General features: G+C 37.2%; 1 protein-coding gene across 2 annotated transcripts; it reads left to right on the top strand.

Moving 5' to 3' along the window:
- Positions 1-40,390: 40,390 nt before the first annotated feature.
- KCNV1 (potassium voltage-gated channel modifier subfamily V member 1) lies at positions 40,391-48,879 on the top strand. 2 transcript variants are annotated; one of them, XM_058698862.1, is made up of 4 exons: positions 40,391-40,774; positions 41,169-42,389; positions 43,499-44,028; positions 47,275-48,879. In XM_058698862.1, exons 2-4 carry the CDS (start codon positions 41,923-41,925, stop codon positions 47,784-47,786), a joined length of 1,509 nt encoding a protein of 502 aa, XP_058554845.1. In that variant the 5' UTR covers positions 40,391-40,774; positions 41,169-41,922; the 3' UTR covers positions 47,787-48,879. The 2 variants fall into 2 exon arrangements, with proteins under 2 accessions (XP_058554845.1, XP_058554844.1); XM_058698861.1 differs by having other exon boundaries at positions 41,166-42,389.
- Positions 48,880-72,089: the final 23,210 nt, after the last annotated feature.

The raw sequence follows: 72,089 nt of genomic DNA, 5'->3' as shown, positions 1-72,089 counted from the left end.
TGATGCAAATAGCAGCAGAATCCTCAGGCAGTCACTATAGCTACAAATCCAAGAAGGTCTACCTGTGTGCATTGTGTAGACAAAAAAACTGCTCTCTGTGGATAAGGCTATTTCAATGATGTCATCATTGAATACAAAGGATAATAGGATAAGAGTAGCTATCATTACAGAATGTCTGCTGTGTGTTGGAACTGGGCTAGGAGTTTTACATATGCCATTTCAGTTAACATTTACAAAACCCTCAAGCTGGTATTAATTGTTCTATTTTACAGGAGAAAAAACTAAGACTCTAAGAGGAATCCTGACTCCTTTGTCTGCCTCCCAAGCCATTCTCTTCCTATAGGAAATACATATATGCATAATATATCATTGTTAGAGAGCCAAGATGTTATTCTAATTCTGTTTACCTAACAATAAAGCAATCATCTTATTCAAGATCAAATTAAAATGCTTCATAGAAGGTAAACTAAAGGTGCTCATTCTTTTTTTAAGAATGAGAGCCCCAGAAGGATCCAAATTTCAATCTCATTACAATCAAAATGCAGTTTTGCAATTGTTATAGAGATAGCAAGTGAATTTTTTTCATATTTATAAAATAACTTTCTTCTCTCACTGTATTTTCTGAACATGTGCAATTAAAATATGAAATGCATGGAATTGGGATGGATTATATTCAAAGCCCAATGCACTGAACGCCAAAGATTAGAGACCATAAGGATCACATGCAAGGCTTGTGAAAATGCAGATTCCTCAGTCGCACCCCCACAGATCTTGACTCAGTGGTTCTGAAGTGTGACCAACATCTACATCTTGACTCATACTCTTCCTCCAACAACACCAGGAGAATCCAATGCAGGTGGTCCACAGACAATATAAGAAATACTTTAATATTTTACTCCTTTGAATTTTGGCTCATTTTCATAGAATTTCACGTCACATCCTCAAAGTAATCTTTTATTTCATTCTTAGCTGTATTTATCTCTTTTTCCATGGTAGGTCATATCAGAATTTTGACTTGATCATAATTTCAAGGAGAAAGAGTCATCTTTGTGGGCCTGATTCTTAAAAGACTCTTAAAATATTATATTATATTATTAATATTAATAAAATTAATAAAATATGAGGTAATATAATATTAAATTATATTATATTAACTCATATTTTTAGAAATTCAAGAGTAAAATACCTATCTTAGCAAAATACTTACATCATCTATTGTGATTGTTGTAAGAATCTGCACTTTACTGTAATATATTTTAAATTTTACACACGAAAAATCACTTGTGCTGTATCTGCCCTGTGGCTCTACAAATGAGCAAAGTCCCAAAGACAGTGAGTTCATCATGATCCAAGACTGAAACAGCACATCACAGTGGGACCAGCCCTTGCAATACCCAAGCCAGTGTTCCTACCTGGATATTAGTTTCTGTCAGCCACCACGTGAGCACTGACATGCAAATCTCCATCTTAGCCTTGTACTGCACAGCGTTCTTTCCCATGTCATTCAAAACACAATAGAAAAAATTAAAACACTGGCCTCTCGCTCCACTTCAGGTCCCAAGTGCTCAAGACAGAAAATAGATTAATGTAAGCAACCAGCTGCTTAACCAATGTCCAGAAAAAGAAGGCATTTAAGTCTCTGTTGTGGAAGTCAAAGCTATTTTTTCCAGTTTTATTGAGATATAATTGACTTGCAACACAAGTTTAAGGTGTACAACATAATTATCTGATATGTATATATATTGTGAAATGATTAACACAAGTTTAATTAACATCCAAGTAAACTACTTATTAATGTATATCTTAGGCTATAAAACATGATAAAATATAGCTGGACAAAAACCTAAATTCAGTCCAATATTCCTGTTTTGCCCATATGCTACTATAAAAAGTGTTTTAAATATCTGGATATTTATATGTAATACCGATAAAATATTCAAATGATAAACTAAATTCTTTACTTTTATTTAAGAATAAATAAAAGAATAAATAAAAGGTCTCAGAACTTCACTGTCATTCCACAGATACTTTTATGCAAAAAGTAAAATTATATGTATCTAACAAAGACAAATTAGAATGTCCAGATATGCAAATATAGATGCTTTAGTAATATACTGGGACACCAAAGAGACCTGAGTTCAACTTTCACCTTACTTTTTATTTTTGAAGTTGAGAAACTCACTAAAACTCTCTGAGCAACCAGTTCTTCTCTGTAGAATACTGCTGTAAATATAAATATTAAATTATGTTAAAATTAAAGGCTCTGTCTATAACATACCTAATACCATAGCTATCATATACTAGGTATTCAATAAATGGCAGCTAGTGTTTTCTCCCCAGAAGTTATTTTCTCTTTCTAATATTCATACATTTTCTTACAACTAAGCACAGGATTGTCACAGATCAGGCTCATCTTAAACTAAGCCACATCTAGCAAGCACAGAGACAACCCACATGAGTCAAACCTCTCTTTTAACAATGTAACAGCCTATGCAGTCTCCTTCAACTCTTGAACTTTTATGTATTAAAGTTCCATTAGGATGGTGTGAGGCATAGGAGTGCCTATAAACACAGAAACATCTCTTTAATAGATACCAAATTGCTGATAGAAAAAGGGATTTAATGTCCCCTTGAAGCCAACAGCTCCACTCACATTTACTTCCAAACAAAATGGATTGGATTTCTTAATAGTATTTTCTGACGATAATACTTAGCAATTTTTAAAATGCCTAAAATGTACCTTTTCCTGCCCTAAATATATAAGCTAAAGTTCTTATACATTTTTATTGCAGAATTTAAGAATTTAGCTCATTATATAAGCTGCATACATGGTACTCCAGTACAATTTTGTCTTTTTGTCACTTGAATTAACTGAGACAGGACTTGTACATAGAAATAGTCATGTTTCATCCTGTGCCCGTAATTCCTTCAAAGGCTGTAAGGCAGCAAGCATTCAAATGCAATTAATTTTATTTTTCAATGAAATATTCCACTATTTATTCTAATTTATTGAAAGTACAGGCTGACCTTTAGAATGTTTTAGTATTTAAGCAAGCTAGAATGGAAAAGGGATGAACGTCCAAATCTGGCACAGATCTAAGATTTGAGATTCCAAAAGCTTTAATAGTGATGAAAGAGTTGCAAATCATACTACTCCCTGGTTCATTCCACCAAAAAAAGATACCTGGTTTGAGGGAGAACAATTCGATTCCAAGAGGTTAAACAAAATACTAATTGCAAAGCTCATAAGTGCTTGCTTGGGTGTAATATTTTCAAGTAAAATATTATATGTCACAGACATACACTCAAAAACATATACAACCTTATGGGCTGATTTTTTTTCTTTTGAATCTCAGGTTCAAAAAAGTTGAGTTAATATATTTCTTCAGTCATGTAACATTTTCCTGGTGGGTCCACGTAAGACCCCATTTCTTTATCACTCTCTCCTTCATTCCCACTTTTCACTCACATCCCTTCCAACTATAATGTGTTAGGTATATTGTTCCTTGTAAAACATGTAATGCTATTTTCTATGTGGCTGTGTTTATTATTTACATAAAATATATATGGGCAGGACTCATGATATATTGCAAATATGTTACTTCTGAGCAGAGGAGTGACATTATCTCTCTGGCTGCTGTGAGGATGAAGGATAGACATAAGGGGCACCATGAGAGAGAAAATAGGAGACCCAAGTACAGAGCCCTGGAGCATTCTAAGTTTAGAGGCCAGGAAGAGGAATATCAGCAAAGCACACGGAGAAAGAGCAGCCTGTGTGTTAGAAGTGCCAAGTCATCGGGGCGCCTGGGTGGCGCAGTCGGTTAAGCGTCCGACTTCAGCCAGGTCACGATCTCGCGGTCCGTGAGTTCGAGCCCCGCGTCGGGCTCTGGGCTGATGGCTCGGAGCCTGGAGCCTGTTTCCGATTCTGTGTCTCCCTCTCTCTCTGCCCCTCCCCCGTTCATGCTCTGTCTCTCTCTGTCCCAAAAATAAATAAAAAAAAAAACGTTGAAAAAAATTAAAAAAAAAAAAAAAAGAAGTGCCAAGTCATGAACATCAAAAGATTGATTTTGTTTAGGATTCTTCAAATGCTAACTAATTATCCTTCCAACAGATGATTTTAATTAACATACACATCTACAACACATGGTTTATAATGAATCCCCTAAATGATCATACAGACAATAAAAACACAATTGTGAACCCTCAAGCATCCAGATCTAATGCTGGATCCCCCTGATAATCTACCCTTGTCCAGTCTTTCTATACTCCATGTCTGCAGTGAGCTCCTAGCATACTAAAGCAGGCGTTTGGCAGAGATGGGCTCAAGAAGTGCCCTGGGTCTGTGGTGCTCAGCAAATATAAGGTGTTCACAGAGATCTGCTCCACCCCATGTTCCCACAAAGCCACACGCTTTACAGCACTTTGCCTGCCATTCATTCATTTGTAATCCTACTGAAGTCAATGCCAAAGGTGATTTAAAGTGATAAGAATGGAATGTTAGTGGAAAATAGGGGATGCCACAAAAAAGAAAATTGCAGAAATCTCTTATCTTATAAATGACATTGTTTCAACTCATCCATTTTAATTTATAAGCATTTGCTTTCATTTGAAAGTAAAAAACTGATTGCCCTTTAATTGACTTTTATTCAGTTTCAGAATATTCTAACGGTATTTTATTCTAAATTATATTTTATTTATTTTTTGATATGTAGACAAAAGATTCAGTGCAGAATTCAGGAGCTTGTTACCACAATTATTTGTATAGTTGACTTTTCTCCAAATTATACCATATATAAATTTATCCTAGCACAAGTAATTTCTAATACCCAATTTCAATAATTTCTAATTTTTTTTAATTTTTTTAAAAAAATTAACATTGACATTCATATATATTGCTTAATATGATGGTTTTAGGCTTTTCCACAAATTTTTGTTCTAGCCCAGTGACTATATAGATGTCAAATTTTCCACTTCTTTCTTTTCTTTCTCTCTTCCGGCTGAAACTATGCCCCTGTCCTATAATCCTCTGGCATGGTTTCCAATGGGTAAGAATCATAAATATTTATGTTAGTCATTCATGATATTTACCAAAATCTTTGCAGTCTTTCTAGTCACATGGAAGGATTGTGCCTCCTGGTCCCTTTGAGGAAGGATGAGGTCATTTAACTATTTCTGGCCATTGAGTTGTGAGCAAAAGTGACATGCGTCCCTCTCAGGTTGGAGCATATAATTAAGCTTGTGCAACAATTTAGAGCTATCTTAATTTCTGCCATGGTGACTGGAGAACTTTCAGGTGGCAGCTACCCGGCCAGCCTGGGTCTCTGAGCGAACACTGGGAGCAGAGCCCACCTGCTGACTATGACATGTAGTTTGAGAAAGAAAGAAATCTTCCTAGTTTCAGCCAATCATAATTGGGCGTTTTGTATTGCAGCATAATCTATCCTGATGGAGACAATGCTCCAGCTGGGTGCATTTCAATTCCTTCCTAGGGCCTCTTTCACAAATCTTAAACAAGTAAGGTACGCTTCACATGGTTAAAATCTTACAATCACTTCTTTGCCTAACTCTCTTGAAATTAAGACCAGAACCAGGTTCTAGCAGTCTTTCATTATATTATTTTTTGGAAGGTAATCCTTTCCTAGCATAGCCCCTTAGACTGAAGTCACTTCCTAAGGAGGTAATACACTTAGTCCTATTTTAATTACCTGCTAGAAGACAAATTTTTAAAAGCATACATAAGATAAAAATAAACTTTATCCCCTCAATAATTCTCTTTCAAAGTTTCCATATTTAAATGTGATTATCTGTGGGATTTTTTTAAAGCCTTCTCTCTTAAGTTGGAGAACTTTTAAGAATCAATCCACTACCAACTCTAACCGATTTTAGCTGCCAATCATATGATCCCCCACCCCACATTTTTCTGGGGTGTACATGTGGGAATACATGTGTGACCCAGACTGGCAAATCAGAGTACATTACAATGTAAAGAACATGACTGGTCCAAGAATAGGCACAGCACCCAAGCAAGACCAACCAAAATCTTTCTGGGGTATTGACATAAATTCAGTTCCAAGAAGGGTTATCTTCTCTTCTCTAGGATCACTACAACTAATGAGGACAGTCTACACATTGACCTTCCAGTGACCATCCTATTGCCATGTGGAGGTGGCCTGCCCAAAAAGGAAAACAGCATAGAGAGAACAGAGCAAGCTCTAGGGCATGGCAGAGAGGTCTGAAGACATCAGTCAACTTTATCTATGTCACACCTAATCTTTGGAGCTCTAGTTTTGAATAGGATTGAGGTTTTTTGTTGGTTGGTTGCTTGGGTGGTTGTTTTGTTTTTCTGGAGCTAGTTTCAGTTGGCTGACAAACACAAGTGTCTTTTTTCCCAGAATCCCCCTACACACATCTGTAGGGTTCTCTCTCAGGTCTCTTAGATTTCTGAGTAAAAATAGTCACCAACTCAGAGAGGTCTTGCCTGGCCACCCCTGATGCACCTTCTTCACTTCTGTACTTCCTATTCAAGTCTGTGCTTATTGTTTGTCATGACCTTCTAGAAAGTAAGTTCTTTGAGAGTGTAGTTCACTGCTACATCTCTCATGTCTAGTGTGTCTGCATATATTTGCTAAGTACACATACAGATAAAAATATGTAATATTTTCCCCCACTATGGCCACATTGCTTGTCTTACCTAATTCTACTTTTTTCCTAAATCCACGAGACTTGTATTCATGTTTAAAATGAAAATACTTTTATGACCAGACTTAAATGCATAATTACCATTTCCCCACTTTATCTGCCTAAATACAATTTTTTTTGTAGTAGACTCATATTGCTCTCTAGCTACATTTCTAAGAAGCTACATTAAATTTCAAAATCACTTGAGTATGATTTGGTAAAGTATTGCAGTAAAATTTTTATAGGTCCAGTACTTAATACTTTAAGGGACTAATTTACCAAAGTGCACCATTGTGACCATCAAAACACACACACACACACACACACACACACACACACACACCCCAAACCTTCTTCCAAGAGACTAAGCCCCTAAAAGACAGTAGCTAAAATAGGGAACAGATACATTTCTTCTTGTTCCCTAATCTTCCCTTCATTATCACTACTAAGCATCACAAACGCTTCTCTCCAAACTACCACCTTTTTCTGTGTTTACTGGCATCAAAATCACAATTGATCATCTAAATATACACATATATATAATATATATATATATATGCAATCTCACACACATACGTATACATATATTCATTAGCATTCATCTATGAAATGATGTATTATCTCAAGAATCACATCAATATAAATTAAATCAAATTAATCACACAGTATCGAGGACATACATCTATTTTTTCTCTTTCCCAAATTCCTACAAAGAGGAAGTTGTTTCAAAAAACAAATCCATGGGTAGAAGAGAACAAGAGAAGGGTCAAAATAGCAACAAACTTTTGGAAGTCGAAAAGTAGATGCATTTGAGAAACTAAAATCTTAAAAGTCAATGAGGAGATCCAAGAAGCATGCCAATTTACCATGCAGAATCACCAAAGTGCTCTGGAATTGGCAGCCTCTAGCCCTTTTGGAAGTTGGAGTGAAAAGAAGAGATTAATAAGGAGGATTCATTCAAAGTCTGCTTAAGAAATAGTCAAATCCCCAGGTCCCCTCCCTTTCAGTGGCAAAAATCAGTTTTACTGTTTGCAACAGTGAAAGAGAGTCCCTGTCCATTAGAGAAGGCGTGTAGTCTCTCAGGGCAGAGACACTCTTCTTGACCCCGTCTACTGCAGAATGCATACAAGATACTGGGACAGAGCCACTTGGGTCTCCGGTATCCCAAGAGGGAAATAGGTAGCTTGTGCCAGAGCATCCTGTAGTAAAGCTCACAGCTGACACACCTAACCACACTCTTGGAGTTTCCAACCAGCCTTTACTCACTGCTATTTATGAGCAGCAAATAAAGATTATCAGGCACTTCAGGAAAGTCTCTATTAAAAGATCAAGGTCAAATCAAAAGGCGGTGGGGGGGGGGGTTGGCAGGGGAAGCAATTAAAAAAAACAGACTATAAAGAGATAGTATGCATATAGTTAAAAGCAATAACAAAAATATAATAATAAAGTTAGAAAAAGATACTATCAAAATGGAACATTAGATAACTCAAAAGGAGTGTGCCTTCTTTTTGTTTGCTTCAAATTTTCACTTAAATTCCAGTTAGTTAACATATAGTGTAATATTGGGTTCAGGAGTAGAATTTAGTGATTCATCACTTACATACAACACCCAGTGCTCATCACAAGTGCCCTCTTAATACTCATCACCCATTTAACACACCTCCCCTCTAGTAACCTCTGTAATGCCTGAAGTTCCAAAACCTCCCACAAAAGACCACCAGAGTCGTAAGTCAAAGCCAAGCGGCAAGGGTCGTTTATTGCAGGTTCGAACCTGGTCCTCTGCGCACTTGTCGCCGGTGACACAAGAGGCCACGATTAGGGTTGGTATAGCGTTTTTATAGACAGAGACAAATAGCACAGGGGAGGTTTTTACTTGTGGCGGTAGGAAGAAAGGGGGAAGGGGGTAGGTGAGGAATGTGCTAAGCAAGCAGGTTTACAGAAGCGAGAAATGCCGGTTAGTTTGTATACAATCACTCATTTCATTACATATCAGACTACATTTAGGAAGTTTTACAGCCCATTCTACAGTGGGTTACAATCAGGAAAGGTCTCACAATGCTCATAGCAAACAGCAAGCAAAACAGACTTCTCAGCAATTGTATTTCTTATCAAAGATCCATAATAAGCAGAAAAGAGAACCTAGCTTTAAACTAAGGCAGGGCTGTCATTTGGATTCAAAGCTGTTCCTTTCAACCTCAGTTTGTTCTCTATAGTTAATAGTCTGTTTTATGGCTCACCTCTCTTTTTTTCCCCCCATGTTCATCTGTTTTCTTTCTTAAATTCCACACGTGATTGAAATCATATGGTATTTGTTTTTCTCTGACTGACTTATATCACTTAACATAGTACACTCTAGCTCCACCTACATCATTGCAAATGGCAAGATTTCATTCTTTTTATGGCTGAATAATATTCCAATAATATATACTACCACTTCTTTATCCATTCATCAACCAATGGACATTTGGGCTCTTTCCATAATTTGGCTATTGTAATAATGCTGCTATGAACATTGGGGTGCATGTGTCCCTTTGAATCAGTATTTTTGTATCCTCTGTGTAAATATCTAGTAGTGCAATTGCTGGATAGTAAGGTAGTTCTATTTTTAACTTTTAGAAGTGCTCTTGAAATAGAAATCAATAACAGTAAAATTCTTTTAAATTTTACTACATAAGTTAAAAAGTAAAATTCAGGGCAGCTCCTATTTTAAAAAGTTTAAAGGATGGAAAATAAGAGAGAAGATAAAACTACAGGGCCAGTCCAAAGAGTCCAAAAACCAAAAGTATCAGTTCCAAAATAAAGGAACAAAGGAAACTTGGGAAAGGAAATAATCATCAAAGCCATTAAGAGATTTTCCAGCAAATAAAGACATGAGTTTCCACACTGAAAAGATCCACCAAGAGCACAGCATGATGGATGGACATAGACAAACTATGGCACATGTTGAATTTTCAGAACACTAGAGACATAGAATACTTTCCGCTAGCTTCCAAAGGAGAAGAAAAAAATCACATACACTGGATCAGAGTCTAAAGATGGCTTCAAAATTCATGACACAAACACTAGAAATTTAAACGAAGACTTTTTCAAATTTAGAATTCTGTATCTAACCAAACTACCACATATAATATGTATCATGCAAAGTCCAGTGCAAGAAAAAAAATCCATCATAGTGAGTTTTAAACAATTACAGTGTACGAACTGACTGAGGAAACAGACTTTGGGTTGAGCTTTCAGGGTTGACTGAGAGTTTTGCTGCCAAAGCCGACCACCAAAGGGATACTGAGACTTCTAGTATTCCACGCCCACCACACCCAGGAGCCTCCATGATCAAAAGATACAGTAGTCTCCCCTTATCTGCTGGTGATATGTTCCAAGACCACAGAGAGTATCGAACTCTCTGAATATTACTTTCTCCCCTATACCTACATACTTACAATAAAATTAAAGGTATAAATTGGGCACAGTCAGAGATTAACAATAACTAATAATAAAATAGAACAACTGCAATATACCGTCATAAAAGTTATGTAAATGTGGTCTCTCAAAATATTGTACTAGGGGCGCCTGGGTGGCTCAGTTGGTTAAGCATCCTACTTCGACTCAGGTCATGATCTCACAGTTCGTGGGTTGTTGGGCTCTGTGCTGACATCTCGGAACCTGGAGCCTGCTTCGGATTCTGTGTCTCCCTCTCTCTCTCTCTGGCTCTCCCCTGCTTGTGCTCTCTCTCTCAAAAATAAATAAACATTAAAAAAATTTTAAATATCATTGTACTGTACTCACCCTTTTTCTTGTAATGATGTGAGATGATAAAATGCCTACGTGATGAGACCAAGTGCCTGGGAAATGACGCAGGCACTGTGACCTAGTTAGGTTACAACTGACCTTCCGAGGATTCGTGAGGAGGACCACCGAGGTTGATGGCGGGTAACTCAAACGAGGAAAATGAAACCTCGGGGGACTACTGTTCCGGTCCACGGTGATGCTTGCCAGCAAAGGTTGGCATCTTCCTCACTTATACCTTCAGAACTTGTGTGTGTTTATCTCCTTGGCACAAACTACCGCACTTCTAGGACCCCACTGCGAGGAAGGCTGGGAAATGTAGTTTTAAGCTTTACGGTCTGCTGAAACACTAAAAGAAGTTTGGAATTAATGCTGAATTCCAAATTCACTATATGCATCACACAAAATCTCAAAGCTACTTTTCCCATGCACTCTTTCTCTGGAGATTTTGGTGGATGAATCTCATCAAAATATAAGTAAGCCACAGATGAAACATGGCAAAGGAAACAGGAGACCCAACAATCGGGGCAAGAGAGGACTTCGCAGGATAATAATGAAGGCAGGTCCAGGATAGGAGCCTTTTTCCAGGCAAGAAGGAAAAATCTAACCAGGTTGGAGTGGGTCAGAAGGCCCTGGGAAGGACTTTTGCAGGAAGACGGAATAAACAGAATACTTGATGTGTTCATAGCCTTGATTTTTAATGGGCAACAAATTTGAGGCTAAATTAGTGACAACTATGTAGAAAACCAAGCAAATGATAAAGCAGGACAACTCCTGGGGGAAAAAAAATGACCAGGAAAGTTTATATTTCTCAGAATATATTATCTGCCTCAGCATATATGCTATGTTCTCAAAAAACAGACAGTTAACTCCTTTTCTAATGCTTGAAATGCTTGAAGCAAAAAAAAAAAAAAAATTCAAACAATAACAATAAATGTGTCATTTAAGAAATGAAGGTAAATATGAAAATAATCAGCTAAAATTAGGTAAGTGTAATTATTGTTAGGGAAAGAAAATGGGGAAAGTATGACTAAGCTATGTTTATTTATATATTTGGTAAAAATAAAAAGAGGGTGGGATTTGATAAATAGATTACAACTCTTCATTTTGCTCTACTCTTAAAATGAATGTATTCTACAAAGGCATTTAAACATTTCCAAAACTAATCTCACAGTAAATTCCTCTTTCAATCTTGGCTCGATCTGAAATAGCAAAGGCTCAAAGACTACAAACAAGATGACATATGATTCAGCAGCAACTTTAAAGATGTTCATATGCTACTAGCTTTTGAGAATTCATTAATCATTCACTAGATGGGGCTAACACACTGCAGAGAGGTGACAACTAACTAAAACATTCCATTTTGTAAGTAATGCCACATCTGAATTAAATTCTGTAGATTTGTTAGATGGAAATTTATAATTAGACAACATATTATTTACATTGTTATTTTATAATACATACAGAAAATTTTCACCTGTAATTTAAAAAGCAACATATTATCATAGACTCTTAGTTAAAAAAAAAAAGTTTAGTGATTATCTAGTTGAACTCTCTGATTTTGTGCATAGGAAAACTATGGTCCAGAGAAAAACACTTCATGCCAAAGACCTAGCCATAGTGGCCAGGCTAAAGACTCAGGTCTCCTGGAGGGCCATCAGCCTGAGAACTATAGGCAATCAGTTTACAAACAAATATTTATTGATACTGTGCTAGACGCTGGGTTTATTAAAGTTATAAAGATGAAATACAAAGCCTGTAAAGGAACAATTTAATGAGAAAAACGGATATCCAACAAATACAAGACAGTAAGCAAAGCTGGGGGCAGGGAGAGTGGAAAAAGAAGAAGGACTTGATTGTGTATTATTGTGTAAGCTTTTAAACTAGGAATTACTTGATGGTTTCCTTGGAAATTGAGTCTTAGGAAGGGTAGGCAGATTTCACTGGGATCTGAAAGCAGGACAGCTGAATATGGAGGGATTGCCCTTAAATACTTTGTGGAGAAACCCCAGTTCAGCACTGCAATACACAAACTTGATGATAAGGTGTAATAGCTAATAAAATTTTATTAAAGCAAGATATATTTACCTTACCAAGATATTTATACCAGTTGTATAGGCAAAAACTTAAAAAAATAATAATATTCCATGTTGATAAATTTGTAGAGAAACACCTCCATTCATACTCACTCACTACAGAAGGGAATCTAAATTGGTCTCAACTTTGTCACTATAAAATTGTAAACTAAAATACATTTATACATTCCATACATTCCATTTCTGAAATTTATGTAAATCAATATTTAGAGTAAATTTCAGAAATGGAGTACTCTAAATATTGATTTACATAAATGTGCCAAGTTATGTTTTAAAAGATATTTATAATAGCATTATTTGTATAGTTGTATCTCCTTATCCAAAGTTTCAGTTATCTGGTCAACCATGGCCCAAAAGCAGATGATCATCTTCTGAGGTAGCATCAGAAGGTCAATAGTAGCCTAATACTGCATCATTCACATCACATCAGCTCATCCAGGAGGCATTTTATCCTCTTACATCATCGCAAAAAGAAGAAAGTTGAGAACATTGCAATATTTTGAAAGAGAGAGACCACACTCACATAACTTATCACAGTATATCATTAAAATTGTCCTACTTTATTATTAGTTAATGTTGTTAATCTCTTACTATGCTTAATTTCTACATTAAACTTTATCATAGGCATGTATATGTATAGGAAAAAAACATGGTGTATATAGGGTTCAGTACTATCCATGATTTCAGGCATCTACTGGGGTCTTGGAACGCATACCTTGTAGATAAGGGGGAGCTACTGTAATAAGAAAATATTTGAACCTAAGTTCCAAACAATTGTTAATTGAACAGAAATGTTTCCATTAATCCCTCGCAGGGTTTTTTGTCCATCCTTTTATTTCCTAGGAACTCTTCTTTGCTCTTACCTGCCTGTAAATAGCCAAAGAATTCTAGCAGTCATTTTGCACAATGATGTTACCTTTCTTCACCTAACTTGATTGGACCAGAGATGGACCTATATGGATCAAACTGGAGATTTCCTGGGAATTTAGAATCAGAACTGAGCATAAAAAGGCAATGTCTGTGCAGCTGAATTATAATGTAATTAATTATAATATATGTTATAATTGTATACATATAATTATATGTATATAATTGAGATCTATCATTGTATATGCTTTCTGTCCTCTGTACTACATAGTCAAAGTGACCCATTCTGCAGGAGTTAAAAGTCTAAATATACATAAATAGAAGCCATGAGTGTGGTATTACTCAAGTCCTCAAATCCAGCTTTCTCTTAAGATCACAGCTCTGTTCCCCTGTTCTTGATTATGTGGGACACCAATGCTTTCTTATAATATATTGATGTTTTAAAATAAGCTAGCTCAAAATATGTTTTTCTAACTTGCAGTAAAAGGACGCTTAATTTTGTAAGTGTGTGTAATGATCTAGTGCAGTACAATGCACCATCTCTGCAGTGAGATACTGTGCACCTGTCAGAGAATATTATTTATGCACACACATTGAAATGGAAGCATGTCCAAAATATGTTAGTGAGAAAAGAAAATAACAGAGCAATGTGTAAAGCATGAGCTCATTTATGTCAAAAGAAAAAGTGCATGTGCACATATGCATGTGTGATTATTGATCTACAGAGCAAGGTTTAGAAAGAATCACATCAATCTGCTAATGATGGCTAACTCTAAGAAGTTAAAAAATGGCAAAAATTCTGAGCCAAACAGAAATACCTACAAAAAACAATCTGAGAATGCCTAGGAAAACACCTAACGTGATAGAAATCTGAATAGTCAGGGTTTGCCAAAGATCTCAATTTTTTTAAACATGTGCACCTGCACTGTAAAGTGACTATCGCTGACTCATTACATCCATAGTGTGGACCCTCCTTAGTTACCACTTTAACAGTGGGCCTATTGTTTCCATCAGTTTTAGTACCTCCTACCCATGGGCCAGTGTCTTGTAATTCAGAGAGTGGATTATTACCAATGACTAGAGAAATAGGACCATCGCAAGCCAAATTACAGCATATGATTATTCAGTGTTGCTCCAAAGAAACCCTCCATCATGTTTGGCAAGTCAAATATTTGAATGAGCATTAAATTTGATGGTGCAATTGTCCAGATATATATGAAGTATCAGCCTATCATAAACAAAGTCATTGAAAATGAAATTTCTAAGGTTTAATGGGCAAATAGCGATGCTGATTTGGTTTGAGAGCTCCTAAATATACAAGCAATCTAAATGCCACACCCAAACCGTATTCACCAGAAGAACTTCAGTGGACCCATGAGGGACAACTGTTAAATTGAAGCCACTTAACGTAAACAAAATCAAATCTCCACTAACACCTATAGTCTACCTTATGAAGGACTGAATTATACCCTCCATAACTCAGGATCACTTTGAGTCACTAAATACTGACGTATCCTGCAGAGAATGTTATTTGGGGTGTCATATTGGAGAAGACCTAGAGCCAAGATCTTGTTTGCAGAAAGGGTGGCAAATAATTGAGTATAAAGATAGAAATAGAAATAGATACGTATCTATGTATAGCTCTTGTTCATAGAAAAAGTGGCAACGAATTGAATATTTTTATCAGATCTAATGAAGCTGTGCTTACATTGCACATTAACCATGTTGCCTGGAAACAAATCTGAAAATAATCAGAGTGTACTTCTCCTGGGTGTCCAATCTCCATCCTTGGTAATTGAATTTGCTATGAGGTTTCCGAGTGTCTATTCCTCCCACCAAATCCCTATGCCTCTAAGACTATAATGTATGTTATTAAGATGATAATATCTTTGTTATTAATTATTTCCTTGCCATCCCTATAACCTCTTAACATTCAGGCAACAATGATAATTTTCTATTCACACTGTTTTCAAATACACTCAGGTTTTGGCCTGTGTAATGATCTCCTTCAGTCAAGCCTGTGACGTATGAAGAAAATAATTTCCTTGGATATGGGGCTTCTTGTAGAGGAGAAATATATTTCTTCAGGAAAAAGCATTAAGATGCCGAATCTGGATGAATCATCATCACCAGGGGTTCAGGAATCCCAGTAGTCAAATTGTCTAGGTTCCTCATATACTTTTAATACAGCACACATGTGCCCTGCACTTATAACACATCAATAAGCTGTCGTTGGATTCTATCTTTGCATTACATGATTTCAATATCATAAAAAGTCATTGTCATTTCACCTATTAGCATAGTAGACATTTCTCTTTATGAGCAGACTTTTCCAACTATTTCAATCAATGAAATATTTCTATACTCTTAACCATTTGGAACACCTTTTTTGGGGTCAGAAGAAGAGTAACGTTAAAGATTAACTCATTCATTTATACATTATCCCCCACTCTACTATATATAGTAAATATCACAAGATAACAATGATGAATTATCTTATAAGATTATACAAATAATGCAGATTTGGCATCAGTGAATTTGGGTTTAAAAAACATGTATTAACCAAGTACTACCAAGGGTAACAAGGCATTTCACCTTTCTTTGCCACAGTGTATTAACTAATTATAAATAGGTATTAGAAATTTATTAATAGTAAATGGGTACCTTGAGTGAGTACTTCATGCCAGGCACTACCTTAAGCGTTTCTCATGTATTAACTTATCTGATTCTCATTAAAACTGTGTAAGTTATAACTCAAATCTCACAAATGAAGAATCTGAGACACAGAAAGATCAGTAACTTGGACAAGGTCATGGCAGTTAAACATGGCAAATCCAGGATTTGAACTCAGGAAATATGATTCCAGAGTATACCTAGTGAACACTACTCTATATCAACTCACCCAGAGTTCAAAATAGAGTTAATATTTTTCTCAAAAAGTTTTTCTAAGGTGTAAATGAGAAAGCATATATAAAACACTCAAGCCAATAGGCTTTGGCAGAGTGAAAAATCAACATTATTAGTTGTCCTAATAATTTGCAGTTCCATGATATGCAAAATACTCCCATTGTCCTTACTGGTTAAATTATATATAGGTCCATCAGGGGCACCTGGGTGGCTCAGTTGGTTAAGCGGCAGAATTCAGCTCAGGTCATGATCTCACGATTTGTGTGGGTTTGAGCCCCGCATCCGGCTCTGTGCTGACAACTCAGAGCTTGGAACCTGCTTCAGATTCTGTCTCCCTCTCTCTGTCCCTTCCCCACTTGCACTCTGTGTGTCTCTCTCTCTCTCTCTCAAAAATAAACATTTAAAAACTAAAAATAAATAAATAAATTACAGTTCCATCAGTTTCATGCTCAGTTTAAAAAAAAAGAAAGAAAAGTGGCTCTAATACCTTAATTAGTGGCAAGTCTGTATACTTTTCATGTCTACAATGTCGTCTGCTCCTAATCTTGGCTCCAGTGAAAGAATAGAAAAGATAACATCCCTAGTCAATAGTCATGACACTAAACTAAGAGGCACTAAATAATTTGCCTGCTTCCAAAAGCAAGGAAATGGCAGTACTGGTCCTTTTTTCCCCCAATTCTTCTGGCCCTTAGTGTCCACTACATTAGCCTGCAAAACCTCAACAGAGGGCACTAAGACACTAAAGCCCAGGTGACATGCAGCTTCTGCATGCAACAAAGGGCACTATCACACTACACTGTACAAATGCTAAGTAGTTGGGTCTAAGTTGTATTTCACTGGAATCTTAGTGCATTATGTGCTTTTGACTCAAATAATTAGTAACAGTTCATAAAATCCTCATTGCCATAAAAGTTACATTTTTTTATCATCCTGTTGGATTAAGGAGAAAAACATGATTGAAATTGGGGTCAGTGTAAATGACATTTCTACAACCATGATTATTGTATTTCTGTAAGTTAATTTGTACGAAACACAATAAAGAAAGAAAAGGATGGGTAACTTGAGATCTAGAATTTGGTTTAAGAGTTTATTTCTACCCCTGAAAGAAAAATATCTATTGCCATGGAAATGAGATAAGCCCATCCTTTGGAAAATAATTTTTTATTGGAAAAAGATACATCCTACAACTGGGATATATTAAAGCAGTTTTGTATATCTGTAGTTGATTAATTTAGCTGAATTTAAATAAAACCATGATAACAACTATTTTAAAGATACTTAAAGATAGTAAAAGACTAGGATTGGAATTCCAAGAAGAGTGAAGGGAGGCAGTAGAATATATTGGGTAGTGACTAAGTGTAAACCCTAAGCTATAAAACTTCTAAAAGAAAACATTGGAGAGTTCTCCATTTTCTTGAGTTCTGCAGTTTTTCAGATGCAACACAATAACTAAATCCATAAAAGATAAATTAGCTACTTGGATTTCATCAAAATCTAAAACTCTGGTTTTTTTTGAAGGACTATCAAGAGAAAAGAAGATCAGTCACAAAATGGGAGAAATTATTTATCAGCCATATATCTAATAAAGGCCTTCTATCTCAAAACTCAATAACAAAATAACAACACACACACACACACACACACACACACACAGAGAGAGAGAGAGAGAGAGAGAGACAGAGAGAGACAGAGAGAGAGAGAGAGAGAGAGAGAGATTTGGACACTCCTCCAAAGATATACAGATGGCAAGCATATGGAAAGGTGCTCAACATGATTAGGGAAATACAAATTAAAACTGCAATGTGTTATGACTATGCACCCATTAGACTGTTAAAAATTCCAAAACTGATCATACCACCTGTTGGTGAGGATGTAGAGGAACTGTTACTTTCATAACACTGGTGATAGAGTATAAAATGGTACAATCACTTTAGAAAACAATGTGGCAATTTTTTAAAGCCTATCATATGCTTACCACATGACCTAATCATTTCACTCCTAAGTATTTACCCAAGAGAAATACAATATATATTCACACAAAGATTTGTACACTATTGTCCATTGATGCTTTACTTGTAATAGCCCAACACTGGAAAAATATAAATTTCCATCAAAAAATAAGTGGATAAAAAATGATATATCCATAAAATGTCATACAGTTCAGCAATAAAATGAAATGAACTATGGATATGTACTATACAATGGACCTTTTTCAAATCGTTATGTTTATAGAAAGAAGCCAAACAAATAAAAAATATGCACTGTAGGATTCCATCTATATAAAATTCTAGGAAACACAAGCAAATCTATAATAATAGACAGTAGATAAGTAGTTGCCTGGGGAAGGAGAAAGAATAGGGAAGACCAGAAGAGAGGGATTACGAAGGGACACTTTTTAGAATGATGAATATGTTCATTATCTTGATATTGGTCAACGTTTCACAGAAATATATATATATATACCTGTCAAAAATTATCAAACTGTATACTTTAAATATGTGCAGCTTATTGAATGTCAATTGTACTTCAACAAAATTGTTGATATGCACACACATGTGCACATATACCACATACCAAATTGTAGACTCACCCTAAGCGAAGAAAAAAATAATGTCCTCAATGAGCAGTGTGATCTGATACAAGGCACAAGAGTGTGGCCACTCAGTCAATTATGGACCAGGTGAGGAAAAAGCAAACAGCCATTTGTAAGAACAAGTTTCAATTCGTTTTTCTTATCATCTTTTTGAGAGATAATTTACATAATTTACCATTTACCCATTTAAGGTACACACTTCAGTGGTTTTTAAGATACTCACAGAGTTGTTCAGCCATCACCTCAGTCAATTTTAGAACCTTTTCATCATCCCAAAAGAAATCCCTTACTATTTAAAGTCACTCTTCATTTCTCCCAACCCCTTCCCACCCTAGGCAACTAACCCATTTTCTATCGCTAATCTCTATAGGCTTGCCTATTCTGGACATTTCATGCAAATAGAATCATACAATATGTGACCTCTTGTGACTAACTTACTTCACTCAATAGCTTTTCAAGGTTTATCCATGTGATAGCATATGTTGATATTCCATTTCTTAGTCTTACTGAATAATATTCCATTGTTTGGATATACTACATTTCATTTATCTGTTCATCAGCTGATGAACACTTGTGTTGTTTCCACTTTATGTGTATTATGAATAATTGAATAATGCTATGAAGATTCATGTAAAAATTTTGTGTGGACATATGTTTTCCTTGCTTTTCATAGACTAAGAGTAAAATTGCTGAGTCATAGGGCAACTTCTATGTTTAACCTTTTGCAGAACAGCCAGCCTGTTTCCAAAGCAACTTCATCATTTTACATTCTCCCCAGGAGGTATAAGAGCTCCAATTTCTCTTTCCCTGGTTCCCTCTGGGAAACTAGCTAGCAGAAGGTTTAGTTTGTTGCTCTAATGATGCTACCGCATCCTCTTAATTACTTAGTACCAAAATCTCCATTTTTTTTTTCAGGGAAGCCTCAGGCTTGAATTTACCCACTCTCTGTTTCAAATAAATCCTTTTTGGTGCTCTCTTATGCACTACCTCTCTGAGACACTACTCTGGACCTGGAGAGCAGAGACACTGGCCTGCTTCTGTCAGAGTGACACTTCTGCTTTAGGAGCAGGACGCTGGGCAGGGTGATTGCCTGTCCTTTTAGGCTTGTATCTCCCAGCATGGACCTTCCAACCATGATGAGCTATGGCAAGGGGGATTGAGGCCCCAGCATCCCCACCCTGCTGCACAGAAGCATGGGGAAGAGTGGGAATTGGCTGGATGAAGGGAGCTTCTAAACTCATGGCTACACTTGCCTGGAATTTGGCCTCTGCAACACGGAACTGAGGCTGATAAGAAAGAAGAGTGGTCTCCTCTTCCTGAGGGATAGCATAGTCCTTGATTAGAAATTGGAAGAAGAAGTAGCCCCTGTCCTTGACCATACTGCCCAGAGTGGAGTCTCCATCACATCCAGCTGCGGTGTGACAGGGAGGCTCAAGGACCCTAGAGTCTCACTAACCTTGCAGCGACTTAGTAGATTTTCTTAAATACATATTTCTCCTTTTTCTTTATGCATTTAGGACATTTTCCAGAGACTTTACATTGTTGGGTTTTTAAAATAATCTCACCAGTTATGATTATTTCCTTGGAAGCAATCCACATAGCGCCTTACACTATCATTCTGGAAGTGGAACTTCAATTTTATTATATATAAAGAATTATAACTACATGGGTGATTTTTTAAATTGTATATTCATATTAAATTATTGTTTTTTCCCCCTCTATAAACACAGAATTACATTTAAGAAGCATTTTGAGTTATGTTAACCTGACCAAGTTTCCCATTTTTAACTGACTACAATTTTAGAAAATACTTAGTAATCTTGCACGCCCACGTGTGGTGTATTCCAAACTGAACTTTGAAGGGAACTCACACTTACCGCTATACCATATTTAATTGTAATTTTTAAAGGAAGACTGGAAGTTCAGATAACAGTTAATTTATTCAAGTGAAACAAACCTTGTCTTTTATCACTGAAAGATGAGATACACAAGAGCTGTTTCAAATTTCCTTCTGTCCCAAAGTGCTGTCAGCACCATTCTGTAGTCTTCTAGGTCCTTTCAATTACCAACTCCAAATTAGCAGCAATTTAACACTAATAGCTTACTAATTAATGCACATCCTCCTGGGCATATTGTCTAGTCTATTCAAATAAACCTCAGCTCTAAAAAAAACATACAAGGCCTATTTACCAAATTATCTTATCATATGGATTTGATTCCTGTCGGAAAACAATACCATGCAAAGCTGGCCCACTTACAAAATTCCTTTCTTCTGTTTCCTTGGATTAGCACTGAAACTATCCCCGAAAGCTAATCATAACTAAAACTGAGAATTAGGTTAAATTTTTTTCTTGAAGCTCTCCCAATTAACCTTGCTGCATTTCCTTCTCAACTGCTGACATACCTTTCTCTAAAGATAGTGTCATCATATAGCCTTATCTTTACTGCAAAATGTCTCCACATCCAATGATTTACCCCAAAACTAACTTCTGTCCCTAGATACCCCAATTTCAACTGGCTGATGCACTAAGTCACACGAAGTTGTAAGTGGACAACAATAGTTCAGTCCTTTACTATTCTCAAGGTCATTATTATTTTACATGTAGACACATTAATATATGCAAGGAACTAATGCAAAACACTGATCCTAGGACTTCAAAGATGAACAAACAGAAATCTGTGACTTCAGTGAACTGATGAACTGGTGACAGGGATAAATTTGGTAATAACAATATCTAACACTTATTAAGCCTCTGCTGTGTACCAGATAATATCCTAAGGATTTTACTTATGTTATCTTTCCTAAACCTCACAGTAACCTGTTCAAGTGAATATTACTATTATTCACATTTTATGTGTAAGAAAAGAGACTCTCTGGGAACAAACTTACATATCCAATAAGAAACCACACCAGGATTTGAATCCACAGAACATATGCTTGTCCCCACAGCCAGTTACTAATCTTCACAATACAAACAAAACAAAACAAAACACCTGATATTAGAAGAAAAACTTACTACGTTCCAAGTACTAAGTGTTTTATGTCTTATCACAGGTACTACTCATTACAACTCTATTAGCTAAGCACCACTAGATTTTATTTTATTTTTTAAAATTTGTTTAAGTTTTATTTATTTATTTTGAGAGACAGAGAGAGAGTAGCCGGGTGGGGCAGAGAGAGGGAGAGAGAGAATCTCAAGCAGGCTCTGAACTGTCAGCACCGAGTCCGATATGGGGCTCAAGCTCACAAACTGAATGATCATGACCTAAGCCTAAATCAAGTGTTGGACACTTGACTGAGGGAGCCACACAGGCTCCCCTATTTTATTTTTTTTAAGTTTATTTATTTATTTTGAGAGAGAGAGAGAGAACATGTGCGTATAAAAGCAAGGAAGGGGCAGAGAGAGAGAGGGAGAGATAGAATCCCAAGCAGGCTCCACGCTGTCAGCATAGAGCCCAACGTGGGGCTCAATCCCACAAACTGCCAGATCATGACCTGAGTTGAGATCAAGAGTCTAACACTTAACTGACTGAACTACCCAGGCACTCCATGCCACTAGATTTTAAAATGAAGACACTGAAACTTTGTTTAATGTACCCAAAGCCACACAACTGGTAAGTAGGGAAATTGGAATTCAAACTCAGGTTGAGACAGAACAGTTGGGTGGGACCTATATCAATAATGTGATATATTTAAGGAGAATATAAATAAATACATATATAATACCTATAAAAGACATTCAATTTTTGAAAAGGAAAATACTGTGGGCTTATTAAATGCTGATCTCTACAGTAGAGGCAAAGAACAAGATAGTGAACTAGAAACACTCCTCTTTTTTTTTTTTTTTAACTTTTTTTAATGTTTATTTACTTTTGAAGGAGAGACAGAATGTGAGCGGGGGAGGGGCAGAGAGAGAGGGAGACACAGAATCTGAAGCAGGCTCCAGGCTCTGAGCTGTCAGCACAGAGCCCAAGGCAGGGCTCCAACTCAGGAACCACGAGATCGTGACCTGAGCTGAAGGTCGCTTAACCGACTGAGCCACCCAGGCGCCCACAAACACTCCTCTTTTAAAGAGGATTTTGCAGGCTCTATGCTGACAGCTCAGAGCTGGAGCCTGCTTAGGGTTCTGTTTCCCTCTCTCTCGGCCTCTCTCTCTGTCTCTGTCTCTGTCTCTCTCTCAAAATAGATAAACATTAAAAAAAAATTTTTTTTAATGGAATTTGGTTTCCCGTTGAAAAGGACAAATGGATAAATCAGCACAGCTCTGGTAGGATAAACCCGAGGGCCATGGAGCAGTAAAGGAGGAGCCTACATTGAACAGAGGAAATACCTAGGCTGAAAACTAACAGACACTTTACAGCCAGGCACATGGAAATAGAAGCAGGAAGCTGTTCTACATAGAGTGTGAAGGCCTAGATGGAGAGAGAGAAGGACTCCCTCTCAAAAGTAGAACTAAGTTAGGATGGCTACAGAAAATGTGGGAGGGACAAAACTAAAGTGAACCTTGGATCCTTAAACACTCTGTGAGCCATGATAAGGAACTGAGAAAGTGTCCTGAGAGGAATCAAGAGCCCTTGATGGGTTTTAAGCAGGAGAATGACATAAGCAAATGTACCAACATTTAGAAAGACCTCTCTGACTGCTAAGTGGAGAATGTGTGGGAAACTGTCAAAGGATGAAACTTTAGGCAGAGAATTCATCATAATTGACTGAACATAATACTATAGGCACAGCTAATCTTCAGTAACATAACAAGTTACTGTAGTTTGAGAAAATAACCCAAGAAAAAGAGAATTTAATCTCCCATGGGTGTAATTTGAGAAAATGACCCAAGAAAAAGAGAGGTTAATTTACAACACAGTCAAAGTTGAAATATGCACTTAGAAAACAATAATAGTTAATAAACAGCTTCCTGTAATAAAGATGCAGTTTTTAACATTGTCTACTTGATTTCCTACCTATTCATTTATTTGAGATTTGTGATAAGAGATAATGCTCATAAGGAAAAGCAGCTTGGTATATTTTTCACTTTATTATACTCCACATTTTCCCACAATAATTTAAGATCGTTTAAGCAGATAAAAAAATGAAACAAAAGAAAAATAAACTTCAGAAATATAAGCTAGATCTATGTGAGAGACAGCCTACATAAGTTAGGCTATGTTCACAATTTGGTTCTAACATTTCCCAGTTCTAATATGTCCCAGTTCTAATAACTTTGGACAATTATTTACCCTCTCTGCACCTCAGTTTCTTTATCTGTAAAATAAGAGTAATAACAATACCTATGTAGTAGGGTTATTATGAGAATGAAATGGGATAACCCACATAAAGTATTTTTATATGATACCTAGCTTATAGTAAACATGTGATAAACATTAATTGTAATGCTTTTAAAATATATATGTGAATAAATCCTCTAAATTTCAATGTCCATAAGCAACACAAATCTACTGAAAATAATTATTCTTCTATCTGAGAAAGAAAATAATTTCATAGTAGAGATCGTCCTAGAGAGTATACCATGTAATGGAATAGGTATCATCCTCAATAACATATTTACAGAAAAATCAGACATGAGCTGTTTTAAAGCTCTTTCTTATAAGGTCCATCAGTATAGATCAGAGAATATACACCATGATATAACTCAGTTAAAAAAAAATTCTACACTAGACCAATTTGGCATGATCCCAATGAATATCTTGATAATGGTCTGACAAAATCAATCTATAAAATGTAGACTATCTAGAATAATGGACTGGATATTTTTCAGGCAAATGTCCATAAATATTTTTCTCAGCATTGCTAAGCATTTAAATTCATTCAAGAGCACTGAGCTGGAGCATATACTGTTATAATTGATGAGCAATCCTATATTTAAAGGTTCCCAGGGGCTCCTGGATGGCTCAGTAGGTTAAGCACCTGACTTTTGAACTCAGGTCACATTATGATCTGGCAGTTCGTGAGTTCGAGCGCCAACTTGGACTCTACACTGACAATGTGGAGCATGCTTGGTATTCTGTCTCTGTCTCTCTGTCGCTCTCTCTCTCTCTCTCTCTGAATCTCTTTCTCTGCCCCTCCCCTGCTTGCACTCTATCTCTCTCTCAAAATAATAAACTTTAAAAAATAAAGGTTCCTGGAGATTACTTAAACCAGGAGAAAAGAAGCCCTGCTAAGAAGAGGTGACGTATCTTTGCAATGTTCTAGAAGAGACCAATAAACAAGTCCTCAAGCCAGTCTGTCTATAAAGAGGCAATGTCCTTAGCTCTGGCTCCAGAAATGGCATATTTGTGTATATGGACAAATGTTTCTAAACCTGAGTTTTGACAACTGCCACATTGCACAGTAGCATATTCCAGTTTCCAGTAAATCATTGTCTACAAAATCTGTATTTATTAGTGCCAGTTATGTGACAGGGCCTATATTGGGCCTGAGAATACAGTGGTGAGCAGTACAGACAAGACTACTACACTTCCGAAGCTTATATAGCTGTACTGGAGAGAGAAGAGAAGGTATCAGGTATTAAAAATATCCTTTTCTTCTGGTGCCTAGGTGGCTCAACTGGTTGGGCTCTTGACTCTTGTTTTCAGCTTAGGTGGTGGTCCCGCAGTTGTGGGATTGAGCCCCTTGTTGTGAATTGGGATTCTTTCTTTCCCTCTCTTGCTCTGCCCCTCCCCCATTCATGCACGTGTGTGTTCTCTCTCTCTCTCTCTCTCTGTCAAAATAAATAAATAAACTTTAAAAATACTCTGTTTCTTCCCCCATTTTGTAGCTAATGTCATATAAGAAATAGGAGACCAGCAGCAAAAGATCAAAATGTCCAGTCTATGTGGTTACAAATGAGTAGTTGGAGAGTCCAGAAGCCTTAAAGGCCATGGAAAGGAATTTAAACTTCATTCTATGTGTGATGAAAAGGACTGAAGGCTTTTAATCAGGGAACCAGCATTATATGATTTGAATTTTTTTAATGCCATGATGCAACCTATTGGAATTTGGTAAAAGTCAAGAGTGGAAGGAAGAAATTATTTAATGGATACCAAGAGTTGATAGCTCAGATTAGAATAATAGTGAGGGAGTGGAGGAGTGTATGGATTTGAAAAACATTTTGGAGAGGAAACAAAACTCTTTAATTTTTTTCAATGCCAACACATTTGATAAAAGAGTATATATATGTATATATAAAATATACACAAATATATACAAAATATAAATATATATAATATATAAATATATTTACATTTTGTATATATTTATAGTTTGTATATATAATATATATAATGTATTTATATATTTTGTGTGTGTGTGTGTGTGTATATATATATATATATATACACAATCTAAAAGTTTCCAGAAGAAATGTTAAGAGGAATGGCTCATCTGTAACTACATCCATTTACACCTGTGACCATCAAAAACAAGTAGGAAGGATTGTCCTTGCAAACACACTCCACAGATTCATCAATATTAAATGGCCTGTTTCTAAAATTGGATGTTAGGTGGCCCTGTTTTAACTTCAAACTCCACTAGGTTAAAAATATAGGAAGGATGGGGCGCCTGGGTGGCTCATTCGGTTAAGCGTCTGACTTCAGCTCAGGTCATGATCTTGAAGTTCATGAGTTGGAGCCCCACATTGGGCTCTCTGCTGTCAGGGCAGAACCCACTTCGGATCCTCTGTCTCCCTCTCTCTCTGCACCTCTCTCTCTTTCTCAAAAATAAATAAGCATTTAAAACATGAGTAAATAAAAAATAAAAATGCGGGAAGGATGGGTGAGGTAGGGATACCCAGACACTTAAGATCTATGGTGAGCTGAGCAAAGCCATCAAAGGACAAAGCAAGAAAAAAAGAACAAATACTGTTCAGGGTGTGCTGAGGCACAGTTTCAAGCAATAAATAAGATCCCCTGGATGCTCAGATGTAACAAGCAGTTGAGCATGCCAGGTGTGCAGTAATCAGAAACCAACTGGCTCTTCTTGTGTCTAAGAATTGATTTTTAAAGGAATACAGATTCTGTAATAGTGACTGAAATCGTGAGAAAAACAACTGCCTTTTGAATGTATAATGTGCCTCAGGGAGAAATAACTATTGAGAATTTACTACTTTATTTATTTTTTTAGTTAAACTTATAAATCGCAGTCACTAAATATTAGTAATACCTTTGTGTTTTATGCCTAGAAAAGAAAAAATAATAATAAACTCTATGACTTTCAAAATATTTTACATGTGATCCCACTTAATCCTCAAATATTCCAATGCCCATAGACCCATCAAGCATTCACCACCAAAGAAAGGTAAAAGTCCCAACTGCCAGAGCTCATTGTTCTGCCTCTTTGTCTTTACTTGTCTTAGGGAAAATGCTCCTATTCCATCTGTTTCATACACAGATACTCAGATGAACTCTCTGCAAATGCACTTTCTTGGTCACCTAATCATGCCATCCCATTAAAGATTCCACCTTTTAACCATTTCAGCTGCCCATTTGGTTTGCATGTGGTCCTCTAGTGAATACACAAAAGCTTTTCTAGATAATCATCGCCCTCCTTTTGGTGAGTTTTTAAAGACTTTTCTGATTCAACTATCTAAGCTGTGTCTCGGTGCAGATTTCTGAACAAATGCTAGAGAACAAAATCACTAACAACAAAAACATGAGTTTCCAGTTCTGTCTCCCCAATGAAAACTTTTAACCGCATGTTCTAATTTCAGACTACACTAAAACCAACAACTCTAAATGGTTGTCTTTGAACCACAAATATGCACCTCCATTCAATCTTTCCTAAATCACTATTAAAGTGAAGGCAAACAGGGCACCTGGGTGGCTCGGTCAGTTAAACATCCATCTTCAGCTCAGGTCCTGATCTCACCGCTCATGAGTTCAAGCCCCCCATTGGGCTCTGTGCTGACAGCTCAGCTCAGAGTCTGGAGCCTGCTTCAGATTCTGGGTGTCCCTCTCTCTCTCCGGCCCTCCCCTGCTCATGCTCTGTTTTTCTCTCAAAAATAAACATGAAAAAAAATTTTCTTAAGTGAAGGCAAATGAACACCAGTAGTCACCAAAATTGTGAATAATGAAAATTAAATATATACAGTTAACTCAAAAAAATATTTCTATCTCTTAAAATATTCAAAAATAAGTCAATCTTTGTCAAAGATTATTTTATTTTCAATTTGACACTCTATAAAAGATAGAGAAGATACACAACATATTGGACATGGCTATGGATTTTGTAGCGTGTGTGCTAACTCACATATTGTCATCTTTCTAAATTAAAACATCTCCAAAACTTCCACTGACTCTGAATCACTCCAAATTAATTCACAACTCAAGAAATATCTGTCATGCAAGTCCTTTAATGTTCTCTTTGAAAAAAAAATCAATTCAAATGTGTTGCTCTCATCAGGCGTAACATATGCCCATTAATGAATGTATTTGGAGGAAAAAAATGGCAAAATTAAATAAATGGAAACTGTAAGACAGTGTTAAGAGAAGGATTATTTTTGCAAATATATCACATCCAAACAAAAAATATTCAATCTGAATATGTTAATTTCGTGCGTTGACTTAAAGAATCATAATTACGTAAGTGGTTGAGAATTCTGATGCCTAAATTCAATGTTTGGCCAATGGATCTCTAGGAATTTTGTATGATTATTATACATATACTATGTACTTTATTAAACAAAGACCAAGGTTTAGAATATTCTGAGTGAACAGTATCAAATATATCTAAAGGATATTTAGTTAATTATTGTATGAAAAATACCTACAGGATATTTAGTTAATTATTTGCAGTCCATTTCTTTATTTCTACATGAAAACTGTTTTCTCTCATGTGAGGGAGTCAGTTAATAAACTGAGTTATTAAAGGGAAAAACAGATTGAAGTGTAGAAAAGTGAATAGCAAAGCACTGCAAAGACATTCTGGAAACAGCAACTCTCGTTTGCAACTTTGGAAGTAAAATGATTCTCTGGAAGCTAGCAAGGAAATCATTTTGGGCATTCTGTCCCTGAGAAGGCTAACCAAAGGTATTAAAGAAAGTAATTTCAGCTTTTTTATGGATTCTTCTGGAAACCTTGCCAGTTCAGTTGTGGAGCATACATGACAGGCTGTTTTTGTGATGTGTGCCAACATCTATCCATAAGGACCTACCAACTTTACAGTTATGACAAGAAAGCAATGTTATTTTGCTGTACATTTTAAATAAATGCACATATATTTATATATTTAGTTATTCTGTTTAATGTGTCATCCCTATGCCATGGTAGCAAAAAAAATGATCACAAATTCAAATATATGTACATATTTCATTTGATGATAATAGTATTTTTTTTTTTTTTGTATTTCTGGTCCATGACACTTTGTGCAGTCAGCTCAAGGCATCCATCTGGAGGATCATGGGAAGACTTAGATAAGTTTTGTTGCGTCTGTTATTAAAGACCACCGTTAAGCTGTGAAACCTCCTTCCCCAGGTTCTGAGAAAGTTGTATCTAGAGCATTGTTTCTCATGACAGCATTACTAGCATTTCTGGAATAACAGTTCTTTATTGCTCATACATTAAAGTATATTTAGCATGTCTGGCTCCTACATAGTTAATTGTCAATCGTATTCTCCAACCTTTGTGACAGGTAAAAACAAGCCACCCCATCCACAACACCATGACCACATTTCCAAGTGTCTCTTTAAGGAGAACATGCGAACCCTGAGAACCAATGACTGAGACATGAGGGGGAAAACATGAATTATAAAGAAAAAGGGAGAGGGAAAGATAGGGCATGAAGAAGATCAGCTTTAGGGTTCCTGTATCGCTCATGAACACAAACACATATTGATGATAAACCCCTGCAGGTCCAGGAAAGGAATTTAGAAGCTTCTAGGAGGTATGAGAAAGCCCAGGAACATGTGCTTTCCATTTTAGTGAGAAGCTGCAAGTTCTCTTTTTTTTTTTTTAATTTTTTTTTTAATGTTTATTTATTATTGAGAGACAGAGAGTGAGCAGGGGAGGGACAGAGAGAGAGGGAGACACAGATTCTGAAGCAGGTTCCAGGCTCTGAGCTGTCAGCACAGAGCCCGACGGGGCTCAAACTCACAAACTGCGAGATCATGACCTGAGCTGAAGTCCAACGCTTAACTGACTGAGCCACCCAGGTGTCCCGAGAAGCTGCAAGTTCTAGGAGGTGCCCCAAACCCAATCACTTCTAACTTGGGGCAGATGTGATTATTTGGAAGTAATAGTAGAAGATTATAGACAGAAACCAGAAGTGGCTCCATGCACTGCTGGGGAGAGATAGAGATGAGATACTGGAGGGAACTGATTAACCATTTATAACCTGAGCAAAGGGGAAAAGGAACAAAGGAGAGGAACTTACAGACCAGAAGAAGCAAATGGCCCAACGTTGGCTTCTGGCAGTTTGCACTCATATATAACAATAGTCCAGGAAGCCCTCCTCCTACCCAGTGATGATCCAATTGGTTTCATTTAAACTATACAGGAGAATCTCATCTTTCTGGGCCATACCTTGCCCCTCTAGAGTGAAACATAAAGGAGGCCAAAAATCTGAGACTGGGCACTTTTACACAAAAAGACTATCTATTACCTTAAAGTTTTTTAAATTATGGCATTATATGAAATTTATGTGATTAAACTAAAAAGAAAAGCTTAACTTTATATTATATTCTATAATTGGAGCTGAGATTAATTACGTTTTTTTCTGCATATCTGAAAATATGCATACATTCATATGATCACATTTCTGTGTGTGTGTGTGTGTGTGTGTGTGTGTGTGTGTGTAAAATTTATGTTTAGGGTATGTGTGTGCTTACCTTCACAGCATACATTAGGTACAGGAATTTTTTTTGATGAAACCTTGCAAAACAAAATATAAAAGTCCTATACATCTTTGTGTAATTCCAAATTAAACACATAAATTGTGTGTTTAAGTTGTCAAAATACATATATTTCTTACAACAATAGTTTTCAAAATGTGGTCTATAAACCCCTGAGATTTTATGAGACCTTTTAGGAGTCCTTGATTTATTTATTTTTTTTATTTTTTTTTATTTTTTAATATATGAAATTTACTGTCAAATTGGTTTCCATACAACACCCAGTGCTCATCCCAAAAGGTGCCCTCCTCAATACCCATCACCCACCCTCCCCTCCCTCCCACCCCCCATCAACCCTCAGTTTGTTCTCAGTTTTTAACAGTCTCTTATGCTTTGGCTCTCTCCCACTCTAACCTCTTTTTTTTTTTTTTTCCTTCCCCTCCCCCATGGGTTTCTGTTATGTTTCTCAGGATCCACATAAGAGTGAAAACATATGGTATCTGTCTTTCTCTGTATGGCTTATTTCATTTAGCATAACACTCTACAATTCCATCCATGTTGCTACAAAAGGCCATATTTCACTCTTTCTCATTGCCAAGTAGTATTCCATTGTGTATATAAACCACAATTTCTTTACCCATTCATCAGTTGATGGACATTTAGGCTCTTTCCATAATTTGGCTATTGTTGAGAGTGCTGCTATAAACATTGGGGTACAAGTGCCCCTATGCATCAGTAGGAGTCCTTGATTTAAAATATTATTTCCAGAATACCAAGGAGTTATTTGTGTCTTCCACTGCATCTAGATTTGCACTAATAGTGTCAGAGCAATGGTGGGTAAAAGTGCTTGGGTGTTAGCACACCTCAAAGCAGTGACACCAATCTGTACAGCTGTCATCATATTCTTCATATGTTTAAAGGGGTAAAAAAAAAAAAAAAGCCAGCTAACAATATCCTTGATGGATAATAATAAAAGTTACTTACTTAACTAAAATACGAATTTTGTCAAATTTTATCACCTGCGTACATGTCCTTTTTAAATGTTTTATTTAACTAAATGGGAAGTGTACTGGAGCTCTCTGTGATATCCGTGGTTGTCTCAAGGAAAAGCTCTTGTGTAATTATTCTGAATTACAAGCTGAACTAGCTTTTTTCCCACAGAGCACCATTTTCACTTGAAAACATGGACTGAGAGACAAACTATTCAGATATTTATGAGTAATTTCTTTAAAATGAATGAGTGGATCCTGTTACTGTCAAGGAAGCAGACTGTATTTGTTGCCGATAACAAATTTTGATCTTCCAAGTGAAAGTTAGAATTTTGCAAAGCTTTTTCTACTGCCATGAGTTTGATAGCTTCCCAATGCTTAAAAACTTCTCTGATGAAATTGCTGGTGATATTAACAAAATGGATTTTTGGTGCTGTTTAATTAAATGTGTCACTTTTTGGAGAAACCAACATTTTCCAAAAGAATAACGCAATGACATAACAAAATCATGCATGGGTTAAAAAACAATTTCCAAGGGAAGACAGGCCGATGGATTTTAATATAACTGAATATGAAAACTCACTGATACAGTTCAGATTCTCCTTTGGAACTAGCCTGTCATGTTCTAGTATAGCACAGAAGCATATATAACAGTATATCCAAAAGCTGTTAAAATGCACCTCTTTTTTCCAACTACCTGACACTGAATTTTCTTTATAAACTTCAAGAAATATATCAAACTTCAACAGTTTGAATGCAAAAGCAGATATGAAAATACAGCTGTCTTCTATTAAGCCAGCTATCAAGGAGATATGAAAAATTGTAAAACAATGTCATTATTCTCACTAAGTATATTGTTTTGGAAAACATTTTTCTTTAAGAGTATTTATTTCGTTAACAAGTATTGTGCTTGTTACTTTTTTTTTTTTCAACATTTTTAATTTATTTTTGGGACAGAGAGAGACAGAGCATGAACGGGGGAGGGGCAGAGAGAGAGGGAGACACAGAATCGGAAACAGGCTCCAGGCTCCGAGCCATCAGCCCAGAGCCCGACGCGGGGCTCGAACTCACGGACCGCGAGATCGTGACCTGGCTGAAGTCGGACGCTTAACCGACTGCGCCACCCAGGCGCCCCGCTTGTTACTTTTTTTTAATGATTTAATAAGTACTTCTAAATTTTTTGTTTTAACTTTTAATGTGATAAATATCGATAAATTTAACCCACATCAGCAAAAGTTTGAGGTCTTCAATAATTTTTAAGAGTGTAAAAGGGTCCTGAAACTACCTTGAGAAATGGGCCAGCCACCTTCTATCATAGCCATATTGGAAAACCCTCAACCTTGAGAACAAATATTTTAACAGCATCCCTTATCCAGTACTTATATAAGAAAGTGTTCTCCACCAATTCACTGGAGAGAGGCTCACTCACTTTGTTACTCTCATTGCCCTAGGGACAAATTCTCATTCAAAGAGGAGTTGAAAGTAGGTCACCACTTCCCCCGTGAACATGGCTCCAAATGCCAGCAAGGTTTGCCCACGTTCTTAACACTGAAAGAGGCCACACACTCCTCTACCGTGGCCTTATTCCTACCTGTTCAAATACATCCAAACTTGCTTTTTATTTTACAATTAGTCATTCACTAAATATTTTACAAAGACCTTTATTGCCAGTTGGTAATACTATTACCAGAATAAAAGTGAAGCAAGACAAAACTTTACTGTGAATGGAGTCTTTTTGAAATTTTTGCTGAAAAATAGTTGTGATAGTTTCTTACTTATTGAGCAATATTAAATGAGGAAACAGTTCCATATTTTTGGCTTTCATTAAAAAAAACAAATTAAAATTCCTGTTCTATACACACATATAAACACATATGCATCTGTAAAACTACTTACTATTCTCAAAACTTCTGTATGGTCGGTAATTATCTGTTCTTAATTACCTTAATTATCTGTTCTTAATTAAGTAAAACATATGTGGCCTAGAGTCAGTGTCAGTTTTGAATCTATTACGAAGTTGATATTTCATAAAGTCGTTTTAAAATCCCAATTTGTTTTATTTCTCTTCTTTTACAATATAATTGAGATTATTTTTTTCCATTTCAAATAGCATAAGCAGGATGGAATAGGATATTTCTCGCTGCTGCCATGAAAATGAAACATTCCCTGTTACTAAATGGATTAATTTGACCTTCTAGAATTTTTTTTAAAAATCAGGCCAGGACAAATTTGCTATGTTTTAACTTCCTCTGGATTCCCATTTGGTTTAGTTTTCCGGGAAATCTGTTTGTGGGAGAATGGGGAGGCCGGGTCTATAACTGAGCTGTCAATCAGATGCAATGGTGTGAAGGAGAAGCCAGATGGCTCACTGCTGTTTTTCATGTTGAAAAAATGACAAATTTTTATATTCAGTTCCCACCAATTTAATTACACTGTATAGAGAAAATATTCTCTGTAACACATGCACTGATCCAAGGCTCTTTTTTCAAATTAACCAAATTAATGTGTGCTGACTATAAACCCAAATTTCTATTCTTTTGAACCAGTGATAAAAGTATAAGTTAAACATACAGTTAAATGTAAAAAGCAGTAATTTTGAACTCAAACAAAATTAGATTTTTCCCATTTATGTGTAGTGATTTAATATATAAAATATTTAAATTAATGTTCTATGTGCTCCGACTGAGATGAGAATAACAGGTATTCTATCAAGTTTACAATGTAGTTAATAAACCTATGTTGGCAGAGTTCAGCATATGTGTCCTAAAAAGTTACTTTATATTTTTCTTTAATTAGACCACGTTTAAAACACAGGAGGAGGCTATTTAAAGGAACTATACTATGTAACTAAGAACCATTTTGCAAAGAAAAATTGCCTTTCTCCTTACTTATCTCTACTATTTTCCTTATATTGCTTCTGATTTTTCACTACTTTTCTAGCATGGACTAATAACAATGTGACCCACTGACATAGTCATCAGGGTAAACTTTACTGTACTGTTAGTTTCTTACGTGTGTGTATGTTGTGTGTCTATTCACATATATGGTATAACTTATGTATATGATATATAATGCATATTCTATTTGTATATACAACCACCCCCCTGGAACTTGCAAAATACATTTCTATAAATATTTACTGATTGAAAAACTTTTCTTTTTTTTTTTTAGTTTATTTATGTATTTTTAAGCAAGAGTCAGGGGTGGGGGGAGGGGCAGAGAGAGAGGGAGAGAGAGAATCCCAAGCAGGCTGAGCACTGTCAGCACGGAGCCCAATGTGGGGCTTGAACTCACAAACCATGAGATCATGACCTGAGCCAAAACCAAGAACCCAATGCTCAATCAACTGAGTGACTCAGGCACTCCAAAAAACTTTTCAGTTTTGAGTTGATTCCAGGAAAACCAAGGAAATACAATGTAAAAAACCTTATAACACATAAGAAATGTAAAGATTACCTCTCTTCCAATTACAGAATGGAATTCAAGTTTACTGAGTTCCTTCATAATGGAAGAAAGCACTAAATAGAATAAGGGTAAGTCTAAATGCAATTTTACTTCTAATATTAATAAATCACATATACTGGGCGAAAAGCATTTTTAATGGTTCCGTATGACTCAATCTCTGTCAACATAAGGGCATTTGATAGAGCTGGGTAAAAAGGATTTAATTGGAATTTTCAAATTCAATATAGGGTTCACTTAACAGCTTACAGGACAGGATGAACAAAGCACTTACCCTGAGTTTGCTTCACTGCTTCTAAATCTTGTTTGTAAAAATTTAATTTCAGTGTAATCATAGAAGTTAATCCAGTGAACAATAAGTGCCTGGTTCTACACAGTTTCTTAGTAACTCAGGAAAAATGCCACTATGTCTTTTGCATATCACAGTGGACTAGTGAGAATCATTTAATGACCAATCCAATCGACTACCTTCTTTACAATGGATATAAGTAAGAACCAATTTTTTAAAATGAAAATCACATGCAATTGTTGTTGGTCATGGCCTATAAAATATATAGTCATCTCAATTATTTTAAGTGTAGGGTAGAAATTTTCTGTATAAAACTGTTTTTAAAGAGAAGAGCATTTCTAACAGTAATCTCTCCTCACTGCATTATTTTCATGTTAATGCCCTTCAAAGCCTTTCAGTACAACAAAGGTGTTCAAGTCTATTTCTACTATCATTATGACACTTGAAAAATCTGTTATCCTGGTTTCTATCTGCAAAGATATAATGATAATATTACTCTCTTTGTTGGGTTATAAGCATTATAAATGAAATGAGGTAAGTTTTTAACATGGCAATGAGTGACATCCTATGTGATACAGTCACATAGTAAGTGCTCAGTAAGGGGGATCAGAAAAATTTTCTGAAACCTAATAATAAAAATAGTGACAACAGAAATAATAACACTGCACTAAACATTTACATGGATTATCTCATTTAATTTTAAAATAGTAACATAAGGTAAGTACTTTTGTGACCCCTATTTTACAGATGAGGAAAAGGAGTTATGGAGGGATTAAGAAACCCTCTTAATGTCACACAGCTAATAAAAGAGCGGAAATTAAATAAGTAAACGTGGCAGCTATTATTACCATATTGTTATCCTCATCATCACCATCATCAACCCATTCAGTGATCTCTGCAGCAGACTAGGCTATAAAAATGAGTTCTTGGGTACTTCCAAAGATAATTGCCTCCCTTTGGAAGGAATCCAGAACAAGCCCACATTAAGCTAAATTCTGCATTAGAGTGGGCTGTTATACAGTTGGGAGGATTTATTCCAAGCACCTAGAAGACTCATGGAAGATGAATAGCTAGAATTTGTCAGATTTTCCTTTACCTTTAAACATGTCCCAGTGCAATGAAGAGGACAATGTCATTTTGTCCATATACAAAGGCATTTTGAAACATCATTACCAGTAACTTATCTCGTTGTCAGTCCCTGAGAAATTAAGTACTGAGTCAAAGATAGATATGCACGCCTCACATGAAATATGGTCTGCATTGTTAATGAATGATAAAAATTAAAGGGATTTTAGTGTAAAGGTATGAGTCTACACTAAAGCAGTTGAAAATGAAAAGATGGAATTTACTCACGTTGAATTCTAAAAAACTCTTTATCAAAAGTATTCACTTGTTATATCTCCCCTATTTAATTATTAAGAATAAGTGTAAAATTGTATTTTTGTTTTAAATTAATAATGAATTGAATGTACATTTTTCTAAAATTTTTGTCAATGACTTACTGTCATATATATATAATCATTTTAAAACATTCTTATAAAAGATGAGACTTAATGATTTCACAGAACACAGTACATTATTTAAGTAGATTACAGAAATCAAATATAATATTAATATAAATACATTCTCATTTTTTCAAAACCCTAAATGAAATTTTCCAGAGTTTTAATAATAGGAATTCTTAATGTGGTTCAAATGACTTTTAACTTTTCTTAATTGCTATCAATAATCAATTCTTCTGTTTTTGAAAGTTCTTTTTTTTTTAGTAATCTCTACCCCTAACATGGGGCTTGAATTCACAACCCCAAGATCAAGAGTCACATGCTTTTCCAATTGAGCCAGCCAGGGGCCCCTATTGTTATCAATAATCAGACATTTAAAGTCAGCTGTTTTTTCCTTTTTTTTTCTTTAATTAAAACCAAAAATTTTTTTTAATGTTTATTTATTTTTGAGAGAGACAGAGTGTGAGCGGGGCAGGGCCAGAGAGAAAGGGAGACAGAATCCAGGGCAGGCTCCAGGCTCTGAGCCAGCTGTCAGCCCAGAGCCTGACATGGGGCTCGAACTCAAAAACCTCGAGATCATGACCTGAGCCGAAGTTGGACACTTAACCAACTGAGCCACCCAGGCACCCTTCTATTTTTTTTTTTTCTTTTAATCCAATTTAAAGACATGACTGTTGAGGCGCCTGGATGGCTCAGTCGGTTAAGGAGCTGACTTCAGTTCGGGTCATGATCTCAAAGTTCCTGAGTTTGAGCCCTGAGTTGGGCTCTGTGCTGACAGCTCAGAGCCTGGAGTCTGCTTGGGATTCTCTGTCTCCCTCTCTCTCTGCCCCTCTCCTGTTCATGCTCTGTCTCCCCGCAAATAAACATTAAAAATAAAATAAAATAAAATAAAATAAAATAAAATAAAATAAAATAAAATAAAAACAGGACTGTTAAGAATGCATGCTGTTCATTAATATATTTAGAAATATTCACAAAAATTGGAAGAACTAAAGGCAGTTAGTTGTACCTGGAGATTTAATATTCAAATCAATGTTTAGAAGACTTGATAGATAAAGCCAAACACCAGTAAAGCATTTTCTAACAAGACTGTCAATGGAAAATCACCTGAATATAACATCTGATAACTAGAGAAAATATACCCAAAGTCATTACAATGTTGAGTTTTCACATCTCAGTACTGAGCTGCCTCCTACGTGACAGTCACATTCCTCCCAGGCTTTGTAGGAAGGAAATTGAAAGCAAGACCTCACCACCCCCAAGTACTCATGAGCAATTCTCCTTTCACTTCTTGACATATTTTAGGGTATACCTCAGGTCAAGATCAGAGACCAGGAAGGACATCCTTTGAATGGACTTATTTCTGCCCTTATTTATCATTGCATTTTCATTGGGCCCTCAGACTCAAACCTGGGAATCAATGGAGGAGAGACAACAGATTATAGGGAACAGGACAGGGAAGAGGGCAGAAAATTTTATTACCCAAGAGAACTCTATACTTTAAAATGGGTCATTTGTGTTTATATGCTACTGGTTAACTAGTCATCATCTCTCTAGTTATGATTATTTTATATAGTGGAAATTGTATTAACCACAATTGAAGCCCAGTTGAAAATTTTAGCGTCTCATCTTGGCACTTGAGATGAAATCTGGAGTGAGAAAGACCCCAATTTTGATCCCTTCATATATATATTCACTATATAACTGGGAAAGCTCCTTGGCACACGTGAGTCTTTGAGCTGAGATCTGTAACTAAGGAAGACAGTATTTACTTCATAGGACCATTTCTGAGAATTCAGATACTTAGCGTGGGCCTTACACTTAAAAGGTGGTTATTGTTCTAATTCCTTCTACAGGATACCACTAACTACAATGGAAATCTAGGGTTCTGGTGGCAGTGCAAGCCTCAGTAACAGTTTGTTAACCTCTGTTACCTGTCCAAGATCTCCCTTCTCACCTAAAACTGTCATTCTCCTCTGAAAGCTTTCCTCCTTCCCTACCACAGTCTGTAAAATTAGGTTAGACCTTTAATACTAATCTTCTGATGAAAGCTATTTACACTAAGGTATGAATGAAGCTTAACAGAAGTGTGGAATTTTTTCAATGCCCAAATAATCTGTAATAGAGATGCTGAGGGAGTTTTTCTTCCTGTGTAAAGAAGTTCTGCTACCTTAGACAAATTGACACAGTACCTAAACATATTGATGAAGTATTGACCGGTTTTACCCCCTCCATATTTTCTAAATGGAAGAGCTCCTTATAGAGGCAAAAGTTAACCAAATGAAGAGCTGTCAGAGAACCATAACCTATAAATACTATACTATTTTTTTTTAATTTTCACTTAAGTTGCTGTTTATTCTCACAGGAAAAACTTTAGTTCCACAAGAAAAAGGACCTTGTCTGTTTTCTTCATGGATCTATCTGAAGCACCTAGAATAGTGCCTGGTGTATAGTGGATGCCCAATAAACATTTTTTGAAAGATCAGGAAAAATACATCATTTAACATTAGAAATTTGCAAAAATAAATTAAAAAGTAAATAAAAGCAACCACAACTTTGATTTATTTGAAAGCCACACAGAAAGGAGATGTCCCAAGCATTGTGTTTATGAGGGCAGCCTCTTATAACTAGTCCTGAGTTTGAGTTTGGATGTGTGACCCTAAGTAAATCACTTAATTTTTCTGTTTTGCCTGTTTCCTCCTTCTGTAAAATGGGTATGCCTCAGTTTCCTCCTTCTGTAAAAGGGGTATTGTTATTATGACTAAATAAGGTACTGAATGAGTAAAGAGCCTACAAAATTTCCTGACATAAAGCTCACAGGAAATGCTTAGTGTTTTTATTGAAACATGAAAGCTTGCTGAGGAAGGCATGGAGGTCCAGGAACTAAATGACAGCTGGATGTTCCGCAGTCATTTGGTAAAGCCAGAACCAAACAACCACGTTTCAAGTCCATTTATCTTTTTTTTTTTTAAGTTTATTTATTTTGAGATAGAGCACAAGCAGGTAAGGGGCAGAGAGGAGAGACAGAATCCCAAGTAGGTTCCCTGCCATCAGCGCAGAGACTGAGGTGGGGCTCAAACCCAAGAACCTGGAGATCGTGACCTGAGCTGAAATCAAGAGTCAGGATGCTTAATAGACTGAGCCACCCAGGCGCCCATTAAGTCCACTTATGAGAAAGTTCTCCCCACTGTGCCAAGCTGCCTGCTCATCTCTTTATACATACTTTCTAAAACTACTTACAAGAAGAAAAAGATGTGCGGTTCACTTGCAAAGGCTTTTGGAAAATGCAGGATTCTCATCTGCTGGCTGGAAATGAGAAAACCTTGAGCCGTGCTACACAAAGCAGTTACTATAAGTTCCCTAACCCTGAGTTTAGCAGACATGGAAAATTTTGCTCTTGAGCATTTGCGAGCACACAGATCAGGGAAACGGGAATCCAAACAGCAATCCTTGAGGTGTCTTCAGGATGAAGATGATATTCAGAGTCACGGAGTGCTTCACTTCCTCCTCCGGTCTCACCTCCCTCGGCTCCATGCTTTCCCCACAGCTGGTGCTGGAAACCGCGAATGGCTCGCTAGCGCGGGCGGGGGCGGCCCAGGGGCCAGAGCCGGAGGCGGCGGAGATGAGGCGAGGCTAGGCAGCAAGCGCCAGTGCAGAGCTCAGCCTCGAACACAGTTTTCCTCCTGGACCTGTCAAGTCAGACCTCACGTGTACACCGGGAGAATCTACCGAAGGCTACCGAACCAGCCGCGGCCTCTGAGCGCTGCGCTGATGTGCCAGGAGCGGAAGGTGAGTCACCCTGTCCTCCTCCCCGCCCCCACCCCGTGTCCAACAGGTGGGCTGGGGCTCGACTCCAAGGGGCCCAGTGGGTACACCTCTGGTGTCACCTGGGCAAGGCGCTCGGCTGCTCCCTTCACCCAGCCGTCGGTACTATCTAAACTCCTGCCCCAGCCCACGCCTGTTCTATTCCTTGTCTTTCTGCCTTCCCTTTCTCCTAAAATGAGAGCTCCGCTGTGCGCCGGGGAACGCGCCCAGAACGCCCGCTCTCCGGGAAACTTCTTCGGGCAGAAATGGCTAAACCGAAGGGCGCAAAGTGCCTCGATACGAGGCAATCGTGACCCCTAGTTCTTAGCGACTCACTGGGACTTCAGTTAAAAGTCATCATCAATTTCTCAACCAGCAGGTCAGAAACAGACGGAGGCAGAAGAAAAGGGAGCGCGAGTGACAATCAGACTAGGATGAGAATGAATGGGAGCAGATGATGCGGGCCCCTCGCCCGGCGCCCCCTCCCCCACGTGCTCATACCCCCAGCGACTACTCCCGGGGAGGCCTGTGAAGCCGCCGCAGTAAAAGGAGACGGAGGAATATATATCCTTAAGTTGGAAAGAACTCTGACCCGGTTACCACTTCCTCGGCTTTCTGAACTTTTCCTCTCGGTCTCCTGGGCTGGAGTGAGTCTTGCCATCCCCCTGGCGTGCGTTCGTTCCCCTAAGAGGCATCCTGTCCTCCTCCTCCACTCTAGACCCGCCACCTCCCCCTGCACGCCCGCTCCACCCCCTAAGTAACGAGGCTTTGAATACGTACACATCCCGGGCTAGGAATCTCCCTCGCAGATTTAGCGGGGGCTGAGGGCGTAAGTCCCGGAAGGTGTGCCCTGGGGCTGTCCCTGGCTGGGACCGCTTCTGAGCACTCGCCCGGGCGCGACCCCCTCCCCTCCCCGCAGACTGGGCGCGCCGGGCTCGTGCGCTGCTGTCGCGCACTCGCCGCGCCCTAGCGGCCAGAGGGGGAACGAGCGCAGGGGTGCGCGGGTGGGAGGCACCCCCCTCGGGAACCAGGGAAATCCCGGCCGCCGCCAGGGGCCGTGCCACCACCCTCGCCCGACCGAGGCTTCCGGCGCGCCCCCAACTTTGTGGCGCCCTCAGGCAGCGGCGGCGGGGATGGAGCTGCCTTCCCGAGGGCGGGCGCCGCTGGACTCGTCGCTGGACAGCTGCTCCCTGACCTCGTTGGAGTCCAGCGTTTTCTGCAGCGAGGGCGAAGGGGAGCCCCTGGCGCTCGGGGACTGCTTCACGGTCAACGTGGGCGGCAGCCGCTTCGTGCTCTCGCAGCAGGCACTGTCCTGCTTCCCGCACACGCGCCTGGGCAAGCTGGCCGTGGTGGTGGCCTCGTGCCGCCGCCGCGGGGCCCTGGCCGCCGTGCCCAGCCCCCTGGAGCTCTGCGACGATGCCAACCCCGTGGACAACGAATACTTCTTCGACCGCAGTTCGCAGGCATTCCGCTACGTCTTGCACTACTACCGCACCGGCCGCCTGCACGTCATGGAGCAGCTGTGCGCGCTCTCCTTCCTTCAGGAGATCCAATACTGGGGCATCGACGAGCTCAGCATCGACTCCTGCTGCAGGGACAGGTACCCGGGAGGCGTGCGGTGGCCGGGCTGGGAGGCGGGCGCAGTGGAGAGAGGGCGGCAGAGATAAGATGTGAGGCTTCGGAATCCTCGCGGAACGCAGGCCTAAAAAACACCTGAGGCCACTTCTGAGCTGAAAGGTGGGGTGGCGGTGGGTCCGGAAAGTGTCAAAGCCAGCTTTCGATTGGAACTTTTTAAACCTCCTCCTTTTTTGGATAAATGCGTGCCAATTCGTTTTTAAGACAAAGGAGGTCAGGCCTGCAATAAATACTTGATGATTGAATAAGTGAGTTAGAAAAGCTATGATCCAGAAGATGCATGTATAGGGATGTAGGTTTCAGTAGGGAGCATTATCATTTACCACTGAGAACCCTTAACTTGAGACTTGGGTGGAGAGCTGCTTTAAATACAGAAGATAGAAAGTTGGTTCCTTGACTGTGAATGTTTCTGGGACTTTGATGACGACTTTCCTTTTATCTTGCTATTGGTACCATTTCTTCATGAATACCTTTACATCACACACACAAAAAGGTTCCATAGGACAAACTTCTGTTCTTGTTACAAGAAAAATGGGTAATAAAATGCACTAAAGTAGACTTGCTATGTATAAATCCTTTTGTATAAACTTCTAACAAGAAAGTACCATTTTAAAAATAATAATCTTAGGGGCGCCTGCGTGGCGCAGTCGGTTAAGCGTCCGACTTCAGCCAGGTCACGATCTCGCGGTCCGTGAGTTCGAGCCCCGCGTCAGGCTCTGGGCTGATGGCTCGGAGCCTGGAGCCTGTTTCCGATTCTGTGTCTCCCTCTCTCTCTGCCCCTCCCCCGTTCATGCTCTGTCTCTCTCTGTCCCAAAAATAAATAAAAAATGTAAAAAAAAATAATAATAATAATAATAATAATCTTAAATGAGAACTTTGGGGTACTGTGGGCAGGAGACAGCCCGGGTAAAATATGAATGGACATTATCTGCATTTTACTGAAATAAAAAAGCATGACCTCTCTGCTAAGTTTAATCTTTTATTTTTGGGGGGTTTTGTTTTGTTTTGTTTTGTTTTTTTTACTTCTGTACTTTTAAAAAGTTAGACTAATCACCAAGTTGTTTTTTCTAAAAGATACTTCAGAAGGAAGGAGCTGAGTGAAACGTTAGACTTTAAGAAGGACACAGAAGACCAGGAGAGTCAACATGAGAGCGAACAGGACTTCTCACAAGGACCTTGTCCCACTGTCCGCCAGAAGCTCTGGAACATCCTGGAGAAACCTGGATCTTCCACAGCTGCTCGAATCTTTGGGGTCATCTCCATCATCTTTGTGGTGGTGTCCATCGTCAACATGGCCCTGATGTCAGCTGAATTAAGCTGGCTGGACCTGCAGCTGCTGGAAATCCTGGAGTATGTGTGTATCAGCTGGTTCACTGGCGAGTTCATCCTGCGCCTCCTGTGCGTGCGGGCCAGGTGCCGCTTCCTGAGGAAGGTGCCGAACATCATAGACCTCCTTGCCATCTTGCCCTTCTACATCACTCTTCTGGTAGAGAGCCTGAGTGGGAGCCAGACTACACAGGAGCTGGAAAATGTGGGGCGCATTGTGCAGGTCTTGAGGCTGCTCAGGGCTCTACGCATGCTAAAGCTGGGCAGACATTCCACAGGTATTCAAATTTCAGTGATGCTTTTTAATTTGCCATTGTTTGTAAACATTAGTGCTTGACTGTAGTCCCAGGGAAGTGACTCTGAATTGATACTCAAAATTACCAACTCCCATACTTTACCCAACCAAAATGGTGCTGGGAAGTTGTTATCACAAGTATAAAGAAGATGCCGCCCACACTCCTTCTCTCCATATGACATGTAAGAAACAATTTGACCACTTGTTAACCTCAATTTATTTCAACCGGCTGCTCAGAAGATGTACAAAAATTAAAGACACTCGGCCTCAAGAAAGTTCTAGATAATATATGTGTAAACAGCACATTAAAAGAGATGCAGAAATTTTTCATGATACATAAGGACATAAGCCAGTTTCTCTTCTGTGTCCAAGGAAGGGCTTACCACACACATTCCTTGGCAAAAAAAAAAAAAGTCAGTCTTGCAATGCTTTCTCTGGCCATGCAGAAAGTGAGATGACCAGGCACTGTTGGCCGCCCCATAATTTTTGACAAAGCAATGGAAATATTTGCTTTGGAAGAAAGCAGAAGATACTAATTATTAAATGCTTTGTCTAGTATCTAAGAATTTTCTTGTCCCTAAAGTGCAATGAATGAGAGAGATGGTAACAGAAATTCCTTAGCTTGTATCATATGAAGGCTTGAAAATCTAATGAACATTCCCCCTAGAAAAGTTCCCACACAACAACAATTGTGCATGAAAGTTACAGACAATGTCAGGGGAAGTCACACAAATCCGTTAGAGATGATCCCTATTTCCCTGAGGGTGGCAATTTTCAGTGGCTGGTCCTATGGCTGTTGGGTGTTCTGGAGTATATATGTGTTCACTGATGTTAGATTTTAATGAAAATAAGAATAAGAATCCCTTGAAAAGCTTGTTAGAAGGCAAATTCTGATCTCCAATCCATGAGGAGTCAGATTTTAGTATTTGGGGTTGGATCGAGGAGCATACATTTTAACAAGCTTACAAGTGATTTTGATGGACCATACGTTAAGAAACACTCCAGTAGGATGCCATGTTAATATGATACATATTAATACAATACACATGAATACAAATAATTTAGCTATTTCCACCTTATTCCCCCAGATATGTGCCTGGTTGGTCACCTCAAAGAAGTTTGTGGTGGTTGTCACTTCCTATTAATATAGGGAGAAATTAACCTCAAATATGTTTTTCCCCCACATCTCTGAGGTAATTAGGACTTATTCGAACATAATTTTGGTAGTGTATTTTCCTAGCTAGTCTCCCATACCAGCGATGTGATAATGGGGTTTCCAACAACTTTTAGAAGTACCACTCTTTGTTTTCTGACACACATAATAGGATGCTTTCTTCTAGTATTTATAAACTCTTCACAGGATTCAATTTAAAAACACCCAGTAAAGACTACATTTGCTCCTAAAAGAAAAGAAAAAGAAAATAATAGTAATTTCCACAATGTCGCGTCTTCAAAGGTTTTTTTCAGTTCCAAAGCAGTCCAAAGTATTAATAAAGACTTAATTTATTGAAAGGATATGAATGCTTCCACAAATATTTGACAATTTTATCTTAAACATTAAATTTAGCAAAATGTAGATGTAGGTGACATATTTCCCCATGTATTAAACTATAAATATAAGTTGAGAGGTATTATAGAATAACAGGAGGACCAGAGAGCCTAAGTTTAAATCCTGGCTCAGTAACTTTGTACTATTTATGCTACTTCTCTGTGCCTCAATCTTCTCGTCTGTAAAATTGCCTAGTAATTACATCAATCTCCTATTGTTTTTTGAGGATTATCTGAGTTAATAGATGTAATGTGCAGAAATTCAGACAACTTTGTTTTTCTTTACAAAATTATTTAGAACATTTCATCTTGAAATGAAAACAGTCTCCTCACTGTGGTTTTTCTCAAATGTGGTCAGTTTATTTCAGAAATACAATTCAATGCAGACACATCAAGGGCAGTTTTCTAAAAGGTATTCTAAAGATATTCTTTAAAAAATCTTCTTTTGAAGTTAAACGTCAAAATTAATATTCCTCAATCTTTAAAAATACTTGGTACATAATTTAAGAACATCTCAAAGTTTTAAGAACAAAATTTAAAAATAATGAGAGCACAAATGGTATTTTAATGAATTTTAAATAGTCTCTAGTGAATAAAATTAAAATGATTCTAGGAGATATTACTTCGACCTTCAGAGACAGTATCATTTTGGCTTCAGACTGATATGACTTCAAAACGTGGATATGCTTTTAGCAGTGTTCAGGAACTCTAGTTGTCAGGGGAGATACCTTATTCAAATTGTAATCCCATTATGGGCTCAACTGACTCTCCTTAGGGGCTGAGTCTCTCTAGAGATGGGATTGGATTCTCTTGGGTGTGTCTCCCAGGGGTTCCATATGTCCTCAGAATAGTAATAGGGAACACACCACTGCCTCACAGTGAATGAATTTTCTAGTAGCTTCAGTCCCCCATACCTTTCTGCAGTGAAAGGAATAATCTGTATTCTAGTCTATCTCCTTACAGGAAAGCAGAAATTCTATGTACTCAAGGGGAATGTTTCCCCACGGCTTTGGTATTAAGGGTGCACATTTCAGTGGGTGTCATGGGAGTTCAGGACATGGTAAACCGTTAAGAATGTCCCATGAATGCATATGATGTTCTCACGTCAGCTTGGTCACTGATGCCTCACTCACTTTATTCTCATGGAGGACATCCTTTACCCCTTCTGGCTTTCAGATAACAATACCCTGATTATGTTCAACTTCATTAGGAGGGTGAGTAAAGCAGACACATCAAATGTAAAGAGACGGCATAAAACCAGCATCAGAAAAGTGTGCCAAAGCGATACATTGAAATGCACGTCTGCCAAGTGAGCCCTCCACTTGCGATGCTGCAAAGGCCTCCCATTTTGTGGATTAACATATAATTTCCATCATACATCCACTGCCTGCTTTTTAGTCTCATCTGTCACTTTTTTTGGTATAAATAGTAGGTGTTTAGTAAATATTTCTTTCTATCTTTTTTCAATCTTGCCCCACCAACTAGACTATGAGCTCCCTGAAGAAAAAAGATAATGATTTCTCATCTCTATCCCCAGAACCACTGCCCAATGCTGCAGACATATTAGATGTGAAATGCACATTTGTGGGTGGGTAGTCAGAAAGGAGAGGGAAGGGAGGAAAGCGGAGGGGTGGGGGAGGGAAGAGGTGCCCAGGGACTGACAGCAGTTGTTCTCTTACAGGATTACGCTCACTCGGGATGACAATCACCCAGTGTTATGAAGAAGTCGGCCTACTGCTCCTCTTTTTGTCTGTGGGAATTTCTATATTTTCAACTGTGGAATATTTTGCTGAGCAGAGTATTCCTGACACAACCTTCACAAGTGTCCCTTGTGCATGGTGGTGGGCCACAACATCCATGACTACTGTGGGATACGGGGACATTAGACCAGACACCACCACAGGCAAAATCGTGGCCTTCATGTGCATATTATCAGGAATCCTTGTCTTGGCCTTGCCTATCGCTATTATTAACGACCGCTTCTCCGCTTGCTATTTCACCTTAAAGCTCAAGGAAGCAGCTGTTAGACAGCGCGAAGCTCTGAAGAAGCTTACCAAGAATATAGCCACTGACTCATACATCAGTGTGAACTTGAGAGATGTCTATGCCCGGAGTATCATGGAGATGCTTCGGTTAAAAGGCAGAGAAAGGGCAAGTACTAGGAGCAGTGGAGGAGATGATTTCTGGTTTTGAAGCCACTTTCAGTTTATTTACAAAAGCTTGTGTACAACTAACTCAACTGATAAAGCCTTGATATGGATGTCTATGTACTGTTGAAGAGTCTCTTTTGAGTATACCACCTGTGTTAGTTTTTGCTGATATTTTGCTTGGTCTGCTAGAATAGTTCACGTCCCCCAAATCGAGTGCACATTGTTTCGACACAGTTGAGCCACGAAAAATAGTCATTTAACATAACCCAATACAAGTAGGCCAAATGTCTGAATTGTCAAATATAATAGTGCAATACATCCAACAAAGTTAAAAGTTTTATGCATCACTAATTTTAAGGTTTTTTGCACCACTAATGTAAAAGAATGGGAGTTAAGCTACACGGCCCAGAGAAAAGGTAAGTGAACATTTAAGAACATGCTGGACATTCTTCAAGTAAATAAATCACTCCTTCCTCCATCGGTTAAAGTTGTTACATACAACAATTAGCTTTGCAAGCGCAAATCCTGATTTGATAGCCATAGATGGTGTCTTCCCTCTGGTGCAAACCACGCATCACAGAGGGACTAACTTCTGATTTCAGTCATTACTGTTGGAGGTGGGAATCCCCAGGCTGCTTAGCCACCGACAGAACAGGGGCTTCAAGAACTGTGCATTCTCATCGTCTCCACAGAGTGCAGTAGTGTAGCCTAAAGCAGGTGTCTCTTGTACCCCTTGGAAATTAGATGGTCTTTAAAAATCTCTTTATTGATGTAGTGTTCAAATTATGTCTTTAAAATCACGAATGTGTAAAGGTGAAGTAGTGAACATCCTAAAAATATACACTAAAAGTATTAAATAGTCTTATTTCATAAAATGAGAATGATATGTTGAATGATATCACTGGATGAACTTGAAAATCTTTTATTTGTTAACAAAAATATTATAGATAGCTTTCTGGCTTTTGGGGTAAATAGCAAATGTTCCAACTTTGCACGCATTTGACAGCATTTGATGGTCATTCGTGATAATGATAAAATTCCTAGACATTCTGTTATATGATTAAAACCAAAAGTTCTAAACCTAAGAATTAGTTGATGATTCCCAATATTCTAGTAAATGAGTTTTTAAAAACTAAGAGTGATATGGAGTGTCACTTTAATACCTGCCTTCTCAGTGGGTGTAATAGTGTCCCAAAGGGATGAAATTGGTTCTTAGGGGGAAAAAAAATCAGTCCTTTTATTCAGAAAACACATACATATATGCAATACATAAACAGATATAGAGTATACCTATGGTGTTAAAATTTCATGGAGTGGAAAATTAGAGAAAAAAATGCCTAAGAGGCTCCTTGCCTGGGTTGGGTGGTGATAAGAAATACATATTGGGGCGCCTGGGTGGCGCAGTCGGTTAAGCGTCCGACTTCAGCCAGGTCACGATCTCGCGGTCCGTGAGTTCGAGCCCCGCGTCGGGCTCTGGGCTGATGGCTCGGAGCCTGGAGCCTGTTTCCGATTCTGTGTCTCCCTCTCTCTCTGCCCCTCCCCCGTTCATGCTCTGTCTCTGTCTGTCCCAAAAATAAATAAAAAACATTAAAAAAAAAAAATTAAAAAAAAGAAATACATATTGAGAAATACTGCTTTAATATATGGCTATACCATATTCCATCAATTCTAGTTAAAACACTTTATTATATTATGAACCACGAAAACAAAAGGGATGGAGTGAAGGAGAGGGGTAGGGACAGAAGGGAGGAAGGACAGAGAAAGGAAGGAGGAAATGAAGGAAGGAAGGAAGGAAGGAAGGAAGGAAGGAAGGAAGGATGGGAAGGAGGAAGGGAGGGAGGGAAAGAGGGAGGAAGAAAGGAAGGAAAGAAGAGAGAACCCAGTCAATTATAAGATGCCATTGATTATAAAATCCGTCCAGATTTTGGATAAGTAAGGTTTTAAATACGCATCTTAAATCAATAAAATATCATATATATTACCTCTGGTGTTTAGTGTTTAAGCTCTGAAAACATTTTCAGTGGTGTCATGAGCTTTAGGTTGTACGTTAAAATATTTTAATCCACTTGGCCTGTTTTCACTTCTCCCAAATATCGTGAAAGATGTAGGAGATATGAATGGTAATAAGGTAAATATTTTCCCTCTTACACAATGCACAGGTGCTGGAAGATAGCATAGGGTCACTAATTCTAGTATAAATCCCACCCATAATCTGAAGGGGAGATAAGACACAGAAGCCAAACTTACTGTGGATTCTCTAGAACTCTCCCCATTAAGAATAGGTGCTCTGATCTAGGACTGTGCTCTATGCCCAAGATGTATTATGTCATTAATCCCAAAATATCCCTATTAAACAATTACTGTTATCCTGCTTTAAGTGTTACATTTATTTATTCAACAAATACTTATTTGAGACCCATTTGTGCGCTGGGCACTAGGGATTCTTAAAGCAGACCAAGTCCTACTCTCTTGTAATTAATATTCTATTCAACAGTGTGAGGGGAACACAGATGATGAAATGGAGTCATAGGAGGGTGAAGTAACCTGGCTAAATTCACACACCCCATACACAGGTGACAGAGCCAGGAATGAATCCTAATCTGCTGAACCCTGAAAATGATACTCCCAAAAGTCATATTATAGATTTCATTATTCCCACACAGTTGTGGATAGGGATTCACTTTGTAGGCAGGCAAGTCAAATTCTTGTGTATGGAGAGGTTTACTATGCCTTAAGAAAAATTTCAGCTTATTCTCAGAGGTAGAATGTTGATTATAAGGAAAGGTCATTGTCATGCCTTAGAGTCATTATAAGACAAGAAAAATACTATCTTTAGAATAATTAGTAGCTCTAAAACAAAAAATAAGAAAAATGAAAAAACTATATGTATTCTATATAGATTTTTTTTTCTACCACCAAAGACTCTAAGCATGTTCTTCACAAATGTGGTGTGTTAGTAGTATATATTTTGTCAGGATGTGGACATTTCAAAAGAAATTTTAAATACCACTGCTTAGTCACCTTTGCTGTTATATAAAATATCAGTGTACTTATTCAGCAATGTACATATAAGCAAACCAAATTTAATTTAAGTAACATATGAAGTATCTGTTAATCCTATATCCCATCGTTTAAAAAAACATTTGATATTTTTCAGAAATGTAAGACTTATTGCTATAAAACAATATATTTAGTTTGTTTGGAAATATCAATAATGGAATTATTGGCTCTCTTTAAGCTATTTAGACAACACTAGTTAAAAACATTTGTGTGCACAGAGGTAATGCTTGAGTACCTAAAAGAGCAATTTTAAGAAATCACTGTGGTATCTCTAGCAGAACTGGCGTGATGTTCGTGTTTTACCGGGTTTTTTCCTATATATACAAGGAATTGTTGCATTTGTCATTTTAATACAAAGTAGTATTAAGTATAATGAATTAGATGCACAAAGAAGTTAACTGAGGTAGAAATCTTAGTATTGTGTTTCATTGTGGAGTTCCTACTATTAAAATCTTTTGACTAAGCCCTTGCAGAGAATATATATGCTGGCCCAAGTTATCCGAGCAAAATACTATCATAGGATAAGATTAATGCTTCGACAAACATTTCCACTGAAACATTTTGTTAACATGAAAAGTCTGCTCTTTTGAAATATTAGCCATTAATATCTCTGTCTTATCAGTCCTTCAATTCTGGCCCAAGATACCGTTTGGCAAATGACATGTTTTAGTGCTTCCCTTGGTGATTTTCCTTCGCAAAGCACCACCACTCCCAACGTTGCTCCAAGCCATGCTGATACATGAAATAAAAATGTAAAGGTGCCTGGGTGGCTCAGTCAGTTAAGCATCTGACTCTTGATTTTGGCTCAGGTCATGGTCACATGGTTCCTGAGATTGAGCCCCGCATTGGGCTCTGTGCTGACAGCATGGAACTTGCTTGCGATTCTCTCTCTCCCTCTCTCTGCCCCTACCCTGCTGGCGCACACTCTTTCTCTCAAAATAAATAAACCTTAAAAAAACGTCACATAAGGAGAGTTTTACTCATAAACTCTGCAGGTAATTGCTTACATGATGTCTTTAGGGTTAATGGGAAGCCTGAATACTCACCATCTCCATGTCCTCACTTGCCTTATATTAGAATCACTCCCTTGCCTACCCCCTCAACTCCATTGCCCCCCTCTTCCTTCTTGGTATTCAATCAGTAAGACCCAAAGCCTAATTAAATCCAGTCCAGTGCCTACTTGTGCCTGCCTCCGCAGAGCTGATCATGAGTACAGAAAAAACCAATGTATGCAGACTGCTCTCATTTTACATTCTTGCCTACAACCCCAAATGGGTTCTTAATGCTGCTAGGCAATCATACTGCAATTCCTGAATGTATTCACTCTCTCTAGATAAATATAGACCTCTAACACCTCCTTTTCATTCCACTTTCACTGAGAAAATAGAATCACATTTTCCACAAGGGCCGACACCCACATTTATCCACCTACCTCCACCTGTGCCTATTCACTCTGCCTTTCCTCCTATTATGTGAATTGAACTGTCCATCCTACCCCTCCTTTCCAACTCTAGGACATTGCTTCAGGAAGCCTTCCCCCTCTCCCTATTACACCATCACTTTTCCCCCTTGCTAGGGGATCATTTCTATTAACACAAAAACATGATTAATTGTTCCCATCTTAAAAATAAAAACAAAAGCAAACAAATGAATTTTTAAAGCTCCTAGAACCTGTATCACCCTCTAGGACACACCCCATTCCCTGGTCTCCTTTATGGCAAAACTCCTTGATAGCATTTTCTATATTCACTTACTCCATTTCTATATTCACTGTTTTCCCTATTCTTTCTTGAAAATCCACTCAAATCAGCCTCCCATCTCTATGTATCCTAAAACTGTTCTTCTCAAGGTCAGCAGTTACCCCAATCACTGATAAATTCAGTCATTAATTCTTAGAATTCATATTGCTTGATCCATCAGCAGCATTTTATAAGGTTATTGACTTGCTAGACACACTTTCTTCTCTTGACTCTCAGTCCACTGCACTCTCCTGATTTCCCTCTACCCCACTGCTCATTCATCTTTTCTGGTTGAGATGTTTAATCAGGATTTAATCCTCAGATCTATTCTCCTCTCTATTTACATTGCCCCGTTCATAAACCCATCCTGTTTCATGGCTTAAGTATCATTGATAGTCAACTTCCAAATTTGTCTCCAGACTAGGGCGCCTGGGTGGCGCAGTCGGTTAAACGTCCGACTTCAGCCAGGTCACGATCTCGCGGTCCGTGAGTTCGAGCCCCGCGTCGGGCTCTGGGCTGATGGCTCAGAGCCTGGAGCCTGTTTCCGATTCTGTGTCTCCCTCTCTCTCTGCCCCTCCCCCGTTCATGCTCTGTCTCTCTCTGTCCCAAAAATAAAAAAAATAAAAAAAAAAAAAAACGTTGAAAAAAACAAATTTGTCTCCAGACTAGCCCTCCCCCCCACTTCCGGCATCTTCAGATCTTGGTATGCAACTGCCTGTTCAATATCTACACCTGAATATCCAATAAATATCTCATTATTACCACATCTAACTGCAAATTATTTATATTTTCTCCAAACTCTGTGTTAATTCAAATCCTCTGAGAAGCAGATGCCAAGACGAGTGATTATTGTAATACCAATTACATGTAAGACATTTACCTGGGGAGGTGGAGGGGGAAGGCCTTGACGGATAAACGGGACAAGTCTAGAGAAGGTGGGAAGAACCTTCAGACCATGATGCAAATCTGACATCTGTAAAGAAAAAAGAGAGAAAAGGATTGAGTAAAAACAATCTCTGATAATAGCCCATTTCTGAGAAAACGTCAACCAAGTCGATGGAGAAGTAGCCCATCTCTTTCAGACATGGCACTGTACTCAGAGGACAACAGCTCAGGCTGTCAGTCAACTGTGCTCTGCTCAGGAGGAGATCTGAACGATGGGTTTTTATGGCCACCAATGTCAAGCCCTGGAAACACCCAGGTCTGCTTCCCCACACAGGTTCAGAAGTAGCCTCCCGTGAATCCCATGGGCCCCTCTTTCTGAGGGAAATTTAGAAAATGAAAATTTAGAAAAGAGCATTCTTTATTGCAGTTGGTCTCAAAATGACAGCCGGTAGCCACCATCCACCTCTTCTACTAGCCACAGCTCCTCATCGCAGCACATTATTTACCCCACTGGACCCTCGCATCCTAAAAGAGTTATTTATAGAGAAAATTCTCATCTGCTTATGCTTTTCTCTACCTCAAAGGAAATTTGGTATCTTAGAAAACACTTTTTCATTATTGTGTACCGAGGTGCACCCGTAGCTAATGATGCTGCATAAAATTGTTATTGCCATGCTACTTCCTTTTATTCTTGAACAAATAAAAAAAAATAGCATTAACAAAATGCTGTTTCAGGGGAAATTTCAAAATAACTTAAATCCTGTCCCATTCATTTCTGAGTAGGTACCATCACACTCAGGATGATACTATTTTAATAGGGCACTAGTAAAAATCTGAAAAATACTTTCATGTGTCTAGATTAGCTAATGTAAAACCACTGAGGTAGATAAACACATTTAGCTTTCAACAACATGATGCAACTAAATCCGAAGTAATGGAAAATAAGTTAACATTTCGAATTCCTTTTCATATTCTAAGTCGAGTGACATTTCTTCCAATTATATGCCTTCTTTAGAAGGTCTATAGTCTAAGAAGTTTTATAAGTAAAAGAAGATAATGGTGATATATGATTTTCTACATTCTATTGTTCAATATTCAAATTGAACAAATAGAAATTCTATATTTCTACGTTCTATTGTTCAATATTCAAATTATTTCCAAAGAAATAATAATTGAACAGAAGAAGTTTTGAAAAGTTTGCTGCGTGCTACAGGCATGCATGCATGGAAGCACACACAGAGACAAAGAAACAGAGACAGAGACACAGAGAGGAAAAGGAAGAGAGAGAAACAAAACTTTAGGGTAACAAATGAGATTTTGAAATTATGGGAAGTAGACGTTCCTTGACATGTAACAATAATCACCTCAATACTTCACACTGGGTGCATAGATGGAATTTCAATCATCTTTCTAAGTAAGAAAACCAAATCCTCCTTAAAAAATAATTTCGGTTTCTGTAAACCAGGACAATTTTCCTGAAACCATGTCTTTATACATGTCTTTGCTGTACAGCCAGTGTTTTATCTCAAAGTAGTCTATAATTATTATTGTCAACTAATTCTAAATGGTACATGTGAAAATAAAAGACAGTTACAGTTTCTATGGAAACTATACTTTGTAGGAAATTCATCGCAAGAGGCCTTGCTCCTAAAGTTAAAAACAAAAAACAAACAAATAAAGCTCTTCATATACAATAATATCCTCTGGACCACAAGCCATCAGGAAAAGAAAGAAAGAATAAATGAATAAAAATATAAAAATAAAAGCCACTCTTCTATCTTTAGCTGTACTTATAGCTTTTTCCTCATATGAGCTAGTTACCTTTAAGATTTCAGACAAAGGAAGATGACTCCTCCACGCATAACCTCCACGCATAACCGTGGAATTTCTTTTTAACTTTGAAGATAGAATATTTAACTTTGTAATCATAATTTGTAGAAATGTCTTGTCACTGAACATTTGATAAATTATTTAACTTAGTACTCTTTTACTCCCCCTTTTTAGTTAAATATTCTATGCATTTTTTCACACGGGCTAATAAAATGTGCTAATAACTTAAGTAAATCAATTTGTTTGATTCCACATCCTCAATGCCTGGACAAATGATCCTCTCTCGCCACTTGGCATTCATCATATTATCTTATAAATAAATCTTCAGAGAAATTTTAGCAAATATATTGGATAATTCAAGTAACAAAATCATCTTTCTCACCCATTTCTGACATCTTTTTTCTAGAACTTTTTTTCAGAGCACAGAGCCCAAGTCTTTCATTTAATTTTATATGACATCCTTTCGAAGACATTGTATATATGCAGAGGGAGGGACTAGTTTCCTCATACTTACATGAACGGGATGATTTATGATCTAGAAACAAAAAAGTATTGTGGTACTGTTTGTCTAGTCCATATCAGAATTGGCAAGAACAATACCACAACAGCCTTCTTCTTCCTTCTTCCAAATTTTAAAGACTGGTAGATTTGTGGATCAAAGAATGTGTTATAAAAGAAAACACACATCTTGGAGTCAAATAAAACTAATTTTGTTTTCCAAGGAGGTTTTCAAGCTTTCTGTGAATTTTGTGAAAGGTTATCAGTAGTATGACAATCGCTCAGTTGATGGTAATAGTAATATTTAATTGAATTAAAACAAATTGTCCATAAAATATTGCTTTATTATGTTAAAAAATTATAATGTGAAAATTATAGGACGTGTTTAAGATCTAATGCTGGAACGAACTTAAAGTATAAGTAGTGGCAATATTAATTTTTTTTTAATCTATTTATTTTTGAGAGAGAAAGAGAGTGCGAGCCTGGGAGGAACAGAGAGGAGGACACAGAATCCAAAGCAGGCTCCAGGCTCTGAGCTGTCAACACAGAGCTCACCTCATGAACTGGGAGATCATGACCTGAGCCGAAGTCAGACCCTCAGCTGACTGAGCCACCCAGACGCCTCAATAGTGACAGTATTTGAAACAAATTACCGCTGTACCTCAGCAAACTTCTGTTTCATGATGACAAGTTTAGAAAATAATTTTATTACATGTAGGAGCCTCAATAAAAATAACAGATTTCAATATATTAATTTTAATGATATCCCTGCAAAAAGAAATATTTAAAACTTTAAAATGGAAAAAATAATTGAAAATGTAGCAAACTGATTGTCACTAAGTCCCCCCCAATATTTTCAAAGATTATCAACATAATTCTGTACGTTTCTATAACTATTATTACAAAAGGTATTCTTATTTTAGTTCATAATTTGGGACAAAGGAGACAATAAAAGGCTCACACAATTTTCCAAAGAATTATTCTTACAGTATGTATCGAAATGGAATGTATGCTTTTTAAAATGATATATCAGGTGATACATTCGAAATTATGCTTCTTAGTGATAATACACTATGTCTAAAATTAATTAAACTTACTATATCATCCTGAAATGTACTGATTCTCCCAGGAAAGGTCTAGGAGAGATTGTGTTGGGAGACAATTTGCTATGTGTCTCTTGCATTTCTGCATATCTTGCAAACAGACACACTGATAGCCTTGTTCCAGAATATCTTTTCTAGGATGACTGTATAGCATGAAATGTTGGAAAACAGAGATAGTGTCTCCTCTGAGACAGAGGTAGATTTGTATGATGCCCAGGATAATAAAGATAATGTCTTCCTTTGAGCCAAAGTTTGGACATGTTTACTTGAAGCCTTTTAAACATTACAGTTTTCCTAACTTGAGTTTCTCAGCTGTGACACACATCTATTACTCGTGCATCTTCGACCACAGTCATTTCCATGTCACCTGCATAGGACTTGGGAAGCAAGAGAAATATGGAGCTCATAGTATACCATTTGCCATGAGTAATAAAGCTCTTCATCTCTGTCCCAGGAGTCTCATATATTTTACCAGGAAAAGGGAAAAATCTCAGACACCTCACAGTTGACAGATTGGGAGCTCAAAAGTGAATTTCATGTTTTTTAAATGTAAAGCAACCACAGTTGGCAAGGATTTTCTATGTGGTATTTTGGTAATAAAAGTGGTATATTTAACTGGTATTTTAAGCATTCATTTTGGACTAAACTTTTGGGGGAGAAATTAACAATACTGTCAACATATGTGAAGGTTTCCAAAAGTACTATTATCATTATGACAAACAAGATTCAAAAGTTATCACCTATCTCCCACATATCCCAAAATACGTTGTATCACATTGAAGAGGGCACTAATCATGAAGGAGGTTTGAATGAAATAAAATTAGAAATATATTTACATCTTATTTCTCTGTCTCAAACTTTTAGTCATTACTTTATTGAAGAAAATAGAAAACTTTTACAGGAAAAATCCATTTGCTATTCAAAACCCTACATAAATAATTGAATTAAACTTCACGCCTCAAAGAAGCAAATTATTACAATGCACTCATTATTACAGTTCATTATAATTATTTCAATCTGGTTTTTCTTTTACATTGAAAGGTAATTGTTAGATATTATATGTACTGTGATTTTGGATTGCAACTAATTCATTCTTTATATTGTGAAACAGAGGAAATTGTTATTATTCACATTTTCCTTCATTGGCCCACCATCTTCATCCTTAACTAAGATGGAGAAATATAAGGAAAAAACGCAACCAGGCACAAACAGCATGTGTAACTTTGTGTATTATGGGCAGCCAGGCATACATATCACATTAAATTAAATATTTTCTAATTTCTAGAAAGTTAGTTTGAGAATCTTTCTTACGCTCTAGTAGACACTAACAAAATTATATTTTATATGAAGATGGTTTTATAGGGGCACCTGGGTGGCTTAGTCAGTTAAGTTTCCAACTTCAGTTCAGGTCATAATCTCATGATTCATGAGTTCAAGCCCTGCATTGGATTCTGCTCTGACAGTGCAGAGCCTACTTGGGATTCTCTCTCTTTCACTCTCTCTGTTTCTCTCCCACGTGTGCTCTCTCTCTCTCAAAATAAATAAATACATTTTAAAAAAGAAAATGACTTTATAGAAAAGCAAACTATATATTACGTGTGTGTGTGTGTGTGTGTGTGTGTGTGTTTATACACAAATCAGAGGGATGTTTACTGGGTCACTAGATAAAATGTATTTCTTACTGCAGTTTCTTTAGTATTTGAAAACAGTAATATAAAGAAGCTATTAGTCAAGGTTCTTCAGAGAAATAGAACCAATAATGTGTGTGTGTGTGTGTGTGTGTGTATACATATCTGACATGCCTGTATGTATCTATGTATATGTAAATATCTGTGTGTATATATTCAATGTCATATATATGTGCATATATATGCATGTGTGTATGTGTATATATGTGTGTGTATGTGTATATATATGTGTGTATATATATGTGTGTATACATATACATATACATATACATATACATATATATATATGTATAATAAGGACTTTGCTCCAATGTGATCATGAAGGCTAAATCCCAAAATCGTCAGTTGGCAATCTAGAGACCCAGGGGAACTGATAGTGTAGTTCCAGTCTGATTGCCAGCAGGCTTAAGACCCAAGAAGAGCCAATGTTTCAGTTTGAGTCCAAAGGCAGGATAAAAGCAATGTCCCAGTTCAAAGTCAGTTAGACAGAAGAATTGCCTCTTACTCGGTCTTTTTGTTCTATTCAAGACTTCAACTGGCTAGATGAGGCCCACCCACATTAAGGAGGGCAATCTTTACTCAGACTATCAATTCAAATGCTAATCTTATCAAGAAACATCCTCACAGACACACCCAGGATAACATTTTACCAAATATCTGTGTACTCTATAGCTCCATCAAGTAACCATCACACCCTGTAAACAAATAAAGAAACTGGAGTACCCAAATGCACAGAAACTTATCTAAGGCCACATCATAAGGGAGGGATCCAAGAGGCACCCCTTAGTTTACCTCACTTTAAATCTTCTATTTCAGGACACTTGGGTTGTTTAGTCAGTTGAGCATCCGACTCTTGATTTTACCTCAGGTCATGATCCCAGGATGGAGGGATCCAGCCACACCTCCAGCTCCATGCTGAGGGTGGAGCCTGCTTGAGAGTCTCCTCCCTCTCCCTCTGCCCTTCTGACCCCCATGCTGTTTGCACTCTCCCTCTCTCTAAAGAAAAGGAAAGAAAAAAAAAAAGACAAAAATCACCTATTTCTTTCTTTCTATCATTCTGCATCAGAGCCAAATAGAATTAAGTGTTTTCAGTATTACAATAATGGGAATCATGAATCATAAGGTAATGTCACAAAGAAAACATTTTTCCTAAAAAAAAGATGCTCCTGAATCTCATAGTAATTATTTCTGAGGTTGCTAAAGAAAACTACAACTCACATAAATTGTAAACGACCAAAGATGTTCTTTCTCTAGAGCTGCAGTAAGTCTGGAAATATAATCAGACATAGCCTACATATCTCCCTACCCTCACATACCATAATGTTGGTATCATTTTCCTAATCCACATTTGAGGTTACTAAGGTGAGCATGGATGTGAGCTACTCAAGACTGAAAAACAAAGAACACAAGAGCTATTAACACTGAAAAAAAAAATGCTATAATGACTATCTAAGTGTCACTGTTACTCAGATTTATCTGATTTACCAAGAAATCATTCAATTATTTTTCATGTTCAACACTGGAATAGACAGTTATTGTATTTGTCAGTGTTCTCCAAAGAAACAGAACCAATAAGGGGTGTGTGTGTGTGTGTGTGTGTGTGTAGAGAGAGAGAAAGAGAGAGACTTTAGATCACTGATACACACTACTGGAGACTGACAAGGCCAAAATCTGCAGGGTGAGCCATCAGCCTGGAAGCCCAGGGCAGAGTGGCAGTTCAAGTCTTAAAACTGTCTGCTGTTAGAATTCCCTCTTTCTTGGGGGAGGTCAGTCTTTTTCTTAAGGCCTTCAACCGATTGGATGAAGTCCATTCACATTATGGAGGACAATCTGTTTTACTCAAAATGTACTGATTTAAATGTTAATCTTATTCAAAAAGAAATTTCACAGAAACATCTAGAATAGCATTTAAGCAAATATCTGCATATTATGGCCTACCTAAACTGACACATAAAATGAACCATCACTCTTATCCATGAAAAAAATGTTTAACATCATTTGTCATTAGGGAATTTCAATTAAAACAACAAGATACCACCACAAATATAAAACCTGACTATACCAAATGTTGGCAAGGATGCATAGCAACAGGAACTCTCCTTATTTGCTGGTGGGAATGAAAAAATGAAACATCCACTTTGGACGATAATGTGCAGTTACTTTTTTTTTAAGTTTTATTTATTTAAGTAATCTCTACACCCAACATGGGGCTTGAACTCACGACCCTGAGATCAAGAGTTGCTCACTCCTTCGACTGAGCCAACCAGGTTCCCATGATTTGCAGGTTCTTAACTAAAAAACGAAATACAGCTTTACCATCTGACCTATCAATCACAGTCCTAGGTATTTACCTAATTTGAAAATTCTTGCTCCTATTAAAAACCTGCCTGCAAATACTTAATAGCAGCTTTGTTCATAGTCACCCAAAACTGGAAGTAACTAACATATCCCTCAATATGGTTGACCAACCCTCAAAATATTCAGGGACATCAAAAACAAGGAAAAGTGTGAGAAACCCTCCCAGCCAAACAGAGCCTAAAAAGGCATAGTGACTAAATGTAATGTGGTATCCTGAATGCAATCCCAGAACAGAAGAAGTAGGTAAAAACTAAGGACATATGAATAAACTACGAACTCTGGTTAACAATATTGCATCACTACTGGTCCATTAATAGTAACCATGTACCATACTAATGCAAGACATTGATAATAAGAGAAACTTGGTGAGGCTCCATATGAGAGACCTTTACACTATATTGTCAATTTTCCTGTAAATCAAAGAGTGTTCTAAAAAGGAAGTTTATTTTTAAAATGAAGTGATTTGAAATATATATCAGTGTGTTTCTATCTTTAACAATGACTTGCACCAAAATATTTATTTCTATTCCATAGAAAAAAGAAATAAAGTTACACAAAAGAGACATACATGATTCACTAAAAGTCTCAGATCACTTCTCTAAATAATTCACTTGATACTTAAGGTGACCAAGAGATGACTAATGTTTAATAATGCAGTCTTTTAAAATGCAGAGATGGGAAAGTTACAATTTCAGTGAAGTATGGGGGTTATCTAAAATTTCTTTTCAAATTACATTTTAATTATTAAAAATAAAATGCTTATTTAAATTTTTAATCAAATTCTACATCCACACTGCATATAATCACTCAATTCTAAATGGATTTTCTCTCTCAGGCTCACTTGGTCTGTCTTTATGTCAGCATAACTATAAAGGGCACTAGCTATTTCTTTGCTTGTATTAAAAAGAGATCTCCTCCAAAGAAGCTCACAAAATAGTTACATGGGATAAACATAGATCAGTTTCGTTTGGCCTTCATATTTAAGAAGGTACTCTTACTGTGTTGTTTATGCAACAACTTTGCAATCTCCCTGATCAAGATTAATAAAGATCCTCATCTATTTTCCTTCAGAGGAAGGTTGGAGTTTTGTCATTTCATCAGCTGTACAAAATTGATCAATTAACATGCGGTTCCTACAGAAAGCATTTGTTTATCTGAAAGACAATTCTCCTTCAGAACCTATCTCTTTTATGCTTCTTCTTTCCATGACATTCTGTCAAAGGTTAGGTTTATTTTCTTAGGTGAAATGGAAATTCTAAAATGCCATACAAAAAAAATTTTTTTTAAAGGAGGGGGCACCTGGGTAGCTCCATGGGTTAAGCGTCCGACCACGGCTCAGGTCATGATCTCAGAGCTCCTCAGTTTGAGCCCCGCATCAGGCTCTGTGCTGACAGCTCAGACTGGAGCCTGCTTCGGATTCTGTCTCCGTCTGTCTCTCTGCTTGCTCTCTCTCTCTTTCTCAAATATAAATAAACATAAAAAAAATTTAAAGGCCATATGAGTATAATGTATTATCATTGCATATTATTATTCTTTTTTTCACTTATTTACTGTTTAAGTTTATGTATTTATTTTTGAGAGCGGGAGAGAGGGAGAAAGAGAATCTCAAACAGGCTCTGCGCTGTCAGCACAGAGCCAGGTGTGGGCTCAAATCCAGAAACTGTGAGATAAAAGCTGAGCAGGAATCAAGAGTCAGGTACTTAACAGACTAAGCCACCCAGGCACCCCTCACTTCTTGTTTAAATAAATATCTCTACCTACATAATCTGCCAGCCTGAGGCTACCATGGAGAGAAAGCAAAAGAACCAACAAATATCTGTACTAGATTTTGACTCATTTCCTTTTCAATACTTTTATTACTATTTTTTTTTCCTTTTCCACTGCTTTCCTCCTGATTTTTGCTGTTCCCTTTACCAATGCCAGCATCCTCTTTGGGACCCCCAGAGATTGATTACAAACAATGACAAATTCTGAATAGACCCTAGCACCAGGATATCCCTCAAGTATCTTTACTTGCCTAACCTAAAGTTAATGCTTTCTAGAGAAAGCAAATACTAGCTGAGAATGACTAGATCCTCAAACCAGTGGAATAACCAATATGCAGGGTTTCTTTAACCAATATGCAATGTAAGTGATTAAAATAATGGGCCTAAATATATGAGTAATAAATCATGAAGGTATAGCTAGTGTTTAATTCTATCATTATCTAGAATGAGAACCCTTAGGGGCGCCTGGGTGGCTCAGTCGGTTGAGCGTCCGACTTCGGCTCAGGTCATGATCTCACAGTTCGTGGGTTCGAGCCCCGCGTCGGGCTCTGTGCTGACAGCTCAGAGCCTGGAGCCTGTTTCAGATTCTGTGTCTCCCTCTCTCTGACCCTCCCCTGTTCATGCTCTGTCTCTCTCTGTCTCAAAAATAAATAAACATTAAAAAAAAAAAAAAATTTAGAATGAGAACCCTTAGCATTGCAATTGCCTACTGTTAGACCCCTTGGATTCCAGAGGCACCCTTAATATCACAGCGGATGGCAGGGCAATAACACAGATGGAACCTGGGGGCTTCAACGATTTGTGGTACAGAGCCGTCTACCCACCCTGCTGGACCTACCTCCATATTGTTATAAGAGGTCAAAATAAACTTCTGTCTCATTTGAGCCTTAGTACCTACTAGTTATAGCCTACATAATAAAGAAATCAATCTCTACAAGTGGGATAGAACCATAACAAAACCTAAGATACAAGACACAAGTCAGAACTGGACAACACACAGTGAGAAACAGCTACTGTGGGCTGGAGAGCTGCTGAGCCTAACGACGCCATGGCAGACCATTTGGCAAAATGGTCATCCACAGAAGCTTGGAAAGCTGCTAGTGTATCTCCTGAGTCTCTAGATCTAGGGAAAGTTATTGGAAAATTTTAGAGAATTTTTTTTTTGTTGGCTACTTGCTTTTTTGCAAGGTACTGAGGAATGAGATGAAAGTAAGCAAGACTTAATCAGTTTGCAAGCAGAGATGGAACAGCTCTGCTAAGAATCATTTTCTGACTAACTGCAACGAGATATTGACAGACTCCAGTACTGGGGCTTTGGAAGATTGGAAATGTCAGCTGCATCCGTAGCTTAAATAGGTGAAGATAAGGCTTCAGAGTGACCTTTCTTCATTATCTCACATTCACACTTCTCTGTCCGTGAAAGCTGGGGCTTTCAACTAACTAATACTAAATTATTTCAGTTTAACTGCTGAAAGAATCAAGGAATCAGGAAATAAGGAGATTCTCCAGTCTTACTAACTATAACCAGACAAGATCCTTGGCTGTGGTTGCTTTTTCACATAACTCACAAGACCAAACAGACTGGATGTTTGAAGTTTTTTAAAAAGTTTTATGGTAAATGAACTCATCGGTCTGGCTTACAAAGGCAAATAATTACTTTAAAGCAATCCCAGATTCTAAAGCATCCTTGCAGGAAGGAATTTCTAATACGTTTCCAATTTTTTTCTGATGAGTGTGTCATAATTCTATTGCCAAACCATAGAATAAAAAGGATTTTCTTATGTTTAATTGAGCAAATATAAAAACTCAAAAATCACTGATGTTTACAAGCATTATTTATAATCAACAGTAATTCCTGAAGGCTTGGCTTCAGTAAAGCCAGGAGGCGGATACTCTCCAAGAGGCAAAGTCCATCAGAAGTAATGCAGATTAGCAACCAAGTGTATAAAATATAATATAATAATGTTCCAGGAAAAGTATGTACAAATGGTATGAGAGTTTTCTACATGAAGAAGTTGAAAAGAGCTTTTAAAAAAAAAATAAAGAAAATCAGGAAAAATGTGTATATAATTAGGAAGAACTGAAGACAGTATCAGAAACTGGCTGAGATGAGATTATAAAGAATCTGACATGTCTTGGAATCTGAAGTCTGGGCTTTATCTTTTAAGCCAATGTGGCCCACGGCTCAATCAATATTCCACTCATGATTCACAGAAGACCTTATGTGGAGTATGACAATATACTCATTTATTTTATTGTATATTATAAAAATATGGCCAGCACATAAATGCTATAATTTCATGAATACAATTACTTAGGGTGGCATTAAATCGGCCACTGCTATTGTAATCCACCTTATACAGAAATAAGGGCTGTGTTCACACAAACAGAAATGTTTCACACTTTCAGGGATTAAAACATCCATCCTAACCAGTTTGAAATCATTACTAGGTAATCAGTTACTAGACTGTGAAGTATTAATTTCTATATAAAAAGGTCATTTCAAAATTTCCACACACTGAGCAATTTGGACAAGGAAATTTTAAGTTCTGACAAGGGTTATGGCAACTAAATAGATGATATGGAAAAAAGAAAACAAAAATTGTCTACCATCTGTCAAAATAAATGAAACCTGGGTATAGATTAATCCAAAAATCCAGAAACATAAAAAGGGGAAAAAAAATAGCCAATCATTCAGTTGAATGCAGATAACACATATAAATGACCCAGCTCTCAAAATCAATGCAAGAAAATTATAAAAGGGTGGCAAAGGAGGACTTACTTAACTGATAGCAGCCTTGGATTTTAAATACCAGAAGTTTAATCATCAGTAAAAAGGTTCTATGTCAAATATTCGTATGGAAGGGAAATAGGATGTAGGTCCCTATAAGGATGAAAGCCTGACATCATGCAGGAAAACACTCCTCCACATGACAGAACATTCTATACAGCGAGGAGACTGTTATCTTAGCCATAATTCACTTAACTCAAATGTGTTGCTCATTTTTTTCAGTATTGACTGCCTTTCTGAGATCTTACCCTCCCAATAAATCTATTTATATTTGGACTGTACTAAAAATCAAACTGAAAAGTTCCTGCTGCAACAGTGCTGTCCGATACGTGAAAGCTTACAAATCTTTCAGCCTTAAGGGAATAAAGCCACATCATTTTAGGAATATGAAAATCCAAGTGAATCCCAGGGGAAAAATAGAATCCTCTTTTTCAAATAAACTTTTTGAAGACTACAGATTTAAATACACCTTTTCATTTACTACTCCAATAATGTGATGAAATAGAATTATACATAATTGAATGCTCTCTGTATTCATGAAAATTAAGTGAGGTCTTAATATTTTTAATTTGGAATCTATTTATACTGCCCGAAAATGTCTACTAGATTTCTGGGTGGAAATGAACATACAAGACCATCACCACAGCAACCAAACCTGTAAATAATATTGTGTTAGTTACAAGGAGCACAATATATGCTGTTTTTAATATTTCTGCCTTTACCCTTTGTCATCACTAACTTATGTGCTATCTAACTCTAAATTTAATATGCGAAAATTGTTCTCTCTAAATTAAAAATTGTATATAAAGCTTAATTATTTTTCAAATATATGTCCAGGTTTATTCCATAAGAAGCTACCTAGTGACCTTTGCTAATTATGATAGTTATTAATACAATATTCTATTGAGATGCAACTTAGTTTATTGAAAAGCAACAATCTTTGGTGTTAAGATAAATCTGGAAACTGATCACAATTCTGCCATTATGATATTTTTCCTCCTCTGAAAAATAGGAATAAATATACAATCATTTAGGTTTGCTGTGAAAAGTAGAGATAATGTATATAAAAAGGACACAGATACTTAGCACTTTCCTCATATTGATGGAAACATAAGTATGCAGTATTTTTTTAAGTTTATGTATTTGTTTTGAGAGAGAGAATAAGAGTGAGTATGCACAAGCGGGGGGGGGGGAGGGGGTGGAGGCAAAGAGAGAGACAGAGAGAGAGAGAGAGAGAGAGAGAGAATCCCAAGCAGGCTCTGCACTCTCAGCACAGAGCTCCGATGTGGACCTCAAACCCACGAACTGTGAGATCACGACCTGAGCCGAAATTAAGAGTCAGAAGCTTAACTGACTGACTGCCCAGAGCCCCAAGTATGCAGTATTTTTTAAATCACATGAAGTAACTTCATTGAACTATTACGATTCTGTTACATTATTCTGATACACAATGTATAAGTTTGGGACCAAAAACTCCTTCTTTTCTATTTTATTTTTAAACTTGAATGGTCAACATTGCTTCCTAGAAAAAAAAGAAACACTGGTCATTTCAGGTCATCCCTGTGGAGCATTCATCACAAGTCCTGTCTTTGCCCTCATGGACGTCACACTGTATCACCATGGATATATGAATCAAGCCCAGCAGTCAGTATCTGAAAAGATTATCTCTCAGTGGAGTTGCCAATGTCAGAGGCTCTGAGTCTAGTACTGTTCAGGCCATCTTGTCCACCTGCAAGAGAGAGCCTCTACACAAAACAAGACTTAATATGAGCTAGCAGAGCAAAGTGATGCAGAGAAACATAGTGCATAGGATACTGGAGGTCAGTAATCCAGATTTTCTAATTACATTAATCACAAAGGCCTTTTTGCTTATGTTCATTTGAGCTGAGTTTCTGTCACTCACAATAGGACATGCTGTTTCTTTCCAAAAGCTTTATGACCTTTGACATAGATTTACAGTCAACTTGGAATTAATGTTCACATATGGCATGAAGTAGGGTGGATACAGGGTGGTATCTTTATTTTTTTTAAATATACAATAGCTCAAAACTATTGTTAAAAGACTCCAGTGCTCTGATATCTGTCGAGCTGACAGTGTTCATAAAAACATGAGTTTGATTCTTTGCTCCCTTCTCTAATCTGTAGGTCTAATTTGCCCATCTTGCGTCAACACCATCTTGTCTTAAGTACAGTAGGTTTATAATTCTTGATACCAGGTGGAGAAAGTCCTCCCATTTTGTTCTTTCTTATGATTATCTAGGCTATTCTTGGCATTTTGCACTCCCATGTATATTTTGGAATTGGTTTATCAATTCTGTTATTTTAAACTTCTGCAATTTAATAAGTATTACATTGAATTAATTGACCAACTTGAAGGGATATCTTTAAAATAATGTATTCTAATCCATGTGAAAGCTCTCCACTTATTTGGATCTTCTTATTTCTATCAATTTTATTTTATTGTATTCTATAAAGAAGTCTTATGTTAAATTTATTCTTAGGTATTTCATGTTCCTGAGGCATTTTATAAATGCAGTTTACCTTTGTTGCTTTTCTGTACAGAAACCTTGCTAAATTTACTCAGTAATTATATAATTTATTTATTTTGCTTTCTATATAGCTAATCATATTACCTACAATTAATGATAGTTTCATTCTTCTGCTACAATTTTTGTATCTTTTATATTTTCTTCGTTTTACACTATGCTGGCTAGAAACTCTTGATAAGTATTAAATGGCACTGGTGACAGTGAATGTCCTTGTCTTATTCTTTTCTCAAAATGAAAGCCTAATTTTTTTCAAGTGTTGGCTCTAGGGAGATACTATCTAAGACATTCAAAATTAAATAATTTTTGAAGGAAAATATAATAGGAAGTGTATGAAGGGAAAGAGGTGGAACACATTTTTAAAAAAGAAACAAAAAAGAACATACAACCAATTTAGATTTGGTATAATTGTTAACAAGTAAAAAAGTCATTGCTGATTGTCTTGAACATTTTATTTATTTATTTACTATTTATTTATTTGTTTGTTTATAATGTTTATTTATTTTTGAGAGAGAGAGAGAGACAGAGAGAGAGAGTGCAAGTAGGGGAGGGGCAGAAAGAGAGGGAGACACTATATTGTAAGGAGAGTCAACAGCTCTACGGAAAGTCCTTTTGCCAATAACCACTATCAACATGCCAGACATGTGAGTAAATCATCTTGGATGTAGCTTTCAGATGACCCTAGCTCTGTCCAGCATTTTGACTCCAATTTTATGAGAGACTTAGAGCCAGAATCACACAGGTATGCTGCTCTCTTATTCTTGATACATAGAAACTGAGATAATAAATGCTTTTTCTAAATGCTTATCTAAAATTCTGAAGTAATTTGTTACAGAGCAACTGATAACTAATTCAATACTCTTGCTATTTTCTACAAAATGTATATCAGTATTGCCTTTATTGTAACACTTTATTTCCATTTTTAATTGTATTTCTCCACATAAACTTGAAGCTATGTGAGAACACATACTTTCTCTTTTGTTTACAACTATAAATTCAGGCTACGATGGTGGTTGTCATTTAGTAGATGATAAATAAATAGATGTGGTAAGAAGGAAGACAAGGAAATTAGAAGATAGGAGGGTAGGAAGGAGAGAGAAAGACATTTCTGTTTGACCAAAAGTTCTGAAGTTTTGCCTCAGTGAACATGGATAGTCCTCATATCTTTCCCACAAAATGCATTAACTCACTTTTGAATGCAAATCTAATAGAAACTAAATGTAATTAATTAACATCAAATTAATTCTAAAGTTGTTCTAGAATTACAACATGATACTTTTACTTGTAATTTAAGGACGAATGATCTTTGTTGTTCAGTATAGAATCAAGAATGTTTTCCAAAATAACCAATGGCTTAGACTAAACAAAGAAGTTAGTCCAAGACAGTCCTTTTGGTAAGACCCTCATTACCTCCGATTTAGAGCTGTTTTGTTAATTTATGGTAAAGCTTTGAATTTCATTTCTTGGGACTCAAGTTTGTAATAGCAGGCACATCAAAGATCTCAGGTATAGAGGGAGATAAAATTTAGGAATTCTGGCCCCAAGTCATCTGAAATTTCACTAGATATCTACAAAGATCCTCAGTTTAAAAAATCTATCTTAGATGAAGTAGCCATTGAAGGTACACTGGTGCTGAAATGTCAAAATGTCTTTTAATAACCTGCAGTGTTGATGTTTAAATCAAAGTTATTTGCAACTCAGAAATAATGGAGAAAGTTGCAGGAACCAAGTCAGATGCTTTGTTTAACTGTAGGGACAGTTTGCCATGGAAGAGAATTCCCAGAATGTGAGGCAATCGATACATTGAATGAATTCAGTGGAAGCAAGAGTCGAAAGCCAGAGGTAACCTTGAATAGGTAAAAAGCTTTCTGGTAACTCACAGAAAACTTGGGGAATTTGAATCAATTTTATATCAGTCATAAACTGCAGAACGATCCCAGGTAACACATTGGAACAGATGATAAAAGTTAGTTGACTGCAAACAGCATATGCCATTGTCTGAGCGGTGTGTTTAGGAAAAAAACTGTTCAAAACTAGGAAATGGGCAAAAGAGATGACTGGGTGTCTTTTCAATGAAATGCTTCAGTGAAATGTTGTCTAGGGATCCCTCCACGAATTATCTGGTTGTATAAAATGTTCTCTTTTGATTGCTTTTCCATTGACAAGGCAATTTTAGTGCTCCTTAGAGACAGAAGTTAAATTGCAGAAGACTGGTAGTAATTCAAATGATTCATGTCCATAGCAATGCAAATGAGTTATTTTTATGGTAGAGATATAATTGATTCTCATCCAGTAGAAAAGATGACCTTAAAGAGTACATTTTACTGCTCTATAGGTTGATATTAACCAGCCTGCTGTATACCCCCACCACACACGCACACACATAGAATGGTAGTAACTAAGAATCTTGTCTTCATTTTTCTGTGGTATCTTTAACATAAGTTTAACTTGAGTAAAATGTTGAATGAAAAGGAAAAAAAATAATTCTTTTGAAAGGAAGCAAAAGTTTTACATACAACTTTATCAAAATCAATGTACTAAATGCTAATCAATAATAGGTATAGATTTACATTCCTTTTTACAACAAAATAACTTTTATCTTGTCACATAGTCACTTTTCTTACTTTTTAAAAAAAAAATTACTACCATGAAGTTGTATTTTGAACAATAAGATAATGTGGTGCCCATTGTCTTTTGGTTATGTTCTATTTCTGTCTATAATATTTAGCATCAAATGCCAAGTTTAAAGGAAAGTTACTTTTTTCTAGGATAAAAAGGGGAAGTTTTAAACAATCAAAAACTAAGCCCAACTAATCAGGAATGCTTTGGATTAGTAGCTTTGGGGTCAAGTTTTTCTATGTTTCTCATTCATTGTAAGCCACAGTCCACATTAGATCTTGAAAGGATTGTAATTGCACAAAGTTCCAGCTTATACGCCTATGGACTTCAAAATAGTTCTTGAGTATAAACAATCAAAGAGCCAAGAGATTCAATTGCCACAGTGCTCTGATTTAATGAAAAACCCTTCTTTAAAAAGTATACTTTTTCCTGCAAGGTATACTAAATTCTAACCATTCCCTTTACACTTGTTTCTTTTATCCTTACTACTTTTATTTTACACCACTATCCTTCTTGATTTGATGTTCTGAATAATGCTTTCTACAAAGATAAGAAAATCAATATTTTAATCCAATAGTTAGCATTACATTTGACAGACTGCTGCAGCGGTCTATGAAAATTACTGAAGAGAATTTTATCATTATAAAAAATTAAAGCAAAACAGCTGGATTATCTTTCCCATAGGAAGGCTAGCATTCTGTTCTAATTCAGCACAAATTCCTTTACTACTATCTTGTTTTGGGTGGCTGAGGTTTGTGCTATAACTCAGCTCTTAATAAATAGATTTGACCAGGAGTATTTGAACAGACCTCTTAAAATGAAAGACATTAGCCAAATGAAAAAAATATATAAAAATAATTCCACTTTTCTTTTTACTGAATGTGCCCTTAACTAACTCGTTTTCATGTGTGTGTGTGTGTGTGTGTGTGTGTGTGTGTGTGTGTGTTTTAACAAAGGGCTTTCTCATTATTTCCCTTAATATGTGAGAGCTTGGAAAGAGAAATGGAAAACTCCATTAGAGAACAGAGATAAAGATAAGAAAAGAACTGAAATGCTTCTTTTTTTCCTATGGGAGTCTGAAAATTAATATTATGCTTAGGTTAGCCACTTTGCACTACTAGCTTTAGAGAAACTTGTAATCTTATCAGTCTATATCATGACAAATTAAGGCTCATGTTTTGAGGAAGATAAACAATTTACATGCAAATAATGATTTCAAAATTTCAGTCTTATTTCCTATTCTCTCCTGGTAATTAAAGAGGTGACTTCTCCCTCTTCCATAGTCTATAACACTCCCCCGCCACCCCAGTATTTCTATCCTTTCCCAAACTAAAGTCTTTGATCTAGTGACTTCTGAGATCTGAAGATAAACCTATCTCCTTACTTAATTTCCCACTGGAGTCTTGAAAATTCCTTTTTAACTTATAATAAAATTGTAATATCAGTCTCTTGATCTAAGTTTT

Source organism: Neofelis nebulosa, chromosome 14, assembly GCF_028018385.1.
Source record: "Neofelis nebulosa isolate mNeoNeb1 chromosome 14, mNeoNeb1.pri, whole genome shotgun sequence".
Lineage (NCBI taxonomy): Eukaryota > Metazoa > Chordata > Mammalia > Carnivora > Felidae > Neofelis > Neofelis nebulosa.
This window is presented reverse-complemented; position numbering and strand designations above follow the sequence as displayed.

What these genes read in the sequence shown, in the direction of transcription:
- KCNV1 (XM_058698862.1), top strand. Translation starts at nt 41,923, where the DNA reads ATGGAGCTGCCTTCCCGAGGGCGGGCGCCGCTGGACTCGTCGCTGGAC. An exon ending in GACTCCTGCTGCAGGGACAG is followed by an intron (nt 42,390 to 43,498) that starts GTACCCGGGAGG and finishes TTTTTCTAAAAG; the next exon opens with ATACTTCAGAAGGAAGGAGC. An exon ending in GCTGGGCAGACATTCCACAG is followed by an intron (nt 44,029 to 47,274) that starts GTATTCAAATTT and finishes GTTCTCTTACAG; the next exon opens with GATTACGCTCACTCGGGATG.